We start from the raw sequence: 62,757 nt of genomic DNA on the forward strand, positions 1-62,757 counted from the left end.
GCTCAATAATGGATATGTAGTTCAATCAAACATTTGCTCAGAAAATAAAAACAAATTAAATCCAAAAGAAATTAGATGATCTATTATTCCTCTCACACAAATCACAAAAAAGGTGGTTTTTTTTTTTAATTTTGTGGACCTCATTGAAGTGTTATTTTCCTTCTTTGATGCAGATATGATGAGCTTGACAAGATTATCAATTATTCCTCTCGCACAAATCACATACTCGATCAACATCTCAAGTTACTGGAGATGCTAAAGAGTGGGGCTGGTTCAAAAAAGAAGAAGAGAACTTTCCTCTATAACAAGCAACGCACTTTTCTTTACGTGAGTATTTTGCTTTTACGTTACCGTATATTTTTTAAATTATTTTTTGCTCGAATAAAAAATAAATTGATGATTTTAATATGCTTTTGAATAATTTTAATATATTAATATTAAAAATAAATTATAAAAAATATTATGTTAATTTATTTCTAATTTTTTTAAAAAAAAAAACATTTTTGAAAACTCCACTTCACCCGATCGACAAGCACAGGTGAGGTGAGGTGAGAAGTAGATGGTAGGCCACGAGAAATGCTTTTTGCCGTTACACGATGTACATGTTGATGTAATAATGACATCAGGAATGCGATCATCATAAGATAAGTGTACACGTGGCTAAGTGGGACAGTGCGGGCTAGGGTTTTATTACAGTAGCCTGTTTTTGCATTTCAAAATCATTTTAAAAAAAGATTAATTTTTATTATTATTTTCTTTTCTTTAAATATTTTTTTGATTTATTTTTTTAAAAATAAAAAATACTTTTAAAAACAATTATTATTATATTTTTAAATAACTTATTATAGATGGGCATGTTGTGGTGTTAGAACCTTGAAGATGTGGTGGGTCGATGATGATGATAATAACTTTGGAAATTCTCGAGATGAAGCCCTTTCTCTAGAAGGCAAAGCATGCCTCCGAATGTATGATTATGATGGGTTTGTGTATTTTTATTTATTTAATTTTTTTATTATATGATGCATCGAGCCATGGGTGACATAAATTAGATATACAATTTTAAACTGTAAGGAAGGTGGCCTACACGACCATATGCAATGATTCCATTGCCTCATCGTCCCCGGTGTGATTGAAGCTCGTTGCCCACCATGAAGGGAAAATTCAGGTTGTCCACGTGTCGCCCACTTTTTCTTTTTCTTTTTTAAAAAAATAATAATGTACGACACGTCTTTAGTGATTGTCCTCTTTTTTTTGTTTTCTTTTTTATTATTTTTTTCCTTGCTGTTAATTCTTTCCATTTAAATAGCAACTTATGCCCCCTCTTCTATTTCTTAAATAAATTAAATTTATTTTATTTTTTAAAATAATGATTGTTCTTTTTTCTTTTTTCTTTTTTCTTTTTTTTAGTAGTGTTATACTTTGAAGAGATTAATTTGATTTTTTATAAAAAATTATTTGCTAGCTCTTATATTTTTTAAAAATAATGAATTTTTTAAAAATTATTTTTTAAAATAATGATTTTTTATAATTCTTAAATAATAAAAAATTAAAAACATTTAAATAAAAAAAAGATAATCTGTGTAATTCGTTTGCAAGTGCATTTATATTTTATTTTTATTATTAAGATTAACTTACTGCTTTAATATTTAATTAGTATTTACAACTTTTTTTATTTGCTAGCTCGTATATTTTTTTAATTTATTATATAAAATATTCATATTTTTTTTCATTTCTCAATTAGAAAAAAAATGATATATGAAAACATATCTACAATGTAATTATTTTTTTGTTTATTTTATGTTTGAAATTAATTTAAAATTCTACTTGTAGCACAATACAAGTAGATCACTCTTATATGTTTTAATTAACATTAACAACTTTTTTTATAATTTATCAATTTATATATTCCTTTTAATTTATTTCATTAACTGTAAATAACTTTTTTGTATTTTTTATTTTTAAAAATTCATTATACAATAAAATTTATTTGTAATATTAACACGTTTTTTTACCGTGTTAAAATTTAATTTGAGATTCTACCTGCGATGCGACACAACACGGGTTTTAAAACTAGTAGTATTTCACATGCTTTTATGGTTAATTTTTTTTTAAAAAGGCAAAATAATAGCAAAAAGGGAGGAATATACGAAGTGTATATATTAGATAAGAATAAATAAAATGAAAACACAGTAGGAAAAAAGAGGAAAAATGTGAGATACTAGGAACTATCAGCCATTAATCTACAGTAAAAAAAATAAAACATTTTGCTTTTGATTCACGCATTTAGATGTTGATTCCTCTTTTATTTTCTATCATTAAATCTTTTCAATTCATCCTGTGATAATCAATTCTTACTATTTATAATAAATGCACATTTTAAAAAACAATACACGTACATTTATTTTATACACACACACACATATTTATAATCCTTTAGTTCCAAGGTCTAACTAGCGTAATATTATGTTTTGGTGCGACTTGATTAAAAAAAATCATAATAAAAAAATATTAAATTAAAATAAATTATTTAATATTGTTATTATGTTATCTAAGGGATTAACTGATATAATTTATTAATTAAAAATAATTCAACATAAAACTATATTAAGTTGAAGTGAATCATTTGATACTGTTATTAACATGATCTAGTGAATTAATTTTAAAATTAACTAATTTGATTTATTGTTTAATTTAAGTTTACAATTAAATCATATAAGAGTTATTTTAATGTAACTCAATCGACTTAACGAGTCTCGAGATAACTTGGATGACCGGTAAAAAAAGTTGTTTGGCTTTAAAAGAATTCATAAAAAATAATGGAAATAATTTATCAAGACAAATTTAAAATTAAGTAAATATTAAAGAAAAAATTTGTGAAAAAAAACAAAAATGAAAAAAAAAATACAAAAAAGAAAAAAAGCCATATTTGTTTTATATAAAAATCGGAGGTGAGTTGATACAGTAACGGAGACATACCTATTTGGAATCGTGACAATAATGGCGGTTTAAATTGCAGATATCGAATTTTTGTTCACCTCAACCTTTTTAACTCAGCTTCTTCTTCTTCTTCTTCTTCTTCTTCTTCTTCACAGGCGTTTCTTTAACACCACAGTCCAAAAACCCAATTTCCAAGTCAAATATATGCCAGAAGCTATGGCTTTTTAGGTCGGGAAAAACGGACAAAAGATGACGACGAGCGAATTGAATTAAGTCCAAACCATAGCAAGGTTGAAGAAGACAAGGTTGCTAGCCGGGCTGTTCTCCGTGACTATTTTTTAGGATGATAGATATTATATTTTAAAATATTTTTTATTTATAAATATATTAAAATAATATTTTAAAAAATAATAGTTGAACGAGAAGGCTCAACACTATCCTTCTTTCTTTCCCTCTTCTGCATGTCAAAATTTAAGCTAAATTTTAAAAATCTTAAAAATACATCTTTCATATTTATTCAAAATATTAACTATCTTGTACGTAATTTAATGGTAAAAACTTAAAATTAAAAAGTTTATTTTCATTGTGATCTCAAGTTTTCAAGTCTTATAATTATTAATATAATAATTATTTGAGATTTATATCGTTATTAATTTTAGAACATGTGAGATTAGTTGAGGTATACACAAGTTAGTCCGAACACCTTTATTAAAAAAAATATTTTTATAAATTAATTTTAAGATCAATAAAATAACACATCACTTTAATTATAAAAATAATAATAAAAAAGAAAACAATTAAAGAGCAGATAAACATGCAAAAGGGGCGGTGCGTGCCCACAAGCAATCGATTATAAGAGAAGATGGTTTTGCCGACAAATAATATAATTAATTTCGATAACCCAATCTTCTTATTTCTCTCAGATCCCATCATTCCATGAACCACCAGCACATTATTAAATTAAAGTAGAGAATGTGCCCCCACCATATATAATAATTTATCAATTTCCCTTGCAGAGAATTTCGTCTCCTCTCGACAATTTGCTCTCTCTGAATTGTTACTTACTGTGTGCGTAAGAGAATCCCTCCTTTTTAATTCTTCTCGTGTAATCTAGCAACAGTTGTTTGCTTCTTTTTTCTTTTCTATGATTTTTTATGGTGGGGTTTTAATCCATATTTCTGAGGCTAATACTCTTCGGCTAATCTATCATGGATGCTAAACAGACCCTTGAAATTGTCTAATTTATTAGTTATTTCTTAATAATTAACTTGGATTGGATGTTCTGTTGCAACCTGCAATTGTTTGTGTGAGTTTGGTCTTCTTCTATCTCAACGTTTCATGAATATGGATAAAATATATCATATTATATAATTACCAGGGCAAATGATTTTTATTGACGTTGGAGTTGATTTTCTTTTTTATTTGTAGCAGACGTTACATATATGCATAAATAGCACATGTCCTACTTCCAGCGGTTGGGAGATATGAATTACATGGCGGAAGAGGCAGAAATGGTCGATTTCGTCGATGAAATGGATGGAGGAGCCGCCGCCGGTGTGGAAGATGTTGAAGCCAATGAATACGACTTGGTATTCTTCTCAACTTATTTTTTGGTAGTTTTGGTATATATTTTTTTTATGAATGAGTATTTTATTTCAGGTAGAATTTACAAAATTAATTAATCTGGAATTCTTGGTAAAAAATGAGCAGCTTACCAAGGCTACGGATACATCTTCTGGGCAGGCCAGGAATGGGCAAGACATACAGGGTATTCCCTGGGAAAGATTGAATATAACCAGGGAAAAGTACAGATTGACCAGGCTTGAGCAGTACAAGAATTATGAGAACATTCCGTTATCCGGCGAAGCTGTCGATAAGGTACTTTAGTACCTAATTGTTTGTTATTAACTTGCTTTCTGGGTTTCATAATTCTTTGTGATTATTGTACTTGGTTGTTATAGGAGTGCAAACAAATGGAGAAGGGAGGCTGCTACTATGAATTCTTCCATAATACTAGATCGGTTAAGCCCACTATACTTCATTTTCAGGTTTGTGGATTTTGCAACTTCTGTATGTGAATAGCAGATTCTTCTATGTACTTGTCTATGTAAAAACCTCGTCGTTTGTGTTTGTGTTTGTGTTTGAGCTGTCTTGACATCCTTCTGAAATAGGGAAGAGAAAAGAAACTTGCTCTGATTAAATGTTGCTAGCTATCTATTTAGTTTAGGACTTCTATCCTTAAATGTTAGTGTGTTATTCTTAGAACAATTTGTTTCTGTATTTATAAGTGGCAACTATGTGTTGTTTTTTCTCTTTGAACTGCACATAGTAGCAAGTTCCCTTTAAAGCCATATTGCATGTTAGCTGACTTCATCTACCTTTGCTAGTTATATTGCCCACTGGACACTTCAGAGCCTTTTGTTGTGCTTTGGTTGTGCAGCTCAGGAACTTGGTTTGGGCCACTTCGAAACATGATGTATATCTGGTGTCGAATTATTCAGTCATGCACTGGTCATCCATATCTGGCAATTTGTCCGAGGTCATCAATTTTGCAGGACATGTAGCACCGTCTGAGGTATTATGATTGTTTCCATGTTGACTTTCACAGTTAATAACAAATCTGTTTGTCAAGTATGATTAATCTCTCTCTCTCTCTCTCTCTCTCTCTCTATCTATCTATCTATCTCTCTCGTGTTTCTCAAGAAAAGATCCTTATCAGCCAAGTTCATATTTACCATTCTGGTCCCCCCCCCCCCCAACTCATAATTGTTTGCAATACAGAAACATGCTGGAAGTTTGTTAGAAGGTTTCACCCAAACTCAAATTAGCACTATAGCAGTCAAAGATAATTTTCTTGTTGCTGGAGGCTTCCAAGGAGAGCTTACTTGCAAAGTGAGTTGATATCTCAGCATCTCTTTCTTCATTTGTTAGCTTATATAAAGTGGTAAGGTTTTTTGTAGTCTTATTTTATTTTGAGCCCTGTTCTTGACCTCATGTGTTGGATTACCATACAAGACACCGTGCTTCAAATAAATAAATTGTACTATCATTTAGAAGATTCTTTGCATGCATTTTGAGGGTGGCTGTGCTCTTACTAGAATTTAACAGTAGGAAATGCCATTATCCTATTTTCAATTCTGCAGTGGAATTTCTAATTTTAACCATTCAGAATGAGCTTGATGATAGGTCTTTTATGCTTTATATATAAAGCATTTTCTTTTTCTTTTTACCTTTTCACTCTGAGTTGAGCTAATGTGCTTATGATATTACCATTTTAATACACTTGAGTGTTTGTGAAGTATTTTGAAATGTTACTTGAGTGAACAAGGTGTTGTTCTGCTCCTTTGCCTGCTATTTAGCAGCATTAAGAAGTTGATGAAATTGATAAATTGCAGTTCTACTTTGTATAAAGACTGTTCTGATGACGTTGTCCTAATGATGATTGCATCATGAGTGACTTTCTGTTGTCCTCCATCTTGTACTGCCGAACGGTTTCCATTTCTAATGCTGCATGACTGAGAACATGCATGTGGTCAGCGTTGATTTTATATGTGGAGGCAGTTATCAGAGGTTATTGTTATCATTGATAAAAGGTTTAGAGCTTCTGAGCTGAATAGGAATTGGAAAGATCAAGTTTAGAGGCTAATAACATAATACGGCATCAAAGTGAAGAATCTGGCTGGTAGAATTTTCAGGGAGCCAGTTAAACAAAGGCTTTTATTTGCATAACCTGTCATACAAGAGTTAATTTGAGGTTGCAAAGGTATTACTGTAGCCTGAGATCAAGTAGTGTAGTGAACAAAGAGGCAATAGAAGGATAAGAATTATTAAGTTGAGAAAGAGAAATATGGAAGGCAATTATTGGAATATGCACATCAATTTGGATGCAATTGGTGGGAAGATCTATATGAGATTTTTTAGTTTTTCCATATGAAGAGAATTAGGCAAAACATCAGTAAGTTAGATCTATATGGTTAAATATTAATTACAGGTTCTGTGTTGTGGCGACTTGACTCAGTTTCTACATTTGCATCTTGCAAAGCTGCAGGATTGAGCTGTGCTGATGTGAAACATGAAGTGAGGATGGATGTGAATTAGAAGATAAGCTATTGGGGAAAAGGAAATAGAAAGCTTGTTGCAAGCATTCTTTTTATTTTTCCTTTGGCGAATGCTGAGTGTTTGGAGGGTTCAATAAATGCTTTTAAACACATTTGCTTTGTGTCAACTTTGTCTTTGCCCTTCATTTCATTTCATACTTCAGAGTTTAGACATAAGAATTAAAAGATCATGTCCTCAATGTTGCCGCGTAGCATTTAGGAGGAACATTTGAAACCTATGTTTCGAATATGAAATTGGACAATGATATTGGATCCTGAAATGGAAATATGCACAGTTTAGGATAAAAAGAAGAAGAAGCATGCTTTGCACTCCTCCACGGGTTTCCGTAGTCCTTGGATTTGGAGCCTCTGATGTTAGCTGCCACAAGCGACCTACATGCTGTATCGGTCAGGATACAAGTCCTGTCAGATGTAATAAGACAAATAAATTCATGGACAAGTTTCATGGTAAATGTTTATTAGTTAATTGAAATTGAGTTTTAACCATTCACCTGGTATGTAAAAAATGTTTTTTTCCTTCTTCAATGAAGTCTTCTTTTTCATGAAAGAAAAGAAAAGAATGAATTGAGACTGATGAAGTTAGATGTCAGTAGTAGGCCAGGGCCATGTTCATGTGGATAATTGTGTACCTCTCTTGTTTATCACATGTTCAATATCTCAAGCAGGGCCTGGTACATGCTGCATGTTTGCAACAGGCATGGATATTTACTTCTTTCTGCCACATATCTTTTAGATTTTCATTTCACAGTTCGTTCATTTGATGAACTGCTGAAATTGTTAACATTGTATTTTATGAGCCAAGGTTTTGGAAAGCTAACGAAATGTGATTTTAGCTCTACTTTTCCTGGGTTTTAAACATCTTCTGCTCCTGCAAATAGGAAAAATAAAATAAGATACAATCAAAATTATGGAAAGACCAATAGGCTGCTCATGCATCTTTTCTGGAAGTCTTTTTCTAACCTGTTAATTTATCTGCTGCAGCGTTTGGATAAGCAAGGAGTTAGCTTTTGTACCCGCACGACATACGATGATAATGCCATCACGAATGCTATTGAGATATATGATGGCATGAGGTAGTAAGATTATTTTATTTTTGCTCAGTATCATAAATTGTTTTTAACTATTACAGATTGTTATGGGAACTGTTCTTGCAGGGGTGGAATCAAATTCATGGCATCCAACAATGATTGTGGTCTTAGAGAATATGACTTGGAGACGTTTCAGCTTTTGAATCACTTCCGTTTCCCTTGGCCGGTGAATGTAAGCCATCCTCATCACTTACAAGAAACACCAATATGCATTTTGTGGTTGATTTTTTTTGTTTCTGTCCCAACTTTCTGTATGACTGCTGCATGAATACTCACTGTTAAAAAGGAACAACACATATAGGGGAACTGCTAACTGGGAATTGAGTTTTCTCCATCAATTTCTTTTCATATGCATAAAATAGATGGAAGATGCCACTACAATAATTGTAGAAGGAAAAAAGAAATTAAACAATCAAAATGTGTTAGAAGTCTATTCGGAGCAGTTTATAAATGAATTGATAGAATTGATTGCAAATGGATTTTCTATTCAAAACTATTTGGAAGAACAAAAGCATAATTGAGTTAAAGCTAGCATGATAAAATAGGAATTGACAAATCTTACCAAAATAAGTCTCGGTCTCGGCTCTACCGATCCATTTGAGTTGTAATTTCAATTCATTTCTCCTACTAATTTTGGTTTCCAACTCATGAATTGGGATCAACAAATCCAAATTCAACTTGTTTTGTCCAATTTGGAGTGTTCCAGACTGGGTGTTAATCACCTGCACAAGGCAGGTTTTTGAAGCGTCTTCAAGGTCCTTGACTCTTCAATCTCTAGTCATCATCTGTTGTGGAAATCTATAGCTGCTATGACTTTCCCAGCTTCCAATTTGATGACTAAACTTGTTTTTATTGCAGCACACATCAATGAGTCCAGACCGTAGGCTAATGACAGTTGTCGGAGATAACTTGGATGGATTGCTGGTGGATTCACAGAGTGGGAAGGTACAACAAGTTTTCCATCTTAAGTTTTTTTTAAGTCAATGAAATTGGTATCTCTATTTTTCCCAGAGAGGAATTATGTTGCTTTCAAGACAGGTAAGTGTATAAAAAACTAACTGGAAAACATTCAATACCCCACCTGCCCCCATCAACTATGCTTTTTCTTCTTCTTCTGTATTAGTCCAGTTGGAAAATTATTTAGTTAAGTGTAACCTTGTTTTCTATTTGTCGTCTTCCATGCTCATAATTTCTGGAATGCCAGAAGTAATCATCCTTGCCTTCTGTCTGATGATGCACTACATTTTTTTGTTATTATTTTTTAAGTGAAGTTCGTGTTCTTAAAGCATGTTTTTTTAAACTCTCTTTTTTTGTAATTCTTGGTTATTCAGTTGAGACACTGAATATTGTTTGCATTCTTAAATCATAATCATGTCAATATTTTGGCAGACTGTATCAACTGTAGAAGGACATTCCGATTATTCTTTTGCATCAGCATGGCACCCAGATGGACGTGTTTTTGCCACAGGGAATCAGGATAAGACTTGCCGGGTGTGGGATATAAGAAAGTTGTCATCGCCTACTGTGATACTCAAGGGAAACTTGGGTGCGGTTCGTTCAATTCGTTTCTCATCAGATGGCCAATTCATGTTCGTAGCTGAACCTGCAGATTTTGTGCATGTTTATAGCACACGAGATGACTACAGAAAGCGGCAAGAGATTGATTTCTTTGGTGAGATTTCAGGAGTAGCTCTCAGCCCAGATGATGAATCTTTGTCTATCGGAATCTGGGACCGGACTTATGCGAGCTTGCTACAGTATAACAAAAGACATAAATATGGGTATCTCGATTCCTACTTGTGAATGTGTGTCAAAGCATCTTCTTCACTAGCTTGCTGCTCAATCTTGTATCCACCATTTTGTGTTGTATTCATTAGGTCTGATTGAAATCAAAGATGAGGATAGAATAAGACACTCCTCGTTAGAACTTTGCTTAGAGAGCATGTACAGTAACATTTTGATCATTACATGAAATGAAAGACGTCTTCGTCAACTCCATTTTTCTTTCAAGTTTTGCACCGTCTCCCCTTGCGCTTGTAACCCCAGCAAGGCCAGCTTCTATTTTGAGTGAGTTTTGTGATTTCGAGACAAACCCGACAGACCTATTTACTGGGTTTTAAGTAGAGATCAAACAGGACACCATGATTTGCAACATCAAGCAATTCGCAATGCGGACCTGACATTCTCTCGGAGGTAAAACCCATCTATCTTTGTTTTTCCTTCCCATTTATTTGACGAGAGTTCAAAATCATTTGAAGCCTCTGTATATCTCAGAGGTCCAGTCCTTTTGCATCGCCGACGAATCTTCCATTTCCTTAACAAAAACTCCATTCCTCTTTTACTAGAAACCATCACCAGCGGATTACTCAACTTGGATTCCACAAAGCTTCTACAAAGCCAACCACCAAAGTTCCGGAGAAAAAGAAACGCTCATTTCTCACCCTCGTAAAATCTGCCACAGACCATCTATTTTATCTTTTATTTTTATTAATATGTACATGTAATTTAATTAATTTCAAGAACTTTAAAATTAATAATTATATAAGTTTTTAGTAATATTAAGAGAATTTAAACTCAAAACCTTTAAAAATTAAATTTAAAATCTAACCAATTAAATGCTCGTAATCTTTCAATATCTATTGATTTTTAATTCTTTCTTAGTCCAAGAAAAAAATCTTTTGAACCCTAGTCCCATTAAAGACTCACCGTTTCTGCTGTTTGTGATTTTTCTTGACCATGGTCTCTAATGTCACGAGAAGTCGAGAACTGTCGGAATGGATTTTTTTTAACCCATCATTTTTTATATATATAAAATTTGTTTGGCCCTCGGCAAACAGCGGCAACATATCTAGTTAAAATATTAATTGAAAGAAGATGAAAATTCACTATGCTGATTCTTTCTCTCACATTTCATTATTTATATAAGCATTGTTTGTTATGTAAAGTTCCTACCTCGTTCCCTCGGTCTTTTTTGCTTCTTTAGTTTGTTCATCAAACTTTTTATCCATTTAGTTTCGTCCTCAACAGTTTTTTTTCCTTTGTCCTAAAGTTTTTTTGTTGTGATTTATTATTGATTTAAATATTAATTTAATTGAGAATTGTATTTAATAATTTTTATTATTTTTTTATAGAGTTATCAGAATCTTATGATCTGGATAGTAGATTTGACACGTTGACACGAGTTAATTCAAGTTGGTGTAAGTGTTTGGTATTATGGTAGCTTTTATGGTTGTAATTTGAAAAAAGTTATTTTATAAAAAGTATTTTTGATTGAGGTTGATTTAATATTTATATATTTAGTATTTTTTTTCCTCATAAACTGTTGATGAAATTGAGGTTGAATAAAAAATAGTTTAATATGTTTGATTAAACATGCTTTTCAAATTGAGGTTATAAAATAACTAAAAAATATATATATTAATATTGATGGTTTTTAATTTAAATATTGTAAATTTAACTACCACTATTACATCATTAAATAGATAATACTTTATATCAAATATTTTTTACTGTTCCATTAATTTATCTATAATTTCATCACGTATGAAATTCATCCGATAAGGACTGTGATTTCCATGATTTTTTGAGCGTGCAACAAAATCAAGTAAAATATCATCAGAAACAAAATTAGAGTTGTGATCAAATTTCGCAAACTATACGTCATCATGCAATCTCCTTCTAATTTATGTAGTGTTATTGAATAATATTAAACACTAGTTTTTCGAGTAAAACACAATTTAAAAAAATAATTTTTTTACCAGGTCAGACTCGGTCCAATGAACAGTGGAGACACTGTTTACATGAATAGTATAGAGTGAATTAATTCACTCTGTACATACGCGGCAGGGAAATAAGCAACTCTCAACTGCTTTCAGCAAACCAGTAGTTTCAGTATAAATTATATGAGTTCCACACAAACAATAAATTGAGTTTTAACATTATCAAACATGTTGCTTGTGCGGTTTGCTTTAAAAGCTAAAGCTACCGCGTAAACAAACACCTTCGTAAATATTTTAAAAAATATATCATTTTATTTTTTATTTTAAGTTAAACTATATTTTTTTTAGTAATCTAAATTGTTTGTAAATTTATTAAATCAACTAAATTATATCATGTTGTTTTAAAAAAAAAACATATTAATAAGACTTGAAAATTTATTTTACATTGCGAGTAATCATCATGTGGTATATGTTTATTTTGCGTTAAGAGTAAACTTGGGAAAGAAAGGGCGACCCCGCAATCAGAAGGGGACAATGAAAGGAAGAAATGGGAAGTCTTAATTTGAATGACAGGATGGGAGTGTGGGCCCATCTTGACAAAGAAATAGCCTGTGGAGCTGGAAAAAATAGCTATGGAATCCCGTGAACATTGTTTGGATCTTGTGAATCTCCTTCCCCATCTTGTTTTGTTTTGGAAGGGACCAGTGGGGCACTCAATTTTCAACTAACTAATTTTATCATATTTATTTTTAAAAAGTTAATTCTTGAAATATCAAAATAATCTAAAAATATATAATTACAATAAAAAAGGAGAGAGAGAAGATGAACTTTAAGGTATTTTTTTTATTAACATGGATGTCCAGATCAGTTTACTCTTATCTCGATTAATTCCAAATTTCAGGGTTTTTATATTTTTTTTTATGCTTTTCTTTCTACTTACATCTACTCTCAAACTGATATATTAGTGAGATAACATGATGAGATTTATTAGAGATAAGGCAGAATATTCCTTGCTATATTTTGGTCTCATTATACCTATCTTTAGGAGTTAAAAAAAAATGTATTTTAAAAATATTTTTATTTATTTTGTTTGAAATTAATATTTTTAATAATTTTATATTAATTTTTTTTAAATAAAAAAACATTACTTTAATATATTTCTAAAAAACTCACTTTGAAAATTAACTACTGTTATTTTACAAAATCCCCAACACACATGTAAGATTGTGCGGCGCAAAAGGAGCATGCTGCCTAACTACTTGTGGATGGAGAGATCTGCAAGTATCCACAGGCAACTTGGCCAGCCTTTAAAGGACTAAAAAAAAAATACAAAAAAAAAGTTGTTGTATCTCACTAATATATCATTAGTCAATAGGAATATCTTATTATGAAATGGAATTTATAAGGAATAATTGAGGAGGGATAATTATTATTTATAATTTATTTTGATTTATTTTATTTAATATTAGATTTATTGGAGATTGAACTTCATAATTTATTTTCTCTTATTTTCTATGAGATTATCTAATCTCATGATCTTGATCATAAGTTTTACAGATTAACTCGAGTGACTCAGGTTTTTCTGGGTTTCTTTTTGTAATTGAGTTTTTTTTTTAATTTCATCTTTCATCATTTAATTTATTGAGAATTAAACTTCATAATTTATTTCGGTTTGCTTTATATATATAAGGTTATCACAGTCTCATGACTTAAGTTAAGAGTTTGATGATTAAACTGAGCTGACTCGAGATTTATATATATATATATATATATATATATATATATAATTTCATCATTCAATGTTGGATTGATTGAGAATTAAGTTTCATAATTTATTTTAATTTACTTTCTATTGAATTATCCCGATCTTATAATTAATGTCAGACATGTTAACCAAGATTAACTCAAGTTTATTCTTGTCTTTGTTTTAATTGGTTTTTTTTAATTTCATTATTTAATATTGGATTGATTGAGAATTGAACTTCAATATGTTTTTTGATATGCTGTCTATGAGGTAATCACAATCTCATGATCTTGATGGAGAATTTTACATGTTAATATAGATTGATCTTAATATGTTGTTATCTCAATATTTTTTTTAAATATCATCTTAATTTTTTTTTTAATCAAATTATTTTTTTAGTTGTTTTTAAACTTACCAAGTTAACTATGTTATATCTCGTATCAATCTCTACATGGTTTAATTTTTTTTCTTTATGAAAACATATTTATTTTAATTTTTTTTTTAAAAAATCTAATTCTACCTGTGGAAAAATACTACACAAACAAATGGTTAATTAAGTAGAAAATCCGCTCAAATATTCTAACATCAACATGATAATACCTAGTGTGTTTTGAGGGTAATTAACTATCTAGTTTTTTTTTTATTCTTCTTTTTTGTTGGATTACAGTTTGAGAGGTTTGAAATTGAGCTTGAGGTTCTTCTAAAAAAATCTAATTTATCAGTATCAGTTGAGTTATGATTAATTGACATTTGGAGCTAATTAAAACAGGAGTCGCTGTCACTTGATAATACATGATCTTCTACATGCTATCTTTCACAAATATTGCAAAAGAGCCACAAACCTTAAATGGTGTAAAGTTTGAGGCAAAGTACGCATTTCCAGCAGCAAAATTGAAGAAGCAGCTTGGGTTATCATTATTATATGGAAACTAAAAGTTGAGTTGAACTCGTAACAGCAGTGTCATGAGCTGTTAAATTATTGAAATTTCAAACAAAAAGTGAAGAAGGAAGGCAAACAAGAAAGAAGCAAGAAGGTGCTTTAAGGAACGAAAAGTTTGGTCGCAACAGAGACATGTTAATGCAGCTTGAAGACAAAAGAAACGACTCGGTATGCGTTGGGAATCTGTCAAGACTCGAGATGAGGAGACCCATGCAAAATGCTGGACCCAATGTCTCGGTCTCTGCGGTCTAACCTTGAGCAAAATTATTACCATGAAAGGAAATAACCTCTAACATTCCCCTTTCTTTAAGCTCAAGAGGTATTTTTACTTCACAGTTTGTTTAATGTTTTAGTCTCTCACCTCCTCCTCCTCCTCCTCTTCTTGATTTGTACAAGGCGTCAAGGACCACTAGGTAGACTCCATTTTGGAAGGGGAAAAAAAATGCTCTCTATCACACTAACTTTCTCGTGAACACACAGTTAATGTAACATCCTTTTCTTTCTAGCTAGTACATGCAAACACTAACAGTCACTCATACTAGATTTCCTTTTTCAGTAGAGTATCTCAATAGCTTATGTCTGATTTCTTGGTATCTCCATAACCAGGAACCAGGTAGAGGGAGTTTAGGGTTGTTAATAACTACTATTAGAGATGGGGTTTTCCCATTTGTTGTTGTATTTCCTGGTTTCTTCAGTTGCTTCGCTTAGAGGTTGCACCGGAAGTGATAGTGTGCCGATACAGATCAATGATGATGTCTTAGGGCTGATTGTTTTCAAGTCAGACCTTAGTGATCCATCTTCCTATCTCAGCTCATGGAACGAAGATGATGACTCCCCGTGTTCATGGAAGTTCATAGAGTGCAATCCCGTGAGCGGCAGGGTTTCTCAAGTCTCACTTGATGGGTTGGGATTGTCAGGAAGACTGGGTAAAGGGCTCCAAAAGTTGCAGCATGTGAAGACATTATCATTGTCCCATAACAATTTTAGCGGTGACTTTAGTCTTGAGTTTGGTCTCATTTCAAGTCTTGAAAGTCTTAACCTCAGTCACAACAGTCTTTCAGGCCTCATTCCATCTTTTCTTGACAATATGAGCTCCATTAAGTTTCTTGATCTTTCTGAGAATTCATTCTCAGGACCACTCCCTGATGATCTTTTTCGAAACTCCTTTTCCCTTCGTTATCTTTCTTTAGCAGGAAATTTGCTTCAAGGGCCAATTCCTAGTTCACTATTGAGCTGCTCTTCTTTGAACACTATCAATCTGTCCAACAACTATTTCTCCGGTGACCCAGATTTTGTTACTGGGATTTGGTCACTGGAGCGGCTTCGAAAACTGGATCTTTCACACAACGAATTTTCCGGGTCCGTGCCACAAGGGGTATCAGCCATTCACAACTTGAAAGAGCTCCAATTACAGGGAAATCGCTTTTCCGGGCCACTACCTGTAGATATTGGACTGTGCCCGCACTTGAATAGATTGGATTTAAGCAGCAATCTTTTTAGCGGAGCACTGCCGGAGTCTCTTCAGAGGCTGAGTTCAATAAACTATTTCAGTTTATCCAAGAATATGTTGACAGGTGAGTTCCCTCGGTGGATTGGTAGCCTGAGCAACCTGGAATACCTGGACTTGTCAAGCAATGCTCTAACTGGTAGCATCCCATCATCCATTGGTGACTTGAAATCACTGCGCTACTTGAGTTTGTCCAATAACAAGCTCCTTGGCAACATCCCCGCCTCAATCGTTTCCTGCACGATGTTATCAGTGATTCAGTTGAGAGGTAACAGCTTTAATGGTAGCATACCTGAAGGCTTGTTTGATCTAGGGCTAGAGGAAGTAGATTTTTCATACAATGGATTGATAGGTTCAATTCCATCAGGTTCAAGTACTTTCTTTACATCTCTTCACACACTGGACCTTTCAAGGAACAATCTCACAGGACATATTCCTGCAGAAATGGGTCTCTCATCTGATTTGAGATACTTGAATTTGTCCTGGAACAACCTGGAATCAAGAATGCCACCTGAGCTTGGCTACTTTCAGAACTTGACAGTTTTGGATCTTCGAAGCAATGCTTTAGCTGGCCCAATTCCTGCAGATATATGCGAGTCTGGAAGTTTGAACATCCTTCAACTGGATGGAAATTCATTGGTGGGCCAAGTCCCTGAAGAGATTGGAAATTGTTCATCACTGTATTTGCTGTAAGTCTTGTATCAATTCCCCCAAAGCTCCAACTAATGGATTATTCAATGCTTGTTTACATACCAAATGTGAATTCCTTTTATTTTCTATGTAGGAGCTTGTCCCAGAATAACTTGAGCGGTTCCATTCCCAAGTCCATTTCAAGGCTAGACAAGCTCAAGATTCTGAAATTGGAATTCAATGAGCTGACTGGAGAGGTACCACAAGAGCTTGGAAAACTGGAGAATCTCCTGGCTGTAAATATATCCTATAACAAGCTCATAGGCAGGCTTCCTGTTGGGGGCATATTTCCAAGTTTGGATCAAAGTGCGTTGCAGGGGAATTTGGGAATTTGCTCACCCTTGTTGAAGGGACCATGTAAGATGAATGTTCCCAAGCCTCTTGTCCTTGATCCAAATGCCTACGGAAATCAAGGGGATGGTCAGAAACCAAGAAGTGCATCCTCTCGCCCGGCAAGGTTCCATCACCATATGTTCCTCAGTGTTTCGGCTATCATTGCAATTTCAGCAGCTATATTCATTATGTTTGGAGTGATACTCATAAGCCTGCTAAATGTATCTGTCCGTAAGAGGCTTGCATTTGTGGACCATGCCTTGGAAAGCATGTGCTCGAGCTCTTCCAAGTCTGGAAATCTAGTCACAGGCAAGCTGGTCCTGTTCGATTCGAAATCATCGCCTGATTGGATCAATAATCCAGAATCACTCCTTAATAAAGCTGCTGAGATAGGTCAAGGAGTATTTGGAACTGTTTACAAGGTCTCACTGGGTTCAGAAGCAAGGATGGTAGCAGTTAAAAAGCTCATTACATCAAACATTATCCAATATCCAGAAGATTTTGATCGAGAAGTTCGAGTGTTAGGAAAGGCAAGGCACCCAAATCTCTTGTCATTAAAAGGGTATTACTGGACTCCTCAGTTGCAGCTATTGGTATCAGAATACGCACCTAATGGCAGCTTACAATCCAAACTCCATGAAAGGCTAACGTCTACTCCACCTCTTTCATGGGCTAACAGATTGAAGATTGTGCTTGGAACAGCAAAGGGACTAGCACACTTGCATCACTCTTTCCGTCCACCCATCATTCATTATAACATAAAACCAAGCAACATCCTTCTTGACGAAAATTTCAACCCAAAGATTTCGGATTTTGGACTTGCAAGGCTCTTGACAAAGCTGGATAGGCATGTTATGAGTAGTAGATTTCAAAGTGCATTGGGATATGTGGCACCAGAACTAGCATGCCAGAGCTTGAGGATCAATGAGAAGTGTGATATATATGGTTTTGGAGTCTTGATTCTTGAGCTAGTAACTGGAAGAAGGCCGGTGGAATACGGTGAAGACAACGTGGTGATCCAAAATGATCATGTGAGGGTTTTGCTTGAACAAGGTAATGCATTGGATTGTGTAGATCCAAGCATGGGGGATTATCCTGAGGATGAGGTAATGCCAGTGCTCAAATTGGCCCTTGTGTGCACCTCTCAAATACCTTCTAGTAGGCCTTCCATGGCAGAAGTGGTGCAAATATTGCAGGTCATCAAGACCCCAGTTCCACAAAGAATGGAGATTTTCTAAGATGTGATCCAAATATGTTAATTTAAACTTTCCACTACTACAAAAACAAAGGCATCCCCTTGTTTTTCTCTTTATGTCTTGTTCTACCTTTTCCTTTAGATTTCTGAAAATTGTATTGCTATTCAGTGGCGCATTCTGTTTGATTCTTTGTTTTTGGCTGTTTAGTTGTTCCTCCTCCCCCTAGTTGCACTGGCATCCCATTGTCCTCCATGAAACTAGTCAATAATTCAATAGGATGCTCAGAGTGGGTTCACTTTCATTATTTAATGTATATTATGTCTTTTGCCTTCCTTGTCGATGACAGAACAGGGGCTGCACTTGTCCTAATATTATATTATTATTAAAAAAAATAAAGCTCTGGTGAAATCACTTCTTACACACATTTACAGAACAGGGGCTGCACTTGTCCTAATATTATATTATTATTAAAAAAAATAAAGCTGTGGTGAAATCACTTCTTACACACATTTACTCCACACACACACACACACACACACACACACACACACACCCACAAGAACAGTGGATTTATCATCTTATCTTAAAAGAAAAAAAAAAAAAAAGTGTAGGCGAATGACGAGATAGAATTGTTTTTATAAATAAGTTTTATTCTTGAATTAAATAGAATTGATTTATTAAATATAAATGGATACTCATATTATTTAACTAACAACAGGAGATTATCATATTATTTTATTTTTGAATTAAATAAAATTGATTTTATAAAAAATCGAGTTTTGATAGCAAAACATTGGCAATGATATCAGATTATTACAGCTTGAATCATAATTATAGCATCCAGTGAAGTTGCTTGGCATCAAACAGCTTTATTTCATTGCTTGCATCCTCACACTGCCTGGCATGATGAACAAGGGAAACAGTGCATCAAGCCGTTGTCTGGTATCTGGATTCCGGTAATCATCTGGAGGAAAATGAATCGTGGACAAGGTTGATCAGTCAGGCACGTACAGGATCCATGGCTTCAACCCTAGACCTTGAGCTACATAGCCAAAAGTAGACCAAGAACTAGTTCTTCTGTATTCTGGATCACAAATATTGTTTTAAGTTTGATGAAACGCAGTTGAGAATTTCAGCATTGATTCACGTTCTTTGGCTTATGCAGGGGATATTTCAATCCACAATAAACAAATGAAATTCTCCTTATTTTATATCCAGTTACCGATTGTTCTTGAGAGGGTCCAAGCCAGTGACGGAGCCAAAATTTAAATTTTTTATATTTTTAAAGCTAAAAATATAATTTATTGAAGGGAGCTGGAAAAAAATAATCCTTGCAGGCCCTACACCTGCCAGCCCCTCTAATTCCGCTCCTGTTATGAGTCCAACTTAGGGTTTTGTTTTTTTTTAAGGACTTAGTTGAAAAGAAATTAAGTCTTGAATTAAATTATGTTTATTGTATGCTCTAGAGGATGTATTTTTAAAATTGTTAAAAAGAATTTTAGTTTCAATTGATATATAAATTAATTTAAAAATATATCAAACCATGAAATAAGAAAAAGAAAAGGTCCATAACACCAAATTAATTTTTTAAATTAGAAATGACTTAATTTTGTACCTTAACACCTTAATTTTTCTAGTGACATGTCGTTTGTTGATAAGGAATGATGGACTTTTTAGTGAACGACACTAGTTTCAGACTGGGACACAAAAGACATGTCGGTTATATAGAGAAAACCCTTTAAATACAACTCGCCCGCATCGAAAACCCTAACCCCAAAATCCACACTCCCAGAGCGCAGCCTCTCTCCCATTCACAGCAGTAGGCAAAGAAGAAGAATATCTAACAATCATGGGTAAAACCCTAACCCTAGAACCAGACAGCTCCTGTCTCAGTCTCAAGCTACTAATTTAATATTCAAAACCTTTCTGTGATTGATTGATTTTGATTTGGATTGTTCTCAGGCAAGGTACACGGATCGCTGGCTCGTGCAGGGAAGGTGAGAGGTCAAACCCCAAAAGTGGCCAAGCAAGATAAGAAGAAGAAGCCTAGAGGCCGTGCCCACAAGCGCATGCAGTACAATCGCCGCTTTGTCACCGCCGGTCAGTTTCTCTCTCTTAAAGCTTTTTTTTTCTTTTTAAGCTAAACAAACTTCTTCTTTTTTAAGCTCATGTCAGGTAATTAGGGTTTGATCAATTTGAGCCTTAGATTCATTTTTATTCCCTTAGTGTATGTGGTTTAAGGTCTGGTTGTTATAGGAAATCACTGAGCACTTTGTTATGGTTTGAGGGGTGGGAAGAAGGGGTTGCTGTGGCTCCTTTTTTTTGTTATTAGAACTTGGATTTTGTGGAGTGCTGTTCCTGGATGTTGATGCAAATACATTTCAGTCCTTTAAAGCTACCGCTAATAAATTTAGCTGTAATTTAGGGTGAGGTAGCAGTGATTTCAGGGTGGGGTAGAGATTGGTGTAATGCATGTCGAAATGGCATAGAATAAGAGAAAAGGAAGTGCTGGCTGGGCATTCTTTTGTGGGAAACTTTTCCGTTGCGATATGCTTTTATTCTGGTCAGGGCTTAGAAAATTCTTGTATTAACATAATGGCATTAATATATCATCGCATGAACTACGTGGCTTCAGATAACTTCTTAGATCAATCTCATCAATTATGAGATTCTGCTTGTTTTTTCTATTTTGAATGTGATGATTTTTCTGTGTTCTGTTTACAGTTGTTGGATTTGGGAAGAAGCGTGGACCAAACTCTTCTGAGAAGTAAGCATGCACCTGAGGGAGTTTTTTCTATATAGACTGCTTAAGTTTCCTGGACAACTGTATTTTGGATGTTTAGATTTACATTATCGGTTGTCATTTCTATTAGTTCCATTTTGTTTTAGCAGCAATGTTATTGTCTTAAAGGAGTGAATCTGTTGGATCTTTCTTTGTTTGAAGAGTTCTTTTGGTTGCATTAATTTGAAAACATAATATCTTCATTCCTCTCTACAGAGTTGAAAATACTTTATTGTCTCATTAATTGGGAATTACCCTTTAGATCGAATGTCTCTGTAGCTGGCTCAGTTTAGCCGGGCCTGAAGAGATTAGATTTCGATTTCGATGGCCTTCGATTTCGATGGCTGCTAGCCACTACGTGCATGCAAGAAGCAAAATTTTGCTGTTTGTGATTGGATCTCAATCATTCGTGGAAGGAGTTGTCTCCTGGTACCAGAGACTCCTGTCCTGATGAATCTCCAATCAAGACCCCCCATTCCCTAGTCTGAATTTGGGTTTATTAGGATGGGAAAACATTATCCGAAGGAACCAGATGTTGTCTGACAGTGGATTTGAAGGAGAAACCATTTTCAGGTTACAAAGAGAGACGCTTAAAAAAGTACTCTGTTTTTTTAATGTAGAGGAGAGTGGTTCCTACGAGTGATTTGTTCAGCTCTCTCTTAAGCTAACGAAGGTGGCAGCGAATCAGACGCCAATAAAACCATAAAAAGACGGGCCGAAGTTTGATCGCTTTACTAAAAAGAGAGAGCTTCTTGAGCCGTGGGGTAAAAACTCAGTGGCCCACGGGCTCACTTGTAAGCCGGTACAGAGCTCATGTATTTTTATATATCTGTGACTGTATACACTGCTAGCTTGTCCGCATTAAAAACTACTAATTGTTTTTCAAGCACATAAAAAATTAACGACTAGTAAAAACTTCTCAATACCACACATGGTGGTTTTATGAAATCAAGACAGTTGTTGATTGTTTTGCTTTTAAAAAAATAATAATCAAAGGAACCCCTTACAGTATCTTAATAAAAATAAGTCCTAATCAACAGTTGTTGATGGGGAGATTCCTATTAACAAGGAATAATTGTGGAGGAAATCATTATGATTATTTTTTAAATTTTACCATTTAATATTTTTTATTAAAAATTAAGTTTTATAATATTTTAAATTCATTGAAAGTTGAGTTTTTTCAAAAAAAACATTTTCAAGTTATTTTAATATTGTGATTCAGACAGTGAAATTCATATCAAATTATAGAAGTATTTTTTCATATCAAATTATTGAAGAATTTTTGTAATTAATTTTTTAAAAAAATTTTATTATTTAATAAGTTGATTGAGAATAAAAGTAAATAAAAGTTTATAATTTAATTTTTATAAATATATTCTAATCTCATGATTCGAATTATAAATTTAATAAACTAACTCGAGTTATGAATTTAATAAATTAACTCGAATTAAATTAATGTATTATTATTTTAATATTTACAAAAAATATCTTGATTTTTTTATTTATCAAAGTATATTTTTATTAATCATCCAGCCATATCAAAACAACCATGGTTAAAATATTTTTCAAGATGTTAGCAAAGCTGGATATATATTTTCTATTAAAATCTTATTCTACAGTTGGTGGGGGTGAGTTTCCTAGCAGACACCCTGGTTAATTCAGAGGTTTCAGGTCCAAATTCTAGAGGATTCTTTCATATTCAGTACCCAAACAAGAGTTTTCAAAGCATTACTACCAGCAAATTTGGAATGCAACGATACAGTCAGTGAACAAGTAAAGCCATCAGTTACCTGTCTGCTCTCAAACATAGAAACTGGCGCATGCCTGCTGGCTAACATCCACACTATCTCTCACAAATCAACCCATGCTGTTGTTCCATCATATGCCGAAAGCATGCACCATGGAGAGGCAAGTTCATGTAAAATTGCTCATTTTTCAACCATCCAAGTCTCTCTTATAAGAGTCGATTTAAAACAACGATAAGTTACAATCTAGAATCATTTTCAAATGAATACACGATTACGCATGAATTGTTCCTTCCCCAAATTTGTTCATTTTCATCCAAGAGGCATCCTACCAAGAATCCATCCTCTTCCTAATCAACAAAGGCTACAAAAACAAAAAACACTTGTGAAATGAGGCATGACTGGCCATTCAAACTTCACATTGCATCAATTCTCATGCAAAGCCTTCATCAAATATAATCGGCTGAAGCTCTGCCCAGAAACCCTGCAATGTTAAGGAACACAAAAATAATGAGACTATAAACATCAACAATGTGAGGCAATGGATAAGAGTGACCATAGAGAGAGCAGAGTTTTAACTCCCAGACCCATAGCAACAACAATAAAAGTTACAGACTCATCATCCCTTCTAGATTATGCAATTTTGCTCTCTCAATTCTCAAATAAATAGGTAAATTTGTCACAAGGAGAAACAAAATCTCTTCTATTACAATTCCTCCAGGCTCAATGGCTAAGAAAGTATTATCCCCCTTCAGACAACAAACAAGGAGTTGATCTTGAATAATTATTTGCAAAGAAAACACACTTGACTTCGGATGCAATCAAACTACAAAAATCCATAATCAGTCACTCATTTTTCAGTTCTCTATGTGAGCAACAGAGGCATCAATGCTATCGATTAAAAGGAAAAACTCAAGACTGCAATTAGATTGGTTAGGGATTTTTAAAGTCAATTTGCAGAAGATGACATAGCAGAGCAATACAATTTTGACACCGAGGACTGAAGCGCACTGGGGCACTTCGTGCCCAAATTTCATGCTGTCAGCAAAAGTTAAGATCGAAGCGTTTTGCCTAAAAAGATAGCAACTAAGAAGCACATACTACGAAGCTAAAAAACAGATAATGATCTGGAAAGCATAGAAGACACCAGACAACAGCCAGAATCTATATCAGAATTTCCCAGGGCATTTGAAAGTCGACACAGAAATAGAAGCCAATAAACTCATAAATGACAGATAATAGTCAAGCTTTCTTGCAGGAGATAAGGCATTGCAGGATATGATATCAACCAGTCTTTTAGATCAGTAACATACCCATTGATTTGGTTACAATAATTTGCTATTTGATTGGTTATCAGGAAACTATCCAACCGTGATGGTTCAGGGATTGGTTTGAAGATGGGATTTAAAGGATCCTCCTCAGGCAAGGGTTCTTCTCCTGCAGCTTTGCGTGACATGTTCTCTGACCTACAAAACACAACGAATCCAATGTAAAATAGTAACTAGGAAAAAAATAGTGAAAATCAGACACATTTGCAAGGAGAATCCTAATTCAAAATGACCACACAAAGCTCTAAAATCGACAGGTTTTTCTTCTACAGCTTTTTTTTTTTTTTGAAGTGGATAAGTGTTGAATCTAATCCACTGATCAAGAGCTATTAAGAGATTATATCTTAATTTTAAAACCCCCAGAGTCTTTCTAAACATCTCCCTCTCCCTCTCCCTAGTCCTCTGGGTGCGCGTGCATACACATCAATACCCCAGCAGATATGTCCCATATCCACAACTTACACACATAAACAAGACAGCTCTAATCTGTGAATGGGGTGGCGATTCATGACAGGCTATGGATGAAATTGGTTTCTTAGGCTTAGAGAAGTGCCCTGTGGTACCTGCCCCATTCAACCAACTTAGAAGGAAAACAGTGTCAAGTGCCTGTCAAAGTATCCATAGCAAAAGGAAGTGACTATCTGAAAATAATAGTTCCCACTTCCCACCTCATCTTTGGCTGAAGGGACATAAAAACATCAGCTCTATGAAAAGTTAGTACTTATATACACAAGAACACATCCAAAGGACCAGTAGGAATCCCAACTTACGCAACCCCAAACATGGTACCATCCATCCAATTAAACAGAAAAATAGCCAGGGAGCAATAAACAATTAAATCAACATTTTACCTTCTCTTTTGAAGCCATGCTTGCTGCTGAGCTTGCTGGCGTGACAGGTTCCGATAGTAATATTGGAACTGCAAGGCATTATCATGTAAGGATAACTTTTTATTCTGTTTGATAATATTGGATAACAAGAACACTAACCTTCTGCTGCTCCACTGACAAATCATCCATGCATTCAATCAAAAATTCTACATTCCTTTCCAAATATGGACTGGTTGATAATTGCAGGCGGTCATAATCACACTGGCATAGAAAACACAAGTAGAAATTACAAACATGAAGTTTAGGTTCCCGAATAGTCGCTCAAAACATTAATATTGTACCTGGGTCACTGGTGTATCATCTTCTAGCTCAGTCATAAAGGCACTAATAAGTGCAGAGTTTGAAACTTTGATCTGAGTGCAAAAGGAAGAATGTTATTCAAATAAAAACCGATACCTTTCTTCATGCTACATTTTTCACAATTCCATGAAGTCATAGCAAAATTTTATTCATCTTGCATGAATAAAAATAAAATAAAAAGCTTCAAAATCTTACAGGAATTTCCTCAAAAATATCCACCCATGACAAGTTTTTCTCCCTCAACCTATGGAAGCAAAAGAGACATCATGATGGGATTGCATTAAATAGTTCAAATCCAGTTATCCAACTTTGTCTCAGGAAAACTTCTTACTTCTCTCCAGTAAAATTGTTATTGCGATACAGATCCATGAAAGAATCAGAAAGCTTCAAAGCCTTGAGAGCTAAAACACCCTGGTTAGCTCTTGAAGGATCATAAATTATACAAACACACCGTCTAATATTTTCCTGCATTCAAAAGAAAGTTCGAGAAATGAAACAATTGAGAGTGGAAAGCTACCATACTAAGTATTGGAAACCAAATGAACTCAAATTTATTCGAAACCCGCTTCCTGAAACTGGACACTAAGTTAATCTTCATCACGGTTAATGTTCAAAGCTGTAGAAATTTAAATGAACCCAAAGAAGAATTGCAAAAACAAGAAAATGAAATAAATGCAAATGCTTTTATTTCCTTTTGGGATAAATACACTGATGCAGAAGCTGAAACAATTAGAATTCATAATCTTTCTGTGATCTTTGAAGATATGGGAAAAATTAATACTAAAGCAAACAAGTGTATTTGATGCTCCCCAACAAGAACTAGCTTAACGAAGATTATCTTCTAAAACATAGTATTGTAATTTGTAAGATTTTCTAAAGTACTGGATGGCCAGTTGGCTCCACCTAAGGAGCACCTCCTTAGGGCACCTTCTTACTTACTCAATATCTATATTTGTGAAAACCCACTTTTGAAGGATGAATTAGTGACTGGGAATTTCAACTGTATGCTTTCGAGGAGGGACTCGTATGAACACTAGATGTGATGCTAAGGTTTTCTATCTTCTAGTGTGATTACTCGGAACCCTATTAGCGAGATGCTGGTAGCCTTCTAAATTTACCTCCATTTCAGTTTATAAACCCCATATCCATTATCCTTTACCTATTTTTATCACTATACTCTTGAACATATCCCAATCCTCACCTATAACCTATTCCCCAATCTCCTAACCCACCACACCTGCTATAATCTAAGAGCCTCAGGTGAAATGATATTTTAAATATGCAAAGGTAAAATGAATTAGAGATGAGTAAATCATTCAGATTGTGTGCATGCCATATCAAAAAAGAAAACAGTGATTAAACCTCTGTACCTGGTAATTCATAAATGTCTCGATCAATTCCACTGTTTGAAAACAACCAAACAACATTGACTGATACCTGAAAATTGAGAAGAGAATAACAGATCACGGATTGTACAAGCAAATTCTAGACATGTACATGCAGATGTATACACATACATTTATTTTGAAGGAAAATTAGTTCTGTTCAGAAAAGCATCAATGAAAGCAAAGGACTCATAGTATAAAGTGAGAACAGGTCCACATTGTGAACTCTTATAATGGACTTTAGAGACATTCAGAGAAGAGATACAAACATGTTTGTGTGTAACATTGTAATGTGTAGCAATACAATGAGGGAACACCAAACTCATAAAAGACCATTTAAGCCATTTCAAAACGAGTCTCAAGGTAGAAACTTTTTAAATAAATGCTGCTAATAAAATATAATTTACTAAGGAAAACCCATATGTCCCAAGAATTTATACTCAAAACAGAAAATCATTCCTTTTTTTTAACTGCCATTTATTGCCAACGAAAAAGAAACAAGCAATAATGAGGTCCAAAACCGGTCCTTCCCAGATAATTTAATGATTTTCCACAATCCAAGTATGATCCGCAATCAAGTTTGGCATGTTCTTCCTATTCTAGACTTCATCTCTTCTTGGTTAATTTTGTGTATAACAACAGCCAAATCCATTCACTCCGTGACATGATGGATATAGTCCAAGAAATAAGGAAAAGTAACAAAAATTGAAAAGTGAAATCTCAACAAAAAAAATAACATTTTCCAGTTCTTGCAATTCCAATGCAATGTGATTTGTTTTATTCGGATCAAACATGGAAATAACTAGAGCATCGTAGCAAGAAAGCGTCTGTGCTATACAAAACATAAGAAACAATACCACAAAAAACAAGCATTTGAGATCTCTTCATGATTAAGAAATTAATATTACAAAAAAAATCAAAACTTCAAGCAAACAATCGGGAAGGAAAAACTTTCAGACAAAGAAAAAAGTTATTAAAAGAAACTGACCATCCAACAGTGTTATTGTCGACATTAACCTCTCTCAAGCACCTCATCATCTCAAGCTGGTAATTAGCACCTTCTGCTTCAATCTCCTCATCCTCTTCCCTAATCTGCATAATAATAACAATAATTAATCAAATTCCGAAACCAATCAGAGTTTTCAAAAATTAAAATAATAATAAAAGGCATACCGGGAAAGGGAAACAGTTGGTAACTTCAAGAACGCTACCAACATCCAATCCTAGAAGCTGCCCAGTCACTAAAGACGGTGAAAACTCCTTGCAGTGTTTGATTATTTTCAACACAGCCTGTAAATAAACTTTATTTTATTAAATCTCAACTTTAACTTGTAATTTTCTTTAAAGAATTATTAACAATGTTAAATATGAAAAAGTACCAGTCCTTCGATCTGAACAGCACGGAGAGGAGGAGCAACCTCCTCTGTGGCTGCTACTTGAAGGAAAGACCTTGCCATTGCTGCACAAAACACCCCAAAAATATAATTAGTTACATATCGTGACCGTCCGTGCAAATACATAAGAAAAAGGAAAGAAAGAGATAGTACAGACTGGGAGTGGTAGTATTAGCCATGGCGTCGCCGAGAATTTGATGATGCGAGAAGACGCTTGCTTTAGCCTCTCTACCTGGCGAGCGAGAAAAACCCTTCTTCTTAGAGAGGCAGCTGAGGTAAGAAGCGGTGAAGTTTTGCTAGCTTGGGGCGGGCCGTGAGGGTGTCGTTGGGCTTGGCTTATGGCTTCATTGGTTTCGATGATTTGTGGTTTCTGTTCTCTTTCGTTTCCTTTTTATCTATTTATTTATTTATTACGAGCATGTTTGGCATTATTTTATTAAAAAATTAATTTTTTAATAAAAATTAATTTATTATAAACATACTTGGAATTGGGGCGAAAATGTATTTGGTATTGTGAAAAATTACATTAATCATAATTTGGGAAATATTACAAAATTCCTTTTTTACCCAAGATACTTTTAATATTTTAAAAACCACCCTTTCTTTGTTAAAAAAAGAAATTGAAAATGTATTTGGTATTGTGAAAAATTACATTAATCATAATTTGGGAAATATTACAAAATTCTTTTTTTACCCAAGATACTTTTAATATTTTAAAAACCGCCCTTTCTTTGTTTAAAAAAAGAAATTGAAGATCTCTTAGAATAAATAAAAAAATAAAAAAATAAAAAGATGGTACTATCATGTCAACTACAGTTAAGTGGCAAAACCACCACCTTTTTAACATTTTAGAGATTTCCAAAATATAAAGGGAAGAAACTTTAGCTACGCTACTGGTGCGGTCCTTCGACACGTTCACCCACGCCAAAACAAGCAAATATTGAGAATGGATTGCAAGAACAATTTCAATGGCCACCCAGAAAACCATTGTCAAGGTCCACACACACACCATAAACACATCACTGCAACCAGTGCCTCCATCAAAAACATTGATCAATCTTCATCACATCAGTCATCTAGTGTCAAAGAAACAAGATCAGGAAATGAAAAGAAAAATCAATGAATCAAACAAGCTTGGAATGATCGACCCCAACAAGAGGTCCATGAGCTTGTGCAGCCATTGCAAGCTCGAACTGCCTTAAAGTAAATGAAGGGAATGGAATTATTTCTGGAGATTTCAGGCATTCCCAGCCCTTAATAGGATTTGTCATAGTAGTTCCATCCAATCCTATGTGTGTTACATGCTTCACATCAGTTGGATATCCGATTTCCATCTCTCTTTCCATGAGCTCCTCGTCTTCTTCTTTGTACACTGCATTTCGAGCAAAGGTGGAGTAAGGAACATGTGGGCAGCATTAATTCATACAAGAGAATGCTAAAATACCAAGAGAAATATTGAAACGAATCAAGATAACATGAAGACCGAATAGCGGAAACCTGGGATTTAATTTCAAGGTAATTAACTTATTAAATTAGTTGTAATTCTATGGTTAACTTTAAAATCAACAATGATTAAGTAGATGTTAGTTAACTTAGTTGATATATAATTAACCCCAGCTAGCACCAGAAAAAATGAGCGAGAGGGAAGCACCCTTCACCTCAAAAAGAAAAACATTTTTAGTTCCGGTGATAAGAATGTCTGGTCCGGAAACAGGAGGACGGATATCGCCAGAAATGATAAGTTAATGGCCACCTAAAAGAGAAAAAGGCCTACTTTCGAAATTGAAACGATTTTAACATCTCATCATACATCACAGGAATGGTCCCTGCAGATTCTAATTTCCTCAATGAAGTCACCGCGCAGCTGCCATTTTACACGGAAGGGGATCATGAGCTGATGATCATTGATCAGGCGTTCTGTTATTATTATTGTTATTAATTCTGCTTAGTTTCGATTTCTAGGCTGTAATTAACGTGTATTGTGTGATCATTGATCTGTATTCAAGCTATTGTATTAATGGACAAGAAGTAAAAACAATCTTACCAAATACTTGGGAGAGAGTCTTAATGCTCCTAATCAATTTGTGAAAGCTACTGGATATGCAAGGCTTTGGAAGAGCCAGCAGGAAACCAAGTGTATTGTTCTTCGTCTTTTCTTTACAAGAGCTTTCCTCCCCTTCTTGTCCTCCTTTAACAAAACAGAGAAAAGAGAGAGAAAAACAGTTAAATGGTAATTAATTAGTCATGAAAAAGGGTTCCATACCTGAGAGAAGGGGAGGAGAGAAATTAATACTTGTTGCATGTGATTTGGTTTCGGGTTTTGGTTTCTTGCAGGATTCACTGGAGGCCACATCAACACTGGAGTGAGAAGCACAGGCGATGGAGAATGGAAGAACTACAAATCTTTCCATATGATCCCGCATATCCTCCTTACAGGACAAAATCAAACACAAAATCTAAAAGGGAATGCAGGCATTCAGGAGTAGTGCCAGGATTGAACGAGAACATGGAAATTAGAGCATGGAAAGAATCAACACCAGAATATATAGAGCTAGCTAGCTGTTATATTGGGTTGCTGTAGGTTGTCTTTTTGCACAAGCTAGAATGATTTGTATCTGGAAATGTTAAGATCCACCCAACTTTGGTGCTGTGTGCATGTGTGAGAGTAATATTAGACTCCATGGAGTGGGTTGGAGTGGGTGGTTAGTTAAACTGTACAACTCAACCTAATATATCTACATGTTTTTGCTTCCAATTTGCAGAGGAGAAAGAGCCCCACAAACCAACGTTTTTGTCATAATATATTCTCTTGATTGATCTTGATAATTCTCTTTGGGGGTGGGCTCAATTCTCACTTGCCTCTCTTGTAGATTAAGCCACCAATCATTTCTGGCTACAGTCTACATTCTCTTGATCTTTTTTTATTATTATTATTTCCTTAGCATGAACTCCTTTGCGATGTAGACTACCTTCGTTACGTAGATAGAGCGAGTCCCAAGCGACATTCTTCTAACAGGATTCAAACGCTGGCTCAAGTGTTTCTTTGTTTCCTTAAAAGGGTGAGTGCGACACTTGCTAGCCTATACAAAGACAGAAAGCAAAGCCGAATTTCCTGTTTTCACTCCCCTTATTAATTATTCATTTTATACTTCGACAAGTTACAGTACACTACACATCTTTGAATCGATTTTTTTTTACACTACACCTCCTTGAATCGATTTATTTTAAGAAATAAAAGTTGAATTTATCATTGTTATAAAACCCGACCTAACCTGGTATTCGAGACTAAAACCGGGCTAGATTTAAAAAAATAAAGGGAGTAAAAAACCTGGATGATCGGTCAAAAACTCAGCTTAACTTGATAACTCGGTTGACCCGGCAAGACCCGGTCAAAACTTGATTGTAATTCGTTGACTATTTATGTATTTTTTAACAAAAACAACGTTATTTTGTTTTCTAAAAAAAGAATTAGAGGTCAATTCGGGATGATTTGATAACCCAATCAAAACCCATAACTTGAGCCTTGGGCAGGGCCAAGCTTAAAAACTATAGATTTTACTATTCAATGACTTGGTGCCATTATCACTTTTGTGTTTGCAAAAATGTTCTCGTTGGATTTCTGAGCAACTAAAACTATAGTTTTAAAACTTAATCTATAACGAGTTGATCTAAGATTTGATGAGTTGATCCAAGACTCAAGGTTAGAGCTAGGTCAGGTTAAAGAAAAAATAAAGGAAGATAAAAACCCGAGTGACCCAATAAAAAATATGGTTCGACTCGGTGACCGGTTGACCTAGCAAAATCTGGTCAAAAACCAAGTTGCAACCCGTTAGCTATTTATTTATTTTTTAACTAAAATGACATCATTTTTATTTATAAAAAAACAAAATTGGGGTCGACCCGGGATGACCTGGTGACCCAAACCTTAAATTGGGTCGACTAGGACCAAAACAATTATTAATAAAAAGAGAATGAATGTGGTAGCGATAGCTAATTCTTAATTAACCTTTACATATTTTTTATTTGTTCTGCTATTTGTTTCTATGGTTGAAACCGCGTTTTGTAATGTTTTTTATTTTTTTATTTGAAATTAATTTGTTTTGTGTTTTTGGATATTTTTGATGTGTTGATATTAAAATTAAATTTTAAAAATAAAAAAATATTATTTTCATTTATTTTCAAGTGAAAAATATTTTAAAAAGTCATCTTATCCCACTATTAAATAGTACCAAAGAAGTTGGTTCAGAAGAAAAGGAAGGACATTAACCAAATATTAAATTCATCATCGACGGGCAAAAGAACCAGATGAATTGCAACCCATTTGATTGACACTTCTAAACTAGTTTGATTTTCTAATTTTCAAGTTTTGATTCATCATTTGCCTCCCTCACTTGCATTAGAAATCACATGTTTTGGGGGGTTGTGGAAAAAATAATCTCTTACAAAATGCACCAATTTTGGTGTCAATTGCATATTTAGGACCTGAAATAAAATTAGGAATTTAATCTCAACAAATCTTACAAAACCTGAAATAAATATTCAATTTACATTTTGGACTCTATTTTATATTTTATGTTTTTTTTTTTAAGATTTCTTTTCTATAGTGTTATGACTTATACAAGGAGATTTATTAACTCATATTTTATTTTTTTTAAGAATTGATTTTTATGTAATTCTCAATAATCAATAAAAATAATTTATTTTTGCATTTCAAAAATATTTTTGAAAAAAATTAAATTTTTTTTATTTATTTATTTATTTTTAATTAATATATTTTTAGTATTTTCAAATTAATTTAATACACTAATTTTAAAAATAATTTTTAAAAAATAAAAAAATATTATTTTAATATATTTCAATACAAAAAATTATTAAAAAAAAAAAAACTACAATCAGTCTCAAAATCCTGCACGAAGGTTGAGTCAACTGGAGAAGAAAATGGATGCTGAAAAAGCCTTTTATTTTGTTTTATTTTGTGTGGCAACACTTTTTGTTGGTACCAGCTTCGTGATAAAAAATACATAATGGTTAGCTTCTACACTTTTTTCTTTCTTTAATATTTTTTATTTTATAATAAAAGTATTCTTAAACAAATTTGCATGTCAATTAAGATTATTTTAAAAAATAAATTTAAAAACTTGATTATTTTAAAAAAACATGACTACATGCACTTGGCGTATTTGAAAGAATTTAATAAATTTCTAAATTCACACATTTCTTCTTATGCCATATTCTTTAAATTTAATTCATTAAATTCAGGTAAAATAAATAAAATATAACATACCATAAAAATATCAACTTAGATTTTATTTTTTTTACTAATCAAAATTATCAAATTCAAAGTTAATAATTAGACTTAAAATATAAGTATATTTCAAAACATTTACTAGAAACTATAAATATGATTTTAGAACTTATTTGACTTTGTGGTAGCAGTTTTTAAATTTTTTTTACTTAAAATTATAATAAATTAATATTTTTTTAATGTATTTTTTTAATATTACTATATAAAAATCAATCTAAAATACTAAAAAAAAGTTAATTTGTAGATAAAAATTAAATCGTTTAACGGTGTCGTATTGAAGTGGTGTGCTGATTCGTACTTTCCTTCCTCATCAAAAAAATACAAAACTCCCTACCCAAAAGCATCACTTCCTCCAGATTCTCTCTCTCCTTCTTCTCCACCAAAATGGTTGCCAAACCACTACTAGTCTTAGAATAACAGAAACCCCCTCTCCCTCGTATCTGCAACATGGCCTCCTCTCTTCTTCTCTCGAACCCATTTTTTACCTCACCCCATCATCCAAATAACCTATGTCGTAGACAACTACCTCTTACGCTTCGGCGTACCTCAACTTTTACTCTCCTAAATCTAACAAAACCCTCTAATAATAATAATAATAATAATCCAAAATTCCTCAAACCCACCCTTCCTTTTCTGGGTTTCAAGAAATTTGCTACAAGAATCTCCACCAGAGATGCTGACACTGATACCTCTGTCCCCCCACCACTTGCAGGTGAGGATTCAGCCGCGTTCGAATTGGGGAAGCAGAAGGTGTCTTCTTGGATATATTTCAGTTTGATTTTGGGTGTTGTTTTGTTTGTGCTTGACGTGGCTTGGATTGATAACTCTACTGGGTTCGGAAAGGATTTCATCAGTGCTGTTTCGAGTCTCTCAGAAAGCCCTGAGGTGGGTTTTATTTATTATTTTTTGTTTTATTGCTGAATCGAGCATATGGAATTCTCACGCACTGAAATCTGTCACTAAAATGGTTCGAGCAGGCCTACCTTATGAATTATACTCTTAATCTTAGCCGTTTAAGTTACTTATGTATCACTTCGTTTAAGGTGAGCGAAATTTTTTCTTAGACAAGTGCAATTTTGGACGTAAAATATGGATGTGAGAGACCTTTTCGCTTATCTTTCGGTCTGGTCAGGTGTGATCAGCAAGAAGTCTACGATTCTGCTTTGGTGGCTATTTTTTGCGTGCAAACTGGTCATTTTAAGTTTTTGAATAATGGATAAATTAATCTCTATGAGATGCTAACCCCTTTTGCTTGACTGACGTGGGACGACCTGCTTTAGTACTTTAACCTGGGAATGCCTATGGAGCTGCCTGAAATGATATGTTTGAGGTCGCAAGGAACATGCTGAATGAAAAGTTCCAACCCCTTGCAGTTATGCGTCCAGGCTAAAAGAATAGAAAATAAATGGATTTTGCAGAATTCTTCACGGATGGATATATGGATATTGATGATTTATAGGTTTATGAAACAAATATCAGATTACTTACCTTGTTGATTGTATGTAAGAGATTTGGCATCGTAAATATTCATTTGTTATTTTGGTTCCTTTGTTATGTGAGATCTGTACATCACTTTGCTTTTTTACATGTAATTGAAGCCTACTTGAAATGTTTGCAGGTGGTTATGTTCATCCTTATTCTAATTTTCGCCACCGTCCACAGTGGCCTGGCAAGTCTCAGAGACATGGGCGAAAAACTTATTGGAGAACGTGCATTTCGTGTTTTGTTTGCAGGAGTTTCTCTTCCATTGGCTGTTAGCACTGTTGTGAGTTCCTGATCCTTTTATACAATGTACAACATGCCCCCTCCACAATCTTAGTGGTTTTCAGTTTTTCTGAATTCCTCATCTGTACAATCTACTTAACAGCCCCTGGCTGACTTCTGAATGGCCGTGCTGCAGGTGTACTTCATCAATCACAGATATGACGGCATCCAGTTATGGGAGCTTCAAAGTGCTCCTGCGGTACATCAACTTGTGTGGCTTTCTAATTTTATCTCCTTCCTTTTCCTTTATCCTTCAACTTTTAATCTATTAGAAGTAGCGGCAGTTGACAAGCCTAAAATGCATCTCTGGGAAACTGGAATAATGAGAATTTCCAGACACCCGCAGGTATGGTATTTATTTGAGTGGCCTTTTACCAAGCAATTGAATGAAACTTGTTTCCTATTTCAATAATTAGAGTAAAAAATAAGCTACTTCTTTATGACTCTGATGGTTTCTAAGAGTCAACCTCACTTGTTAAGCTATTCCAGTAATCCACTTCCCCCTCTTAAAGATCGTGTCATGTGCTAGTGCTACTTAACTATGATGAGTTGGATATCTGGATCCTTTCAGCATCATTGAATTTAATCTTTTTTGGCTGGAAAAAATGTGACCTTTCAGCCAAGACATGAGGATGAAATCCATTCCATCTCTTCTAAGTCAGGACACATGTCACTCTTTGTAACTGAAGTACACTTTCATAAGATACTTGCTGAACTGAACCTGATAACTTGCTTATGCAAATGTAGCCATATTTTGTCTTTAGATACTTTTGAGGGCTATCTAAATAAATCAAAATAATGATAGATCCTATTTAATGCTGAAACACCCCGTTCTATGGTCTCTCTCTCTCTCTCTCACCTGTAAGCGCGCGCACACTTACAGTCACTCAAACAGAGTTGTGAAGGAAATCTACATTTATTGCTGTATTTCTTTACAGATGGTCGGGCAGGTGATGTGGTGCTTGGCTCATACAGTTTGGATTGGGAACTCTGTGACTGTTGCTGCATCTCTTGGTTTAATTGGACACCATTTATTTGGTGTCTGGAATGGGGACAGGAGATTGGCAACGAGATACGGGGAGGCTTTTGAAGCTGTAAAGAAGCGAACTAGCATAGTCCCTTTTGCAGCTATCCTTGATGGTCGTCAAAAGTTACCTAAAGATTATTACAAGGAATTTTTGCGGTTGCCATATTTGTCAATCACTGCATTGACTCTAGGTGCATACTTTGCCCACCCGCTTATGCAGGCTGCCAGTTTCCGGCTTCACTGGTAGGGTATGGTATCTTCGTCTCAGTTGTAAGAAATTGGATACAGTCTAAAATTACATATAGTTAATGTACAAGTCTTGATTCATTTTGCTTATCGCAGTTTCCTGTATACACATGAATGAGGGATGTGTATTATTGTATAAAATAGAACAGCCACCAGCAAAGAATCCATATACGACCGATTGGCATGTTTTGGTAGTGCTAGACTTGGTACAAACTAGATTTATGGCCTGCTCTTCGCGTGCTAGTCAAATTCTTTTTCAATGTAAAATGAAATGCTAGGCAAAAAATTTGAGACCCAATTAGTAATTTAAATAATATGAATAAAATATAATAACAATAAATAAAATAAAAATAAAAACTGACAATAAAAAAAGATTAAAAAAAATGACATTAGCTCATTTGGAGTATAAAAAATTAAATGTTGAATGGTGAAATTGAAAATAAAAAATAAGAAAAAAACCTAATTAAATTGGGTTAACTCATAAACAACGCGATAATGAATATAAAATTATGATAACTTTATAGGAAAAAAAGGACCACTTGAAAGGAAAGAAAAAAAAACATGAAGATCAATTTTTAATACCTTATATGTTAAATGGATAAAATTAAAATAAATATTAAAAAAAACTAAAATCAATCTGTATTAACCTTTAAAATTGGTGATTTTAGTCATGAATTCGAAACTAACAAAGCAAACCTTAAAAAAGAGGGTAAAAAATAATATAAAAAAATATAAAAAAGAAAAAGAAAAAAAAGAGTAAACATCCTAAACTTAGTTTAATCTCTAAAACTCGAAACTCGTAAAATCTTAGACCTGAGTTGCATCAAGAAACTTAATTTTTAATCAATTTAATTTTGAAAGATGAAATCGTGAAATAATTATCAATTTTAAAAACTTACAAATGCAAAAAAAGATAACAATAAAATGAATGGAGATCAAATTTAATTAAAAAAAAACTCATGGGGGATGAAATTATAAAAACAATCTAAAAAAATATATAAAACAAAACATATAGCAATAAAAAAAATAATGATCAAATTTAAAAGATAAAGAAAAATAGAAAAGGGTGAAATTAAAAAAAAAACATTTGTAATTTTATGATGCAAGTGTGTATTAATTTTTTTTTTTTCTAGTATGACTTGAGACATAAACAAGACCAATGAAAAAATGTTGATATATAGACAAAAACCAAAAAAAAGCTAAACGACAAATAAACAAAGAAAGAAAAAGCCTAATCACTAATGATATAAATAATGACCGATAAAAATGAAAAAAAAAACATCAACTTTAAAAAAAAGGAAAAAAAACCCAAGAAATCCTGGACGAATCTTCTAAATCTAGAAAAAGATCTCAAACTCGCAACCCATTAAATTATAGACTTGGACTGAATTAAAAAACTCAATTTCTAACCAACTTAATATTGAGTAGCCAAAATAAATCCAACAAAGAACAACAATTAAAAAAACTCAAGAAAACCCATATCATTTTTAAAATTAGTGGAAAATCCTAAAGAAAAAAAAAATAAAAATTAAATTTTTTTATCTTAAATAAAACAAATATCAATAAAAAAAAAAGAACTAAATTCGAAAGAAAAATAAAATATAGGGGATGAAATAGAAAAATAATTCTAACCTTATAAATTGTATAAAAAAAATCATTTCAAATATTGAAGGAAGGGAATGGAAAAAAAATATAAATTTAAAGAATTAGCCAAAAACAACCAACAAAGAATAATAAACAGAAAAACTGAGTCATTTTCAAGATAAAAAAAAATCCATAGAAAGCAAGCTAAAAAAAAACCTAGTTTTCAATTGAATAAATATTGAAGGATGAAAAGGGAAAAAAATAGCTTTGAAAAAGGAAAAAAAAAACCAAGCAAATCCGAACAAATATCCTAAACCTGATCAAATATTAAAAACTCACAATCCATGAAACATTGGATCTAGATTCAATCAAGAAGTTTATTATGAACTAATTTTAAAATATCAATTTTAAAAACATGTCAGCAAGAAAACTGGCAATCAAAAGAATAGATATTAAACTTGATAGGAAAAAAAACCAAAGAAGGGTGAAATCGTAAAAGAAAATCAATTTTAAAAATTATTTTCAACAAAAAATAGCAATTAAAAGAATGTTAACCAAATTTGAAAGATGCACAAATTTAAGAGGGATAACATACCAATTTTATAAATTATTCAAGATAAAAAAAATCATAATAAAAAAATGAACCAAATCTGAAGAATCAACAAATTAAAGGGTTGTTCTTGAATTTTTAAGATATTAGTGCAAAAATCTAAGTTGGGAGAGAGAGAAGAAGGGAGGAAAAAGAAATAGCAACCGGCACCAAACCACCGATAATCTTGGAATACACGCTGCCTCATAAGGTCGGGGTGCCGAGACCTTTCAAACGCTGTCCAAAGAACAACGTTTGGTTATAAATAACCCCATACACATGATCTAAATAGTGCGAGAACCGACTACGTGCTGATGTTTGCTAACAAGTTTGCTTTTTTAATTATATTCAATAAATATAATTCATAACAATGCCCCTAAATATCATTGGAATTTTCAAATAAAAACAATGTAAAATGATTAAAAAAAACCTTTAGATAAGAGTTATGTTGGTTTTATTTTTAAAAACATCAAAGTAATCATGTTATTCTAAAAAAAATAAAAAGTATAAAAATATCCTTAAATAATAAACATTAAATTATTTTATTATAGAATTAAATAAATAATTTTACTGTAAAAGACGATTAGGAAAAACTTGGTTAAAGAAAGAGGAATGTGGCAGTTGAGGGTAATATTAGTACCACACGCATCACATGGGACTGCTGCTACTGCATCGACATCAAATGAAAGACGAGGACAAGCCAATGGCCGACAGGCATACCAAGTACAACGACAGGAGCACATTAATTTTCAGCTCGGTGATATGTCGTTCCAGGTTCTCTAACAGTTCTTCTCTTTTCTTTCAGTATTTACTTATACCTGTTTATTTTTATATTTTAAAAATATTTTTAAAAAAAATTAATTTTTTTTATTTTTTCATTTCAAATTAATATTTTTTTATATTTTCAAATTATTTTGATGTGTTAATATCAAAAATAATTTAAAAAAAACTTTATTTTGATATATTTTTAAGTAAAAACACTTTAAAAAACAACTACAACTGTTACTCCACTCCCAAACATTCTAAATTTGCAATTTCTGTAGTTATATTCACATTATTGCAGAAAATTAGCTATCTAAAGTCTAGCTAATCACGTTTCTATATACACAGATATTATTGACAACCTTGCACATAATTCTAATATCATTATTATAATAAGAGATTACAGTGATATCATTAAAGTATAATATCCTCAATCAAAATAAAATAAAATTTGTGACCACATTCCACGACACTAATATATAATCCTATCAACAAAAGTTAAAACTGGTTGGGAATTTAGAAATTAGGCTCATTGATACTGTTTACTCGAAGTCTCAAACAATATAATAACATCTTTGCTCCTCGTATTATAAAATTTATAACTAGTTATTGGGGTTATAACCCAATTTTGAATCCCTTAAAATTTTTACAGCCTTTACAGTTTTTTCATGAAACGCATTAGTTATTTTCAAATTGACAAGAAATATTATAATCCAATCTTGGACCCCCCAAAATTCTTTATGTAAACAATATTCAAAAATTAAAAAATATTTTAGGATCACCAATAGATAAGCAATTTGAAGGTGCTAAAAACAGGTTGAATACGGACTTAATCGTATGGGGTGGAAGTTCAAGGACCAAATTAGACCAATGGCAAAGGTTGAGAACTCAATTGTAGTAATTAAGGGCCTAATTGAAGAAAACAATGAGAATTTGGATCAAATTGAAAAAAGATATTAAAGACTGGAGCAGACTTGCAAAATAATTAAGTTAAGGAACTTGATTGATCTTTTGATGGGCTTAATTGATTTAATTAAGGGCTTAATTGAAAGAGAAATTGCATGACCCAAATCCTAGGTCTATGACTGGCAACGCAGGAGTAGTGTCACGAAGACACTCCACTAACTCTAAGCCTCAAAACATACATATCATAAAACAAATATATATATATATATATATATATATATATATATATATATATTCTAATCTTTCAAATATTCTTCAAAACCAATAAAACATTTTATAATTCAAAATACATATTATATTAAATAACATCCAATCTTTGAAGTAAAAATCTAATCTTAAATAAAAACAACGTAATAGTGGAGTGTCTAAGACATTAGATTTCTAAAAATAAAAAAAAGTCTCACGAAAACAAGCAACACATACCAACAAAAAAAATAGTTGGAACTCTCAATCAAAGATCAATATGCTAATGGAAGCAAGAACCTAAAATAATATTAAAATGGAGGGGTAAACTCAATTAACTCAGTGAAAGAATAACATTTAATATACATTTTAACTATTTATAAGTATAAGGACACACGATCGCGCACACACATAAGAGATAATACAAAGCCATTGGCTCATATAACAAACAAAACCCTAAGGTCCTGATAACAAACGAGGTTTGCAGCCCCAATCACCATGTGAGGATCAGTCATTATAAGCTGGTGCATCTTTCACCAGCTAAGTATACAAAATATTATTTGACATATAATAACTACTCTTTGTTAGCATGAAGTTACTGACAAGTATACCGATATCAAGACATAATAGATACTCAAATAATTATCAAAGTAAATGAATGTCGTGTCGAATAGAATTTAATTCAACAGAATATGAGTGCAAAATCAAGAATGGATGAGTACTCAAAAAATAAAGCAACATATATAGATATTCAATAATTTATCAATTGTACTTATCATACAATCAACATACATATAGTATTTATATTACATGCATATTAAAGATTATCACACTCATCTGGAAAATTAAGCAAATGACAAACAAATGTAGAACTAGAGACTATTGATGACTACTAGTAGGAACGTCAATAGAACTCATAACGGATATAGAAAAACACTAAAAAATAACTTGATGTAAATGACATAAAATATTGAAACTCTAAGTTTAGAGACCAAAACATAATTATAAAGTCAAATTGATTTACTTGATGGATCTTGAACATACTCCAAACTAATCGAACCTAATAGACCTGATTAACCCCAATTACGAGGTCAATAGATCAACCAAAATGACTACTCAATTGAATGCCACCACAAGCCAACTGGTCAGTCAATTTATATCAATTAGTCGACCGGCAATATCAAGCCAACTAGGCGGCCAGTTTAGACTAATCGATCGACCAGTTGATTGAAATTTCTAGAATTTTGACATGTCAGTCTTCAAATCTACAAGTCCAAAAAACAATCGATTTGTTCTTTAAGACCAATAATTCCAACCATCTAATCAGTTTGAACTTGATTTCTTTTAACAAGTTTAATTGACTTAATTAAGGACTTAATTTAAAGAAAATAAAAGTTTGGGAGACAATTGAGGTCAAAATTATAAGAATTAATGATCCAATGACCAAAATGCATGGTTCCAAGGTTTTGATGACTTAATTGATTCAATCATCAATGAAATTATAAAAAAATTGATGATTACAAGGTCATTTTGTTGATCAAATTGAAAATATCCAAGACCAACTACCATATTAAAAAAGACATTGAAGTCTGAAGGCTTAATTGAAGAAATCAGAGGATAAAATTGAAAAAATTAGGAACAATTGAGGGTTTAATTGCAAATATTCAAAAGATTAAGGGATGCAATCAAATTGTAAAGATTAAAGCCCTAATTAATCTAGAGTTAACTAAAATGACGCTATTTTGGATTGATTTTAAGAAAAATATTAATTAAAACCAAATGACTTGTCGTCTAGCCACTATTCATCTTCTTGCTCAAATAAAAACATGGTTGGGTTGCCACCTTTCAAAACCTATTTAACCTTTATCCTACCATCAAACCACACTAAGATTCTCCCAATCAATGGCTATGATCATTGTCTGCAATTGCAACCACTCAGATCTTCTTTCTTTTTTTCCAAGTTGCTTTCGTAACATAAAATAAAAACCTATCCTTAATAGTCTAAAATCTGAGACTGATGGAGTCATCTTCTCACCAGCTGTAGAGCATGACATGCTTTCTATTGTAATTGTAATAAAAAATCATAATTTCTTTTTGAACATTAAAGTCTAAAAATTCCCATCTCATAACCTCTAAACCTTTCCTGTTATCTTATAAAACACACACCAAAACCTTAACCAAGGGGTGAAACTAGAGCAAAACCCTCATACAAAAAATGAAAAAAACCTTAGAATTTCTCTAACATCTAAAAATATTAGCCTTATACTGATCTTTCTCACACTACAATCTTTATTTTTTACTATAAATTCTAGATACAAGACTCATATCTCTAAAAAAAAATTGCTAGAATCACTCCTCGTTACTATATATACCTTTATCAAGATTCAAAACTCCTAAGAACTCTAATTACCAAGGATTGGGCATTTTCTTGGACAACAATCACTAGATCTCTATTGCAGCTTATAAGGTATAATAATCTTTTACCCTAGAACATAGTCCTTAATGGCATCACCTCCCTTGATTTGAATATGTGCATGACAAGTCTGATAAGCATTTTATAAAAATCTATTTTTCCCTTAAAGCCTATAAGGAGAAATCTAAACATTCTCCTCTGACATGGAAACATGTATTAATAAAGTATGATCTCTAGGTGAAATCTTAATTTGGGTCTTTGTTTCTATCCTTATTTTTTCAATAATCTTCCCTCATTTCATCATTAATTTGAGAGAATTTTGTAATTGGAGTTTCCTTTCTCAAGTCTTGAGGTTGATTCAAAATCTAAATCCAACCTTTTTAGCTGTTTCATTGCTTTTACATTGTAAATGAACAAACCATAGTATAAATCAAAGCTTTCCCTGACTGTATTATCTACCAAATTCAACAAAGTTTTATAACCTTTAGTGTTAACTAAAGTTGAATCAATTCCTAACTTTTCTAAAACTCATGTGTTGCTTTATGGACTTGATTATGCTCCCTAACTTACCAACCACTCCTCCTGCTTTTTTATCACAATATAAAATTTTGTAACTTGTCACCATTAATATCGATGATGGGTTTTATTTTGGTACTCTGAAAACCTTTATTTAGATCTCGTAATTTGTACAAAACCAAAAATGGATATCATATAAAAAATAAAAAAAAAATTGAACCTTTGCATTTATATTACCCTCTGATTCTCCAAAAAAAGTTTCCCTAATTTGTTCTCCCCTTCTCTACACCGAACTGAACAATCAACTTGTTCAACCCAAAGCCCACAAAAAACCTGTATTATAGGATCTCATCAAACTGACCACCACATAGATGAAAACAAAACGCAAATAAGAGTTCCTAGGGTTACCAATAATCTATAGAAATCAATTTGAGAATGTAACAGTTTTGGACGAGATTATGTGTGATTCGGTGGAGTGATTCCATCACCTAATAAAGACAACGATGCCAAAAAATGATTTCATGCAAGAAATCAATTTCAATAGTAATTATGTTGTTATATTGGAGAGAAATCACAAGTTCTTCATTGTTTGTAAGTCGAAGAGAGAGAGAGAGAGAGAGAGAGAGAGAGAGAGAGAGAGAAGATTTTTTGTTTAGTGTCTTTGATTGTTATATTGTAAATGAAGGTATTGTTATCATTTCATCAGTCCCTCATATTTGTTTTAGTTTAGAATATAGTCATTGAAGCCTTTATTGTTTTAAACCAATATAATTTTATTTTATTTTTCCAAGCTGAGCATTAACTAAGCACCAAAAGTTTTCCTTGATATTACGAGATCCCCATGTCTAGACAACCAAAACAAACCATTAATTTCAATCTTAAAAAAATACAACATAGAAGGATCAAATTAAAAAAAAAAAGTCTAGCAACTAAAAAAAAGACCTAGACTTTTTCCTTGCTTATGTAATCCAGTCTTTGATGGTAGCAAATTAAAAAGGCTAAACATTTCTCTTAGCTTCAAAGTCAGTCCCTAAATATCTAATTATTTTATAAATAAAATTGAATTTTGTTTTTTCAAACTGATCATTAACTGAGTAACAAAACATTTTCTTGATACCTCGAGATCTCCACACGTAGGCAAACAAAAGAAATCATAAAGCTCAATCCCAAATCAACACGATATTAAAGGACCAAAATCAAAATAGAAATTGAGTGACCAGAGTATAATAAACCAAAGAAAAAAAAGAGTGAGATAAATCACTATGTAACACTATTGTAATTCACAATGATCTCTCTATACGGTTACGATAAATTCATGAGTTGATTTAGTTTTTTTAATTAATAATTAATTTTAATTATAGAAAACACTAAAACATGTTGGTAAATTATTGTATGGATTTGTATTGTGGAGCCTCTCACATTTCATTATAGGCTTACTATTCAAAAATCTCATTTTTTTATTTTGGTCCTCAAAATTTTTTTGGGCAATTGCATCCTTTTGAGGGATAAATTAAAGGATAATTGATGCACATTTGTTGACCAATGACAAGATTAAAAGAAAGAGAACCAATGTGAAAAAAAGCATTGAAAATAGGTGGTGGGTTCAAAGTTCTTATAAGAAGTTCAATTTAGCCCTCAAACTTTCAACATTATACCCATTTTGTTCTTCAATTTTTTTTGCAATTTAATTTTGGTATAAAATTTTATTTTTATTATTTTTTAGTTCTTGATTTGAGAGAAAAGAGAGAGATTACTGGATTCCGATGTCAAGAGAGAAACTTGTCATTTATGACATTTTTTACCACCAAAATAGTTGTTCTTGGTGCCATGGGCTCCATACGATAATAAAAGTTTGATGGTGATTGTTTAGAACCTTAGTGTTGCCTAAAAACATATCCAAGTTAAGGAAGAGAAATCTAACCCGGTTTGATTTCAAGTTTTTGGACCTTTTTCAAGCCTTTTGGGTAGATGAATTGGTTTCTAAATGTTCTAATGGTGTTGTTAAGGTGTTTTTCATTCGAAATGACTTAAAAATAATGTTTTGTTTTTATAAAAAAATAACCTGATTTTTAATTTATTTCAATCCAAAAACACCTTAACATCACTTTTAGTGCCTTGATTTTATTTTTTTTTGTCACCACAATGGTTAAAAATATTCAAGATGGTAGACAACATGCCAATTGCCTCAACATGCAAAATGTTGTTTGCCTATCTTTTTTTTTTTCTCTAAAAAATAGGGTCGTTTTCTTTTTAAAAGAAAAAAAAACTTAAGCCCAAGTGCACTCTTTTCCTTTCAAAGATTCACGTGTATGAGTTTTTTTTGTTATTTTATATTTAGGTTAAAAATATATTATAACTCAGTTGAGTCTATGATCTAAATTACAAATTTAATGGGCTAAGCCACAACATCTGGGTTTTATTATTTTATTATTTTCTTTTATTTAATATATTTTTTGTCTCTCAATTTAAAAAATACAATTACAACTTTGTTATTAATGTTTTATTTTTATTTAACTTTAAAAAATATATAATATCATCATTTGTTATCAAAAATCTACTTTTATTATTTTAATCCCACGCGGCTGTCCTGTTATTTTTTCTTTTAAAATATATTTAATATAAAAAAATTTATATGTTTTATTATCATATAATTAAATAAAAAAAATTTGAGATAAAAAATGATTGCAAGAGTGTTGTTAAAATCTATCTATCCTTATTTATAACATTGCATACTAATCCTTATATATATTATAGTTTTTCATAATATAAATACACTCACTCTAACTAAAAATCTAAACACATAATTAAGCAAACAATTAAATCAGCTCAAAAGCTAAATCACTAGCCTAATGGAGCAACTCATCAACCTACATTAGTTGAGTTAATTTAAACTCGAACTCTATTTGTTTACAAATTAAGTAAGCTCTAACACTGGCTCGAATTGCTTGTTAACCTTAATTAAAAAGCCAAGTTCCAAACTGTATTTGTTATTTTAATTCATTTTTCTTAAATTAATTCTAATTTTAAGGGACATGTGGCGTCACATGGTTAAAGTAGCCTTTATTTCCCCAAGTAATACGTGGGTTGCCCCGTCTCCTCACGTGAAATTCTTATCCTTATTTTGAGCTTGCCGCCTCTCATTGTCACCATTATTTATTGACAACATGTTGTCAACAAATATTTTCCCTTTAACTCATGCTTTACATCTTTTGGAATTTGTGCTGTTCTTCGTTTTTGATGATAGCAGGAATATTAAATAGTCCTTGAATCGCAAAGAAACTATAAAAGTACCCTTTCTTTTTCGATAAAATTCTCCATCTTCATTCCTGAGAGATTTGAACATGAAATTTTAAGTTCAAATCAATGTTCTCTCCATGGAAACTACACACATCCTAGCCAATTTACTACAAGAAACAAAAACTGTCTCGGAGTGATCTGTAACTCGCAGTAAAATGGGGTTATAAATATTAGCAATATTAGCAAACTTAATTCACTGATGTGGCTGAGACTTTGCAGTGAAGCTTCGTCCTCATTCATGCGGATGGCCATGATTGAAGAAAAACCAGAGTGCAGGCCATGATTGAATGAAAACGCTGTTGCTGGATTACGATGACAGGATGTGTGGATTCTAACCACAATCTTCACCCCCTCGTATCAGAGGCCAAGAAAAATGTAGTAAAGTATTGTGATGGGCAGAGACACTATCATTCCAAATATCACCCTGCAAAATAAAATCACTCTGAACATACTAGTGACAAGCTGTGAAGGAATAAGAAAGAAATGGTGATTAAGTTATTTTAGATCCCTGAGATCTTAGCACTGTTAAACTTTGGTCCCTGGATTTCTTGACCAGCATCTCCAGAAGAACAGCCTCTGACGCATTGAAATGCACTGAAACCTCGGTTCCTTCTTCTAGCTTGTTTTAAGATCGATCACAGGACTAAAGTTTAACTGATCTAATCCCATGGGCCTGAAATAAATTATCGTAGAGTTCCAACTTACGCAGTGCTTAATACATCTGGATGTAGACCGTATTCTCTAGCAAACACAAAAGGGACGATTCCTTGCGGCAAGGCGGCTTGCACAATGGATAGTTTCAACATGGTCCCTCTCAGGCCTACTCCAATGGAAGCTACTGCCATTACTGCTGGACCAGCTAAAAACCTTGCAAGCATCCCATAAATAGCCATTCTGTTTCCACAGGCTATGATTCTTGGTTGCAGGGCCATGAACAGTCCTTAATTACAGTTGAGAAATTTCAATCAGCTTTGAATGTGATTAAGCTGAAAGTGATCGTAATTAACCATACATGTGCGAATGATTCTTGATGTTGAATATGAGGAAACAAATAATGAACCCACAGAAATAGATGAAAGGACTGCTCTAGTCTTACCAAGGCTAAACATTGCCATTCCAAGACCTGCCTTTGACAAGATTGTTACCGAATTGTCCACTATTTGGGGCTTCATTATTCCATATCTAGCCAAACAAGTACAATAAATTAAGGAGGGAGGGAAGTAGCAAGATCATTAAAAAAGTGGAAAAAGTAATTGAGCTTTAGTACTTTTGTTTTGATAAGTCAAATACTTGAGCTTTAAATCTGGATTAATATACTTCAAGTAATCATGTACTAACTGCTAGTTCAGAATACCTGCAAGAGACTAACGCCCAGCTTAGACCTATTAAGCTTGCATAGGAGTTGGGATTCCTCACCAGCTTAAGCCACACTGTCTTCAGAATTTGCAAGAGCATAACTGATGATAAGGAAGATATTGCAGCCGTATTGTTCTCTATACCCTCCGTTTTTTCAGATTCTAGTCCCCTTTTCATACTTTCTTCTTTTCGAAGAACTTGCACTGACTGCTCACAGAAACCTAAATCATCCACAGTAGAGTACTTTAATTAGCGAAAGAAAGAAAACTAAAAGGGGATGAATCGAAACAAACATGTATATATGCTTGTTTCTCTAGCTATAATCTTGCCTTGAGAAGTGCAACATACACATCGCCAAATGAATAAATGGACCTCTTTATCATCTCCATCCACTGCAGCTGCTACCATTGATCTAAACTGCTGGGGATCCGGTGCAACCTTGGTGTTGACATTTTCAGTAATCTCTTGGCTTGTAGGGGTTGAAACAATAACATTAACAACTTCATCTGCATTACTTCCACAGCTTCCAAGTACTTCCCCAACACCCTTGAAACTTCCCTTGCTCCTCTCACTGTTACTAAAACTACTACTGCTACTACTCCCCTTGAAGTTCTTTAAGATTGTTAGTCTTGCTTCTCTGTATTCAAACAAAAACAACAATAAAGTGTACCAGATGATGCACTGTAGCACCACAACTTGGATCATAAGGCCTTCCTTATCATCCCCGTACATGGATTTTAGCAGTGGGATCCCCATCACAAGGGTGTTGGGGAGAGTGGATAGAGAGAAAAGAGTGATGGCCCATTCCAGGCTTCCTCTTCTTGAGAAATTAGCCCAGCAAAGCAAGACCACCAAGATCAAGACTTTGGAAACCCCATCAGCAGCCATGAAGAGAAGATCCATTTTGTACGGATTTATCCTTGAAATAAACTCCATGGATAGGAGTGGAACTGCAAAGTAAGCAACGAACCTGTTGATGCCGGAACATTGTTCAGGAGTGAATATATTCCACCATTTCACAGAGGCATAAGCCAAGAACATGGTGACATATAGAGGAACTACAGCACATAGAACCCCGTACAAATCTTCTATACTAATCATTGTTTTCTTCCTTGAACTTTTGCTAGTTCTAGTGACTACAGATATGAAAAGAACCAAGAGATTGAACGAAATTTAAATGCTGGATTGCATATCATGTGAGTTTGTTTAGCAACTAGCTAGGACAAGGAATCAATTATTGAGCTTAGATATGCGTGAGGTACACGTTTATACTTAAAAGATCTCAAGTTGAAATTCTACGTGGAACGGAGTAACAGTTTATAAATTGAGGTTAAAAATTCATTGAAATAAAAAAAAATTATTGATATAGAATTTTGGTTGTGTATAAATACCCCAAATAATCCTTCTTTATGGTATTTTTTTTTTACACTTTTTTTTTCAAACACCAATCAACTACTTAAAGTGCTTTGTTTGTGTGTATACATGTATATATGTATGTATAAAACATAGTATGTTTGGTTGCATTATTGCATATTTTTGTGTGAAAAAAATTATAAATTAAAATAGTTGTTTTTATGTTATTTTTAAGATATCATATTACCACCACCTATCATCACAATTCCACGACTATCACTATGTCACCAATATCACCTCATCTGCTATCATTGCATCACACATCATCTTAATATAAAACCACCATCAACATCATAGTTACTATAATCACCATTTTCATTCTACTTCTTTATTACCACAACCTCCTTTCACTTCTGTTTTTTGTCTTAGGAGATAAGGTTTCATATACATCCTTCAATATAAGTAGTTGGTATACAATAATTTTAAAGAAATAACCTATTATATGTGGGCTAAAGGAACCATAAAATTGATGTGAGAAACAAGAGCAACAGGATTTAAACTAACAACAAGAGGAGCAGTTGGGAACTCACCAACAGATAAGGGAGATGAATAACTAGAGAAGGCGAAGAACCAGATGTCAGAATGGAAGAGGAATAAGGTGCTGATATAGAGGCTTATAGCTATTGGGCAGTCAAAGAAGAAGAAGGAGCCAAAAGCAGAATAAAGTGGAGGATTGACATAATAGATATGTCATCATAGAGCCAATAACAGATGTGATGTCTTGATCAAGACCCATGTCAAATAAGGTTTGAAAAAAAAATAGAGAGAAGAGGCTCTGATACCAAGTTAAGATATAGAAAGTGTTTTGGTCTCTACTAGTTCACCTCCTGCTTAGGTCCCATATTAGCATCAAATAGTTCTTCGCTCACAATAGCATAAGATAACCTATCTTATTGTCTCTTTTTCTTCCTGTTTGGCTTTATTTCTTGATCATGAACCTTTCACCTTTAAGGAAGCAAACTGATATTTTCTTGCCATCATGCCATGCAAAATGAAATTAATGATATTCATTCTAATGGTATGTGGTCTCTAGTTCCTTCTCATCCCTCCATAAATGTTATTGGTATTTGTCGAGTATACAAAATTAAATGGCGTGTTGATAGTAGTGTTGAATGCTACAAAGCACATCTAGTTGCTAGAAGTTTCACTCATAAAGAGGGTATAGATTATTCAGAAACATTTAGTCCTGTGATTAAACCAATTACGGTTTGGTTGGTACTTATTATTGTTGTTTCTCATGGTTGGAGGATAAATCAACTTGATGTTTATAATGCCTTCTTGAATGTGATATTTCAAGAAGAGGTTTATATGGAACAACGTCTTGGATTTACTTATCCTACTCTGATCTCTCATGTATGTCATCTGTATATGTTCTTATATGGTTTGAAACAAGCTCCCCAGGCATGGTATAATCATTTGAGTATCTGTTATCCATTGGCTTTTATGCTTCTAAGGTTGATACATCATTATTTATCATGTCTATGGCTGGTGATATTGTCTATCTTCTTGTGTACATTGATGATATTTTGCTTACAGAAAATAACTCTTTTGCACTTGCTAAACTAATTTTGTTACTGAGCTCAGAGTTCAAGCTTCGGAACCTCGACTCCATCCATTATTTATTAGAAAATGAGGTTAAATCCACATCTATGAGACATATGCTCACTCAACAACAATATGTTTTTGATATTCTTCACAGAGTGGGTATGTCTTCTTGTAAGCGTATTGATATTCCCATATCTTCCTCTTCTTCCAAGCTTGCCATGTTATCTGGTGATTTGTACTTTGACTCTACATGTTATAAATAAATTATTGGTGCTCTTCAATATCTTACCTTTACCATACATGATTTGCGTTATGATGTGAATAAAGTATATCAATTTATGCATGCTCCTATTGCAACTTGTTAGGCTACTATCAAGTGTATTCTGCATTATGTACAGACCACAATTTTCTTTGGTATACACATCCATCGTGGTGACTCTCTACCTCTTCGTGGTTTCACTAATGCTAATTGGGCTGACAATGTTAATGATCGAAAGTCTACGAGTGGGTATCTTGTGTTTCTTGGTTCTACCCCTATCTCGTGGAAATCAGGGAAACAACAGACCGTTGATCGTTTCTCTATCAAAGCTGAGTACAAGACTTTAGTTTATGGTACTACTGAAATTTTATGGATTCGTTCTTTACTTTTAGAGCTTCGCCTTTTTTTTTTCTACGACTACGTTATGGTGTGATAACTTGGGTGTTACTTATCTATCGGTCAATCATGTCTTTCATACTCACACTAAGTATGTCGAGGTTAACTATGTTGAGGGGGCGTATTATAGGAAATACAATGTTGAATCTTAGAACACAAATATCAAAATATATGTTAACTTGAATAGCTTATAATTTTGATCATGTGTATACGGGATTACACTATTAATATTATATACAACCCTAATTATATAAATAGAAAGGATAACTAATGTAATTGTTAAGCATCCTAAGAGCTTCCTATATTTTAACTTTTTAGTTAATAATATTAAGGTTAGACAACTTAGTATTAGTATTTGGTTAAAATTTAAATTAAATATCCAAGTATTATTCTTAACAAAGCTTTTAATTTTAAAAAAAGGTTCTTTATAATATATATTAATAATTGTAGAATATATCCAATTAGCAAAATCGAGTGTTCAATTTTTTTTAACATATCAATATTTCAATGTCTTGGAATTCTTTTATATAAGTTAGTTATCATTAATTATGTATATATTATTTTAAAACCCAAACTCTTACCATATAAATATATTAGAATTTAATAACAATACAAAAAAATTAAAAAGAACTGTTACAATAACGCGTAGGGGTGTTCAAAAAAACCGACCAACCGATTAAACTGAAAAAAAATTAACCGAAAAAACCGAATAAACCAATTAAAAAATTAAAAAAATCATCTAGTCATGTCCGATTTTGGTTTAAAAAAGCTTAAATCGATTGAACCAAACCAAATAAAACTAGTTTAATTAAATATAAATAACTTTAAAAAAGGTATAAAAAGAAACATCCCTGACCCTAAATCATTTTATCTCTGTCCCCTTTTCCAACCGCCCCTCCCTCCTTCCCTCATTTTCTCTCATATTTTAACATTAAATCTTACTTTTAAGTTTTGAGTCTTTGACACCACATCTTGGCTACCTCATACTTGCAAGACTTTGTGAAGAAAATCGAGGGAGAAGCTTTAGGTCCATGGTTATTCAAGGAAGGAATAATTCTCTTTAACGGCTGAATCTATCTCTTACCCACATCTGATTTCATTATTCCTATAATTAAGGAATCTCATTCCAGCACTCACGAAGGTCCTCCACAAATCTTCATTGGTTTGTGGTTTTTAATGCTAAAAAACTGCCTTGAATTAAACAAAACCGGTTCTTAGTTCAGTCCGGGTTATATTAACAAAGAATATTGTTTTCCAGTTTCGATTGAATTTTTTAGTTAAAACCAGACCAAACCGGACCGTAAACACCTCTAATAACGCATGTCAATATAAACAATTTGACAAGTGGCATGTCAATATAAACAATATCTATACAAGTTTGAAACCAAGTTAAAACAAAACAACCATAAGGAAAATAGATTATTTTTAAGGGTTCAAAAGGACACCTCTTGTAAAAAAATCTATAAATGCAAGGACCAAGTTAAAAGACTTCAAAACTTTAGAGATGCCATCACCCCTCAAATAGTAAAATAACTAGTTATTTTACCCATGTTACACAAGAAACTCTTTGGTATTGTACACTCAATCCATCGGATCAACTTTAAAAATTCCAGACTCGACTCTTTAACTAACTCGGGTTTCAAATTAAATTGTGTGAGAATTACCTCAACATAACCTAGTCAACTTGACAGGTTCAAAAACTACCCGAGATGATTGGTAAAAAGCGTGTTTGACTTTATAAAAATAATTCAAGACGATATTTTTTAATATTGAGATTATTAGATTGAATTGGGCTTTGCAGCTTAACTCGTCAAACCTGCGACCCGAATCATAGATTTCATCGGTTTCATAACTTTGTTTTTTTCAATTATCTTTTACTTAATGATATAATAATAAAAATAAATACCTGCAAAATTAGAATTTCAATTAAATATCAAGATGTTTACTTGAAAATTTTAAGTTATCAAGTTGTAACCTGTGTTTCTCTTGTCTTTTTTGGGTCATTATTATTACTGTTATTTTCTTCCCTACACATACAATTATTATTACTATTATTTTCTTACTAATTTATACTTAATTTTTATCCAATAAAATAAAAATGATAAAATTTAAATTTGTGGTTATTTATTTAATAAAGCTATGATATTATATAAAAAAATTATTTTAATATAAAATTTTAAAACATAAATTATATTATTCTCTGTAAAAATTGACTTTTGAATTCTAACAAGTATGAGAAATGAAACCTTCCTCGCCGTTAAATTATTCTTGACCCTGGAGGTGGACGTATTATCCTCAGAAACGTTCAAAACACTCATGTCTCTATAAGACAAAACAAGATTTCATCATACAATTAGTACAAAAAGTAACATAAGAGAGAAAGGCGAGACTACTCCTCTTCCTTTTGTCGCAGAAATTTTACGTGCACTCCATGAAAAGGGAAATAAAACAGGTTGAATTAATGATGTCTGGTACTGTTTTATAATTATGCGAGGAAGTGACAAGTGATGTTATCATTTTCCTGGACACCAAACATTGTTTCTTCGTTGGAAAACTATATTTAGATGGGAAAAGGGACAAAAATCGAGAAATAGAAGTGGTGAGATTGCCATAATTGCCATGGATGGATGGGAACTGGACCTCTCATGCATGCAGGGTTGGTGTTGAGCAGATGCATGTGGTATATCTCCGACGAGTCAGTTGCATGGAACACACGGGCCCCCAGTCAACACGATGCTGCATGCCTGCCTCCTTCTCCTCCTCCTCCTCCTCCTTCTTTTCTCTCCCTCTCTCTCTCTCTGATGCTACGTCCATTTATTACCAGAGTTTATAAGGTGGACCCTTCGTTTAAGAAATTTAGCAATTGGATGACCAGGGGGCTGCTAGAATGAACTGATCACAGACAGAGAGAGGTATGCATCCAAGAATCTTTCCCTGCCACATTGATCTACAGTTTCCGTTTACCCTATGTACAGCCATGTCATTTCTAGGGTTGGTGATGGAGGTTCATCCTCCACCTCCGTATTCACAGATTTCTTCTTTCTTTCTTTCTTTTCTTTTAAGAACTTGTTTTTGTTAATGAACATATTTTAGTTCAAATTAAAAATAATAATTTTTTTAATTAAGATTTTGTTGTAAATTATTTTCAATTTAACATAGAATATTAATTATAAGTTTAAAATAAGTTATTGATGAATGAGAAATTGATCTTGAAATTTTTTTTATTAATATAATTTTACAAATTTAAAACCTCAATATTATATTAAAAAATTACAAAAACAATTTGTTGTTTATATAGTAAAAAATTTAAAAACAAAATAGAATATTTGGGCTCGTACGTCACTACTGGGGAGAGACCCTAGCTAGACTTAGTATTTATTTATTTAAATCATCTCATTTAATTATTTTTAAAAAATTGTTAGAAAATTTTATATTAAAAACGTTGGAAATTATTTCATTGAAACCACTCAAAAAATGTTTTAATAAAGTCTCCTATAAATAGGAGCCAAGAGACGTTTATTTGATGTACGGAAAAAATATCTATATTATCTACCGTCTCATTTGTCCATTTTCTTTTAGATCTCTAACAAAAATTAAATTATTTTTGTTACATGTTTAAGCTCTACTCTTATCATTAAATTGATCTAAGCAATTGCAATTATTTCTAACATTTTTTACATCCGTCTCACACATAATTTCCAGACCCAGTTCAGTTCAAGGTCTGAGTTTCGGGTTTTAACCGGGTTACTGGATTGATCGAGTCAATTTTTTTTAAATCAAAACAATGTTGTTTTTTTAAAAAAAAAAAAAGTCAACGAGTTGTAACCAGGTGGTCAACCGGGTCAACCCGCCGGGTTACACTGAGTTTTTCCTTACCTTATTTTTTCTTCAACCCGGTTTGATTCTAGCTCCAAATCAACTAAATCCTGAATTGATCTGCCAAACCGGATTTCAAAACTATGATCTCACAACTCAAAACTATTGGAGCTAGTTTTCAAGCTTTAGCTGGAAGCGAACTTGTATTAAAGGTTTTTATGCCTTTTATTATTCATTTTCATTAAATAAAACACATAATCTATTTTAAAAAGAAATAAAATGTCAAACAAAGAAATTTGGGTGGAGAACCGTTGGGTAGATATAAATATATATACATTGATACCGGAGTTGAATATATTTTTTTCTCGTTTTTGCCTTCAATTGGGTAAATTATATAGATATAAAACTTTAATTTAATTTTAATGTTTTCACACGTGTAATTATATCTCCCTTCATGCCCTTATTTTTAATAAATTAGAATTAAAGATTATATTAGTGAAACTACGACATGACCAAATCATCTCTATATAATTACAGCCCCTCGTCGTCTCATGGCCCGTTGGGCAACGGATTGTGTGGATACCCAAATCTAAATGGGTTGATGGCGGTGGGTGGCGGATAGCCATCCAATCCAATCCATTTAAATATAAAGCCTTGCGCCAATGTTTACTTTCGTTCCTGGAAAGTTACCAAAATTATTATAGTCCTTGTATTTTATTTTTATTACAAATGGATATTTATTTGGAAGTATTTTTGGTCCTTGTTATTATGGTAAATACATTTTAGTCCCTGTATAAATTATTTTTACAATTAACTCCCTAAATGTCAATTATCATTTTAATCAAATATATAAACTTAATCAAACATTTTTTTGAACGATTTGATGCATAGGGTAATTGGTTAAGCGGTTCAAGTGAGTATAGATATTGGACTATATTCATGGCCTCACGCTAAGCTCAAGATTTTTTTTGCTTGATATGACCATGCATTGTAAGTAAGTTTTAAATGAGGAAGAAAAATTGGTAAGAGCTTGGGATCAAGAGATTTGTTCTCTCTGTGGTCTCAAATTTGAGTCATGTGGTTACTCATATGATGACCACTGAAAGCTTACATGATCGTTAACTTAAGGGCTCGTGGGATTAGTCGAGGTGCGCGTAAGTTGGTCCAGACACCAACGTTAAACTAAAAAAAAAATGAAGAAGAAAAACTCACAATTCATGTCAGACCCGACTGTATAAAAAATAAACATGGACAACAAATTAACCAAATAAAAAATGATAAGGTAACTTGGGAGAAAAACATTTTTTCAAAAAGAGAAAAATAAAATAGCTCAAATTCCAACAAATTAAATACAGAAGGACATAACTGGGTAAAAAATGATAATAAAAAAAACATTTCAAGTCAACCCAAATTAATATGACAAACTTATAACCCATGTAATGAGAACAAGATAACCCGATAAAAAACAAATAAAAAAAATCACAAATCTTGATTCTCTACAAACCAACTGTAGAAGAATGAAACCTCATGACCCAAATTATTTTTACTGAATAACCCAATAAAAGTCTAAAGAGGAAAAATAATGAAAATTAATTTTAGAAAGAACTAACTTTTGAAGGAATAAATCAGTAAAAAGATTAAAGCTTTTTTTAAAAAAGCGATCCCATAAAAAGGGTCTAGCTAACCTAGCTCAACTTGATATACAAGAAAATAAAGAAAATCACAAAGGTTATTTAAAAAAAAAATATTAAATGATAAAATTGAAAGATAAAATAAGTAAAAACAAAACAAAAATAACAATTCAAAAATAATGATCAAAATTAAAATAAGAAATAAATAAGACAATTATAAATTTTTTATTGAAGGGTGAAATTGAAACGAAAAATTAATTTAACAAAAGAACCCAAAACAAATCAAAAAAATAAAGATCATATTGAAAAAAAAAACATGTTATAGATTGAAATTGAAGGATAAAATTAAAAACAAATTAAAATTTTATAAAAAAATTAATAATAAAATTTAGAAATCAAAAGAATATAAATTAAAATTAAAATATCAATAAATAAAATAACAACTTTAAAATATTAAATGGATAACACGAAATATAAGAAATGAGAGGGAAAAGATGGGAAAAAAAGAGTCAGTGATGACAAACAATTTCATCCTCGATGCCATAACACGATGAAAAGTAATTACAGGCAGTCTTTTATCCCCAGTCATTTTTTATGAACCAAGAATTTTCATTTATCAAAAGAAACTAGTAGAAGCATATTATTTTTCCAAACTTTTTGGCAGTGGAGGAATGTTTGCCTGTCAAATGCCGTCGGAATGACGTCTGCTGAAAAACGTAATACCGGCCATCCGGTGAACAACCACATATGATGTTTATTTTAAGAAAACACGTGCTGTGTAGATATTCTTCTTTCAGAGGGCTAGCCAGGGCCGGCGTAAATAAATAAAGAAAGAAGGATAGAGAAGATGAAGATATCAGTGATTTAAAATTCTTGTCAGCGTCAGAGTTCTGGGCTGGTGTCGGGCGGCCATGGAATCCATGTGCATGCAACACAAGGCCTTGGGATTCATTTATCTTCTACGTAATTAAAGGGCCCGACATCATGGATATATGCGGATGCTGTCCAAATTAATTGGAAAGAGAGAATAACGTGTATCGCTGGGTTCATTTTGTTAATATATACTAAAGTTGGAATAGTATTTTTAGTTTAGTTTATATATAATTTCTTTTATTTTGATTAAACTATGAACTTCACAATAAAATGATTTATTTTATGTTTGTTTTTCTTTGCTTAATTTTAGATTCTTTAACATAATAGTAGAATATGGTTTTATGAAACAATGTTTAATCTCAAACATGATTTTTATGGATTTAATTGGTATTTTTTTTAGTTTCTGAAATTTAATTTCGTTTTTTTTTTGTTTTTTTTTATAATTTGATATTTGTGTTTTTTATATATATATATAAATTTAGATTGTTTAACAGACTTTACCTTAAAAGTAAGAGTTTTTCATGTATTTAGAGCATTCATGTTCATGTACATATTCAAGTATCTAATTTCAGAGCAACATAAAAGAGGGGTTTAAGAATTATATGTATACTATTCCACGGTATATTCTTGTTATTAAATAGAAAATTGCAGGATTCGTTCTCCATCAGCAATTTGGCTCTCAGAAACAGGGCTACGTGACATTTTCAACTGGGATGTTTGGCGCCACTATCTTCCCTTCCCATCATCAGGCAGTCAGCAGTGGTCTGTGTGGCATTTGGCATCTGTGCTCCCCCCAAGCACTGCTTCTGGAAATTCTCATAAAGATACCCAAAAGATTTACACAACATATCGTGGGAATAAGAGCAAAGGATCCAATTCTCAGCCACCGCAGCCAATTCCAAATAAATGGAACCTAATTGATACGGCATTAGTTTATCATGCATAAGTGGTATGATAACTGGACCAGTACGATGGATTTGGTAGCGTGAAGAGTCGAATTTCATCACCCCTCACGACATGTTATAGTTGAAGTTTTATAAATTTTAAAATCAGTAGAAATTTATATAATTATTAATTTTAGAGTTTATAAAATTGATCAAGATATATATAAGCTGGCTAAAATACCCATATTAATCTAAAATAAACAAGCAAGCACATGTTTGAAAATAAAATAATATCTATTTTTTATAGTATGTTTTACTCAAAAATATATTAACATAATTTTTTTTATTTTTAAAAAATAACTTTTAATATCAGCATACTAAAACAATTTAAAATTATAAAAAATAATTTAATATATATATTGCGAGTCACTATAGATAAAACATTTATCATCAATTTCTCCAGTCACGGACTTAACATAAACATGCAACAAATGATTATTGCTCAAACTTGAAATGTCTTGAAAAAATACTAATTATTACAGCTCAATGATTTGAAATTTGAAACAATTAATATTCTATTAATAAACAATCAAATATGAAAATTTTACTTTGGAAAATTATTCGATTATCACAGAAACATTATAAAGACCGATGATTTAATTATTTCCAAGAAAAAAATAGAGGAAAATTAATTACAAACACACACCATTAGAAAACACAATGTAGAGAATAATAATAATTAAAAAAAAATAACAACAGATATGCATGTAGAATACCAGCATAATATTGCCCGAAAGCATAGTCTTTTTGAGTAGTACTATAATGGTTTTAAAGAATTTTGCAACAATAATTTAGTCTTAACAATCTCCTCCAACATGTTATTGCCCGAAAGCATTTCGTGGAAAATGATTTAATTAATGTATATAATAATTATTTAATTAAAAATCATCCAGGCATGACGCAAAACATAACTGAAGTCGAGAGAACTCAAAAACTAACCTAATCAAATATTCCTATACTCCAAGCAAATTATGAAAAAATGAAATACTAATTTCAGTTGAACTATAATATTCATTGAGTGCTCTTCTTCTTCTTCTTCGTTTTAAATCATATAGTCAGGTGTGCTCCTGAATTTATTCATATGCTTAATTCACAGAATTCGTGGCATCATCAGGATGTGTTCCGAAGTAGCAATGCTTCCCTGCCTGTGTGCATTTGTCGGAAAGCAACATGTTCCAATTGCCAACTCCCCTGGAAGATTCCCTTTGATCAATTGTACCACTTGGTTCAGACCACTTGGAATTCCAATCAGATACAATGGCTAGATTCTTACAATTGGTAGGCAGAGTATTACGTTGTATCCATCTTCTGCTATAAATATACCCACCCTATCACTTCCTTTTCATCGCTAATTAACTAGGTGTTTCTGTCTAGTATACAAACTATAGTTACAAGTAGACCGTCCGATTAATTGTTTTCACTATTTCTTTCTGTTTTCCAAATTTGGGTATCCAAGAGTTTTATCATGTGGAACCAGATACGGAAGTCCTTCAGGAAATTACTCTGCCCTGAATCTGCAGATTGTCTCTCCCATCGGAATATTCAAGTTGCGAGTGAGTCGGTGCATGGTGAGAAATTGGCTCCGCAATGGGTTACTTGTGATGCTTGTGTAGAGGAAAATAAAGGGTGCAAGTGTGATCACGAAAGTACCCAAGTTTTAAAGAGTGCTGTGGTAAACGAGGCAGGAGTTGAGCATCATACTGATCAGGCTAATAGTTCTTTTGCTCATTCTGTCATCAACATGATTGGAATGCTCATTGGTAAGGCTTTCAAATCTCTTGATTCCATCTTCTTAGAGTGAATGGACAATAAGTTTTTGGCTAATTGATTCGCATGTGTTTCCGTCACAGGGCTTGGGCAGCTATCCACTCCTTATGCTTTAGAAAATGGAGGATGGGTTTCTGCATTCTTGCTGGCTGGACTAGGTGTAATATGTGCATATACATCCCACCTGCTCGGAAAATGCCTTGCTAAGAGTCCCAAGTCAAGGAGCTATACAGATATTGGTCAGCATGCATTTGGCTCCAATGGAAGAGTTGTAGCTGCGACCTTCATTTACTTGGAGATTTTCATGGCCCTAGTCTCCTACACCATATCACTTCATGACAATCTTATAACAGTATTTGCAGGGACACAACTTAGGTTACCAATATGGGCAAAATTATATAAATCTCAGCTACTAACCTTGATAGGGGTGCTGGTAGCACTTCCTACTCTGTGGCTGAGAGATCTTTCTTCCATATCTTTCCTTTCATCAGGCGGCATTCTCATGTCCATCGTCATCTTCACTTCCGTGACATGCACTGCCATCTTTCAAGTTGTGAAAGCGAATCACAGTATACCCGCGCTCCACCTCCACAAGATTCCTGCCATATCCGGCCTTTACATCTTCAGTTATGCTGGCCACATCGTTTTCCCCGACTTGTATAAATCCATGAAAGATCCATCCAAGTTTACAATGGTATCACACCTAATTAATTAATTCAGTTTCTCCTCAAATCAAATTAACTACAGTACTTTTCTTCTATTCTGATGAATATAAAATATTCCATAATTTTGACGTAATGTTTGAGAATATTTTGCTCACCCTTTAACTTTCACGTTTGGTTCCAGGTATCTATAGTGAGCTTCGCATCGGTGACAGCACTTTACGCGTCACTAGCATTCATGGGTGCCAGACTATTCGGCCCTGAAGTCAGCTCTCAAATAACCCTAAGCATGCCTCGACATCATATCATTACAAAGATTGCATTGTGGGCAACAGTGCTAACACCCATGACCAAATATGCACTCGAATTCGCACCATTCGCCATCCAGCTAGAGCACAACCTTCCTAACTCTATTAGTTCCAGGACTAAGACAGTTATAAGAGGCGCTGTGGGTTCATTTCTGCTACTGGTAATACTAGCTCTAGCACTTTCCGTTCCATATTTTGAGCACGTCCTCAGCCTTACTGGTTCCCTTGTGAGTGTCAGCATTTGCATAGTTTTCCCCTGTGCCTTCTACATCAAGCTTTCATGGGCTCAAATATCTAAGCCTGTTCTAATCCTAAACGTGATCCTTCTTGCTTTTGGGTTACTTCTTGGAGTCTTTGGGACCATATCCTCTTCAAAGTTGCTCATTACAAGTCTAGAAAGAGCACACCATACCTGAACACATCAATTAACGGTCGATCTAGAGAGGATCAATCATCGTGATCTTCTTTTCCACGTACCCAGCTATCTATGCCTGATTAATACTCAAAAATAATTTGGTCTATTATTGCAGCTGCTACACACAAGGTAATATGTAGTTGAAAAGGAGGGCTAGCTGATATGCTCCCACAAGAAATTTTCTCTTCTGCTACATTTCGAAACATGGAAAGAGTTCTTAGGTGTATCATAAGAGGAAATTGCGCTGTCATGTTGTAAACTTGGTCATAATACAAGGTTACTTGACATTAGCCTCTCTGTTTCTTCCAATTAACAGTGACATTTAAAAGAAATTGATACTCTTCTACTTCGGATCGAAAGCACAAATCCATAAACACAGAGTACATGCACGAAACTAGCTCAAAAGCAAGATTCTCCGAATATTCCTGCATCAAAGCATAGTTATGAACATATTATCACTAATTTAATTGCTAGGCATGACATACTTATTAAAACCAACCCGGGGTTGACCTGACTTATAAATCCATATAAGTAAAAAGAAAATATGGGTTGGTCTGAAACCTTGTATTATGACCAAGTTTACAAGGTTAAGAAATAATATGGGTTGGTCTGAAACCTTGTATT

The 62,757-nt window shown here is 32.9% G+C and overlaps 8 protein-coding genes across 13 annotated transcripts; 5 read left to right on the forward strand and 3 right to left on the reverse strand.

Moving 5' to 3' along the window:
• The first annotated feature begins 3,781 nt into the window (after positions 1-3,781).
• On the forward strand, positions 3,782-10,153 carry LOC133681541 (uncharacterized WD repeat-containing protein C2A9.03-like). 5 transcript variants are annotated; one of them, XM_062104608.1, is made up of 10 exons: positions 3,782-4,009; positions 4,369-4,526; positions 4,597-4,815; positions 4,899-4,985; positions 5,378-5,512; positions 5,719-5,829; positions 8,037-8,128; positions 8,210-8,315; positions 9,002-9,088; positions 9,533-10,153. In XM_062104608.1, the coding sequence occupies exons 2-10, from the start codon at positions 4,395-4,397 to the stop codon at positions 9,944-9,946; spliced, it is 1,383 nt and encodes a 460-aa protein (XP_061960592.1). In that variant the 5' UTR covers positions 3,782-4,009; positions 4,369-4,394; the 3' UTR covers positions 9,947-10,153. The 5 variants fall into 5 exon arrangements, with proteins under 5 accessions (XP_061960592.1, XP_061960591.1, XP_061960590.1 ...); XM_062104607.1 differs by having other exon boundaries at positions 3,782-4,005; positions 4,366-4,526; XM_062104606.1 differs by having other exon boundaries at positions 3,782-4,005.
• Positions 10,154-14,866: 4,713 nt separating this feature from the next.
• LOC133682357 (probably inactive leucine-rich repeat receptor-like protein kinase At3g28040) lies at positions 14,867-18,604 on the forward strand. 2 transcript variants are annotated; one of them, XM_062105670.1, is made up of 3 exons: positions 14,867-16,321; positions 16,421-16,742; positions 16,838-18,604. In XM_062105670.1, exons 1-3 carry the CDS (start codon positions 15,199-15,201, stop codon positions 18,312-18,314), a joined length of 2,922 nt encoding a protein of 973 aa, XP_061961654.1. In that variant the 5' UTR covers positions 14,867-15,198; the 3' UTR covers positions 18,315-18,604. The 2 variants fall into 2 exon arrangements, with proteins under 2 accessions (XP_061961654.1, XP_061961653.1); XM_062105669.1 differs by having other exon boundaries at positions 14,868-16,742.
• A 1,371-nt stretch (positions 18,605-19,975) lies between these two features.
• On the forward strand, positions 19,976-21,261 carry LOC133681924 (small ribosomal subunit protein eS30z/eS30y/eS30x). Its single transcript, XM_062105125.1, has 3 exons — positions 19,976-20,125; positions 20,235-20,372; positions 20,997-21,261. Exons 1-3 carry the CDS (start codon positions 20,122-20,124, stop codon positions 21,041-21,043), a joined length of 189 nt encoding a protein of 62 aa, XP_061961109.1. The 5' UTR covers positions 19,976-20,121; the 3' UTR covers positions 21,044-21,261.
• A 1,706-nt stretch (positions 21,262-22,967) lies between these two features.
• LOC133682742 (eukaryotic translation initiation factor 3 subunit H) lies at positions 22,968-28,460 on the reverse strand. The gene is made up of 12 exons (XM_062106248.1): positions 28,254-28,460; positions 28,082-28,161; positions 27,876-27,992; positions 27,691-27,794; positions 26,688-26,754; positions 25,649-25,782; positions 25,513-25,561; positions 25,299-25,370; positions 25,117-25,218; positions 24,979-25,046; positions 24,113-24,265; positions 22,968-23,283 (listed from the first exon to the last, which is right to left on the reverse strand). The coding sequence occupies exons 1-12, from the start codon at positions 28,273-28,275 to the stop codon at positions 23,226-23,228; spliced, it is 1,026 nt and encodes a 341-aa protein (XP_061962232.1). The 5' UTR covers positions 28,276-28,460; the 3' UTR covers positions 22,968-23,225.
• Positions 28,461-28,877: 417 nt separating this feature from the next.
• Positions 28,878-30,740, reverse strand: LOC133682743 (CRIB domain-containing protein RIC4-like). The gene is made up of 3 exons (XM_062106249.1): positions 30,390-30,740; positions 30,141-30,284; positions 28,878-29,468 (listed from the first exon to the last, which is right to left on the reverse strand). Exons 1-3 carry the CDS (start codon positions 30,517-30,519, stop codon positions 29,221-29,223), a joined length of 522 nt encoding a protein of 173 aa, XP_061962233.1. The 5' UTR covers positions 30,520-30,740; the 3' UTR covers positions 28,878-29,220.
• A 2,982-nt stretch (positions 30,741-33,722) lies between these two features.
• On the forward strand, positions 33,723-36,632 carry LOC133683157 (15-cis-zeta-carotene isomerase, chloroplastic). Its single transcript, XM_062106686.1, is given in 5 exon segments — positions 33,723-34,286; positions 35,020-35,166; positions 35,302-35,511; positions 36,104-36,334; positions 36,336-36,632. Coding segments are annotated over 5 exon segments (1,068 nt in total). The 5' UTR covers positions 33,723-33,848; the 3' UTR covers positions 36,378-36,632.
• A 10,096-nt stretch (positions 36,633-46,728) lies between these two features.
• Positions 46,729-49,330, reverse strand: LOC133682060 (probable auxin efflux carrier component 1c). The gene is made up of 5 exons (XM_062105300.1): positions 48,434-49,330; positions 48,103-48,325; positions 47,845-47,930; positions 47,454-47,688; positions 46,729-47,172 (listed from the first exon to the last, which is right to left on the reverse strand). The coding sequence occupies exons 1-5, from the start codon at positions 49,203-49,205 to the stop codon at positions 47,106-47,108; spliced, it is 1,383 nt and encodes a 460-aa protein (XP_061961284.1). The 5' UTR covers positions 49,206-49,330; the 3' UTR covers positions 46,729-47,105.
• Positions 49,331-60,332: 11,002 nt separating this feature from the next.
• LOC133681853 (amino acid transporter AVT1H) lies at positions 60,333-62,423 on the forward strand. The gene is made up of 3 exons (XM_062105022.1): positions 60,333-60,741; positions 60,832-61,442; positions 61,595-62,423. Exons 1-3 carry the CDS (start codon positions 60,447-60,449, stop codon positions 62,132-62,134), a joined length of 1,446 nt encoding a protein of 481 aa, XP_061961006.1. The 5' UTR covers positions 60,333-60,446; the 3' UTR covers positions 62,135-62,423.
• The last annotated feature ends 334 nt before the right edge of the window (positions 62,424-62,757 follow it).

Source organism: Populus nigra, chromosome 2, assembly GCF_951802175.1.
Source record: "Populus nigra chromosome 2, ddPopNigr1.1, whole genome shotgun sequence".
In the NCBI taxonomy this organism is placed as follows: Eukaryota; Viridiplantae; Streptophyta; class Magnoliopsida; order Malpighiales; family Salicaceae; genus Populus; species Populus nigra.

Excerpts from the sequence above, each read along its gene's own strand:
- LOC133681541 (XM_062104608.1), top strand. The coding sequence starts at position 4,395 with ATGTCCTACTTCCAGCGGTTGGGAGATATGAATTACATGGCGGAAGAG. Across the intron at positions 8,316-9,001 it reads GTTTCCCTTGGCCGGTGAAT|CACACATCAATGAGTCCAGA; the intron begins GTAAGCCATCCT and ends TTTTTATTGCAG. Across the intron at positions 9,089-9,532 it reads TGGATTCACAGAGTGGGAAG|ACTGTATCAACTGTAGAAGG; the intron begins GTACAACAAGTT and ends ATATTTTGGCAG.
- LOC133682357 (XM_062105669.1), top strand. The coding sequence starts at position 15,199 with ATGGGGTTTTCCCATTTGTTGTTGTATTTCCTGGTTTCTTCAGTTGCT. Across the intron at positions 16,743-16,837 it reads TGTTCATCACTGTATTTGCT|GAGCTTGTCCCAGAATAACT; the intron begins GTAAGTCTTGTA and ends TTTTCTATGTAG.
- LOC133681924 (XM_062105125.1), top strand. Across the intron at positions 20,373-20,996 it reads TCGCCGCTTTGTCACCGCCG|TTGTTGGATTTGGGAAGAAG; the intron begins GTCAGTTTCTCT and ends TTCTGTTTACAG.
- LOC133682742 (XM_062106248.1), bottom strand. The coding sequence starts at position 28,275 with ATGGCTAATACTACCACTCCCA. Across the intron at positions 27,795-27,875 it reads CCAACTGTTTCCCTTTCCCG|ATTAGGGAAGAGGATGAGGA; the intron begins GTATGCCTTTTA and ends ATTATTATGCAG. Across the intron at positions 24,266-24,978 it reads GCATGGCTTCAAAAGAGAAG|GTCAGAGAACATGTCACGCA; the intron begins GTAAAATGTTGA and ends TGTGTTTTGTAG.
- LOC133682743 (XM_062106249.1), bottom strand. The coding sequence starts at position 30,519 with ATGCGGGATCATATGGAAAGATTTGTAGTTCTTCCATTCTCCATCGCC. Across the intron at positions 30,285-30,389 it reads AACCAAATCACATGCAACAA|GAGGACAAGAAGGGGAGGAA; the intron begins GTATTAATTTCT and ends GTTTTGTTAAAG. Across the intron at positions 29,469-30,140 it reads GACTCTCTCCCAAGTATTTG|TGTACAAAGAAGAAGACGAG; the intron begins GTAAGATTGTTT and ends CTCGAAATGCAG.
- LOC133682060 (XM_062105300.1), bottom strand. The coding sequence starts at position 49,205 with ATGATTAGTATAGAAGATTTGTACGGGGTTCTATGTGCTGTAGTTCCT. Across the intron at positions 47,689-47,844 it reads AATGGCAATGTTTAGCCTTG|GACTGTTCATGGCCCTGCAA; the intron begins GTAAGACTAGAG and ends ACTGTAATTAAG. Across the intron at positions 47,173-47,453 it reads CCAGATGTATTAAGCACTGC|GGTGATATTTGGAATGATAG; the intron begins GTAAGTTGGAAC and ends TTTATTTTGCAG.
- LOC133681853 (XM_062105022.1), top strand. The coding sequence starts at position 60,447 with ATGTGGAACCAGATACGGAAGTCCTTCAGGAAATTACTCTGCCCTGAA. Across the intron at positions 60,742-60,831 it reads CATGATTGGAATGCTCATTG|GGCTTGGGCAGCTATCCACT; the intron begins GTAAGGCTTTCA and ends TTTCCGTCACAG. Across the intron at positions 61,443-61,594 it reads ATCCATCCAAGTTTACAATG|GTATCTATAGTGAGCTTCGC; the intron begins GTATCACACCTA and ends GTTTGGTTCCAG.